The sequence below is a fragment of the Siphateles boraxobius genome, unplaced genomic scaffold, assembly GCF_051911475.1.
Source record: "Siphateles boraxobius isolate OS27281-9 unplaced genomic scaffold, OSU_SipBor_1 11, whole genome shotgun sequence".
In the NCBI taxonomy this organism is placed as follows: Eukaryota; Metazoa; Chordata; class Actinopteri; order Cypriniformes; family Leuciscidae; genus Siphateles; species Siphateles boraxobius.
The window spans coordinates 5,548,053-5,617,919 of NW_027508711.1; the positions used below are offsets into that span (position 1 = coordinate 5,548,053).

General features: G+C 40.3%; 4 protein-coding genes across 11 annotated transcripts in view; 3 read left to right on the forward strand and 1 right to left on the reverse strand.

Annotated features, from left to right (window-relative positions):
- Positions 1 to 10,354: 10,354 nt before the first annotated feature.
- atp5fa1 (ATP synthase F1 subunit alpha) lies at positions 10,355 to 19,836 on the reverse strand. Its single transcript, XM_077194351.1, has 11 exons — positions 19,649 to 19,836; positions 18,885 to 18,960; positions 18,607 to 18,776; positions 13,101 to 13,274; positions 12,821 to 12,987; positions 12,427 to 12,727; positions 11,449 to 11,673; positions 11,264 to 11,371; positions 10,960 to 11,104; positions 10,722 to 10,872; positions 10,355 to 10,577 (listed from the first exon to the last, which is right to left on the reverse strand). The coding sequence occupies exons 1-11, from the start codon at positions 19,706 to 19,708 to the stop codon at positions 10,499 to 10,501; spliced, it is 1,656 nt and encodes a 551-aa protein (XP_077050466.1). The 5' UTR covers positions 19,709 to 19,836; the 3' UTR covers positions 10,355 to 10,498.
- Positions 19,837 to 20,408: 572 nt separating this feature from the next.
- Positions 20,409 to 26,861, forward strand: haus1 (HAUS augmin-like complex, subunit 1). Its single transcript, XM_077248231.1, has 9 exons — positions 20,409 to 20,517; positions 20,981 to 21,155; positions 21,318 to 21,453; positions 22,389 to 22,523; positions 22,930 to 23,053; positions 23,152 to 23,217; positions 25,165 to 25,236; positions 25,485 to 25,532; positions 26,705 to 26,861. The coding sequence occupies exons 1-9, from the start codon at positions 20,497 to 20,499 to the stop codon at positions 26,768 to 26,770; spliced, it is 843 nt and encodes a 280-aa protein (XP_077104346.1). The 5' UTR covers positions 20,409 to 20,496; the 3' UTR covers positions 26,771 to 26,861.
- A 38-nt stretch (positions 26,862 to 26,899) lies between these two features.
- On the forward strand, positions 26,900 to 53,376 carry ark2n (arkadia (rnf111) N-terminal like PKA signaling regulator 2n). Of its 8 annotated transcripts, none has more exons than XM_077194355.1 (6): positions 26,902 to 27,105; positions 29,795 to 30,550; positions 34,546 to 34,608; positions 40,356 to 40,433; positions 41,807 to 41,891; positions 47,561 to 53,376. In XM_077194355.1, the coding sequence occupies exons 2-6, from the start codon at positions 29,866 to 29,868 to the stop codon at positions 47,724 to 47,726; spliced, it is 1,077 nt and encodes a 358-aa protein (XP_077050470.1). In that variant the 5' UTR covers positions 26,902 to 27,105; positions 29,795 to 29,865; the 3' UTR covers positions 47,727 to 53,376. The 8 variants fall into 8 exon arrangements, with proteins under 8 accessions (XP_077050467.1, XP_077050471.1, XP_077050470.1 ...); XM_077194359.1 differs by lacking the exon at positions 47,561 to 53,376 and adding an exon at positions 43,740 to 43,882; XM_077194353.1 differs by lacking the exons at positions 34,546 to 34,608; positions 40,356 to 40,433; positions 47,561 to 53,376 and adding exons at positions 43,887 to 43,947; positions 44,162 to 44,665.
- A 2,286-nt stretch (positions 53,377 to 55,662) lies between these two features.
- ark2ca (arkadia (RNF111) C-terminal like ring finger ubiquitin ligase 2Ca) overlaps positions 55,663 to 69,867 on the forward strand; it is a 15,713-nt gene continuing 1,508 nt past the window's right edge. Inside the window, exons 1-8 of the mRNA XM_077194361.1 lie at positions 55,663 to 55,823; positions 65,425 to 65,623; positions 65,743 to 65,868; positions 66,014 to 66,140; positions 66,325 to 66,429; positions 66,519 to 66,614; positions 66,699 to 66,802; positions 67,614 to 69,867. The exon at positions 67,614 to 69,867 is cut by the window's right edge and continues 1,508 nt beyond it. Coding sequence (XP_077050476.1) covers positions 55,763 to 55,823; positions 65,425 to 65,623; positions 65,743 to 65,868; positions 66,014 to 66,140; positions 66,325 to 66,429; positions 66,519 to 66,614; positions 66,699 to 66,802; positions 67,614 to 67,731 — 936 coding nt within the window. The 5' untranslated portion in view covers positions 55,663 to 55,762 and the 3' untranslated portion in view covers positions 67,732 to 69,867. The remainder of the gene's footprint in view (positions 55,824 to 65,424; positions 65,624 to 65,742; positions 65,869 to 66,013; positions 66,141 to 66,324; positions 66,430 to 66,518; positions 66,615 to 66,698; positions 66,803 to 67,613) is intronic.

Below are 69,867 nucleotides of genomic sequence, written 5' to 3' on the forward strand. Positions count from 1 at the left end.
CTTAAGCATCAGAGCCCATTCAACCAGAGGCGTGGCCTCTTCATGGGCCTGGTCCAGTGGGGTTTCACTCCAGGATATTTGTAGGGCGGCAGGTTGGGCCCGTCCATCTACATTTATACGAATTTACAACCTGGAAGTTCCTGCGCTGCAGGCCAAATTGTTCTCAGTCTAATACTTGACTGACAGACTATACAGTCAGGTGCAATACAGTTCAGGCCGGCTCAGGTCCCTCCTGTCTGTCATTATGTAAAAAAAAAAAGCACTGATTCCTATAGTTAAAGGATTTTGATATATTTTAGGCCCACTACTCGTTGGTCTGAATATCACTATGTATGTATGGTTCAATGTATGGTTCACAAGTATGGTTCTCCAGGTACACACCCTTTGAGGCCATGTGTGGACACTTCAGCACGCACGCCGATTTACATTGGGTTCCCGTAGCGTAAGCTAGCTTATGCAACACGAGAGTACCTTCGTAAGAGAACGCTCTCGGTTACTAACGTAACCTTGGTTCTCTCTAGATGAGGGAACGAGTGTTGCGTAACCCTGCCGTGCTTGTGCTCGTTCTGGTTTCGCTTCAGTAACAGAAAGCGTTTTCATTAATATTATGGTCTTTACCCCTCTATCTATTTGGTCCTATACTACATTGCCTATATTAGGAAAAAAGAATTGATTAAAACCAGTTACAATTTAAATGTAACTTAAAATGTGTAGACATTTTAAGAAGGATATCAAGTACCTGTTGTTATGTGTAAAGAACCATCTTTAGAGTGTTGATAAATGCATGCACAGACACGCACTTGCCAAGATACAAACAAGATACTTTGTTCTTCCAGACTTTGCAAAATTATTTGTAAGGGGGTTTTAAGGGAATTTTTGCTTTGATTTTGCTCATGTAAATAACTGGATCCAGCTGTTTGATTCTGATGAGAGATGTGAAGAGAACAATATGTAATGGTACTTAGTCAACAGATGCTCGAGGGGCTGTGTGTTCCCTTTCGTTGTCACTCCGAGTTACGTCGGATGACGACGAATGGGGTTTCGCTTAGAACACCTATCGACTTCGAGTATTACAAAACGAGCCAATGGCAAGGAAATGCCATGGGTCTGCGGAAACTCATGGCGTAACTCCGCCCCACCTCGTGGGTATAAAAGGAGGACGCCGGCAACAGGCAGATATGTTTTCGCTTCGGAGCCAAGAGCATTTCTTCACTCCACAGTCATCTCTGACTTCGCTCTACGAGACGAGCTTCTCTCTCCGGTGTTGGTGTGACGGCGATCTGCAGCGAGCTCACAGTGCCTGCTGATCTGTGCAGTAATCTGCCAGTGTGTGTGTGTCTCCCTGTGCGCTTCAACATCGCGGAGTTTTTTCTCTCCTCTCATAAAAGAGCTCGCACGCGGCACGTCTTTTTAAAGACGGCTCGCCCGTGCATTTCTGGTTGCAGCGGACTGGTATCGGACTCTGATGGGCACGAGCGCTGTCTAGTGTGTTTGATCATGCTTGAACAGCGCTCGTGGGTGACTCATGTTCTCGCAAGGGAACGTGATCATCGCGTCATAAATAGGTCGAGACTCGGTGAACTCGCAAGAGTGAGAGTCCCCTCATCCACCCCCCGATCTTCGGCGGGTGGCCAGGGTGACCTGAGGGTTACGGTCTGGAACAAGGCGCCGACTATGTGTCCGTGACCCCAGCCCCCCTCTTCAATGACGGTGCCCGCTAGTGAACTGCTGATTCCCGCGAGTCAACCCTCTGGTGGCCCGCGTGTTTCAGTTGAAGCTACAGAGGAAGATGCCATGTCTGTTGCAGCATCACTAGGTGGGCTTGAGTCTTCTGGAAGTGAGGGCTCGTCACAGCTGCCACCTTCCGGTGTGCATACGGCTGTGCCTGAGTCTGATCCGGAGATGACGGCCATGCTTTCCTGGGACGATTGGTTTTGGGTAAGGCCGCCGACCCTCGTCCGTGGCAAACCCCAATACCTCTCTTCCCGGACGTGCATGATGAGATCTCAAAGTCCTAGAAGACCCCCTTGTCTTCTCAGGACCGCTCGCTGATCTCATCCGCCTTTCCTCCCCTCGATGGGGCCGCTGCCCTTGGGTACACTGGGGTTCCCCCGGCTGAACACTCTGTTGCGATGCTATGTGTCCTCAGAGTGCTTCTTCTCGGCGCAATCCTAAGCACCCGCCCGTGGCCTGTAGTTTTTCGTCTACGCTTGTGGCGAGATCCTATAGCGCCACGGGACTGGCAGCCGCCTCACTGCATGCCATGGTCATTCTGCTGGTCCACCCGACCCAGATGCTCATGGACCTGCACGAGGGCGGGACTGACCCAGGGCTCTTCACTGAGCTGCGCGCCGCCACTGACCTTGCTCTCTGAGCGACGAAAGTGGCCGTACGCTCCCTGGGTCAGGTGATGCTCACCAGTCTGTGGCTGAACCTGTCTGATGTGCTGGATGTCGCGCGGACCCGTCTGTCCGACATTCCCATATCCCAGGTCGGCCTCTTCGGCGGTGCGGTTGAGGGCTTGCCCAACAGCTCTCAGCCGCCCATGAGCAGAGTGAGGTTGATTCTGTCCCGACGGCCCCGCCGTCCGCTCAGATCCCTCGTCTGCCCACCGCCGAAGGCGCCCTCCCGCGGCTCCCACACCGCCCGTTCACGGGCCGGCTCTGGGGGCCGCGGGCGGACGCCACAGCCCTCTCCAGCCCCGCCCCCCGCTACACGCCGGGTTAAGCGGCGCTCGTGAGACGGGCACCTCGGCGATGGAGCAGACTGAGGTTGATTCTGTCCCGACGGCCCCGCCGTCCGCTCAGATCCCTCGGTCTGCCCACTGCCGAGGGCGCCCCCCCGCCACAGTCCTCTCCAGCCCCGCACCCCGCTACACGCCGGGTTAAGCGGCGCTCTTGAGTTGGGCTCCTCAGAGATGGGACTCAGTTCTTTCCAGGAGTTGGTAGCAGGACCACTCCTTTCCCCGGGGAGGGCCGGGGAAGAATCCTTATTCTCCAAAGAGCTGATTCTCCCGTCTCTGAGCACAGAGTTCTCGGACGTCACAGAGCGCCGCCCACAAGCCGTGCTCTCCTCGTCCCCCTCTGTCCCAGAGGTGGTTGACATGGCGTGCCGTCCACGGACCGCTTCGCCCCTGTCCCCCTCTGTCGCCAGACCCCTGGCAGAGCAGGCCCCCGCGGGACGACCAGCCTGGTCCTCCCCTGGCCCCTCTGCCAGGACGCGGTTGCTAACTGTGCCCCCACATCGGGCCGCTATGCCGTCCACGTCTGGGCCAGTTACTCCGCTTCGCTGCCCCTCCGGGGGGACGCCTGTGGTCGCATGATCCCGCTGGTTCAGTTCCTGGGAGCCTGGTTAGAGCTTCCCCGTCTGGCCCGCTGGGTCGCGCGGACCATCAGGCTCGGCTATGCGATTCAGTTCGCACGGTCTCCTCCCCACTTGGGGAGTCCGCTCCACTTTTGTCGGTGGCTATGCCCCCATCAGGAGAGCAGAGATTGCCACCCTGCTGGCGAAGGGCGCAATCGAGACTGTCCCTCCAGCCGAGATGGGGTCCAGCCGGCTTCTCAGCCCCTACTTCATTGTCCCCAATAAAACCGGTGGGTTACGGCCAATCCTGGACTTGCGCGTGCTGAACCGCTCCCTTCACAGGATGCCGTTCAAGATGCTCAAACGCGTTTTCGAATGCATACGGCCCAGGATTGGTTTGCAGCGATCGACCTGAAGGACGCCTACTTCATGTCTCTATTCTCCTTGACACAGACCATTCCTTCGGTTTTCTTTCAGGGGCAGGCATCCAGTACGCGGTTTTCCCTTTCGGGCTAGCCCTGTCTCCTCGCATCTTCACGAAGGTCGTCGAGGCTGCCCTTGTTCCCCTTCGGGAACACGGGGTTCGCATCCTGAGTTATATCGACGACTGGCTGATCATAGCTCACTCTCGAGTTCAGGTTGCGAACACAGGGACCTAGTGCTTCGGCACCTAGCTCGTCTGGGCCTTCGGGTCAACTGGGAGAAGAGCAAACTTTGCCCCGTGCAGAGGATCTCTTTTCTCGGTATGGATATCGACTCGGTCGCCATGTCCGCGCAGCTTACGAGCTAGCGCGCGCGCAGTCACTGCTGACTTGCCTGAGACAGTTCGAGGGCAAGAGTGCGGTTCCACTGAAACTTTTTCAGAGGCTCCTGGACATATGGCTTCTGCAGCCGCGGCAACGCCGCTCGGATTGCTTCATATGAGACCGCTTCAGCTTTGGCTTCGCGACCGAGTCCCGAGGTGGGCATGGCAACACGGCACCCTCCGAGTAACAGTTACTCCGACCTGCCGTCAGACCTTCACCCCGTGGTCGAACCTCAGTTTTCTACGGGCCGGAGTGCCCCTGGAACGAGCTTCGCGGCATGTTGTTGTAACGACAGATGCCTCCTCCACGGGCTGGGGTGCCATGTGCAATGGACGTGCTGCCGCGGGCTCCTGGACAGGACCCCGCCACCTCTGGCACATCAATAGCCTCGAGTTGCTGGCCGTACGTCTTGCTCTGCGCCGCTTCCGGGCCATGCTCAAGAACCAACACGTACTAGTCCGTTCAGACAATACCGCCACTGTAGCGTACATCAACCATCAAGGTGGTCTACGCTCCCGCCGTATGTCGCAACTCGCCCGCCACCTCCTCATATGGAGTCAGAAGCATCTGAGGTCGCTTCATGCCATTTACATCCCCGGAGCCCTGAACTGTGCAGCGCACGGCTTCAGCCCCTCCCGGGAGATTGGCGACTCCATCCCCAGTCGGTTCAGCTGATTTGGGACCAGTTCGGGGACGCACAGATAGATCTGTTTGCCTCTCACGACTCGACCCATTGCGCCCTGTATTATTCCCTGACCGAGGGCACGCTCGGCACGGATGCACTGGCGCACAGCTGGCCGCGGGGCCGCAAATATGCGTTTCCCCCAGTGAGCCTTCTTGCGCAGACCCTGCGCAAGGTCAGGGAGGACGAGGAGCAGGTCATTCTGGTCGCGCCATACTGGCCCGCCCGGACCTGGTTCTCCGAACTAGTACTCCTCGCGACAGCACCTCCCTGGCCGATTCCCCTGAGGAAGGACCTCCTTTCTCAGGGACGGGGCACCCTATGGCACCCTCGTCCCGATCTTTGGAACCTCCACGTGTGGCTCCTGGACGGGACGAAGCAGGTTGAGTACCCTTCCACCTACGGTGGCGGCTACCATCACTTCCGCTAGAGCGTCGTCCACGAGACATGTCTACGCGTTGAAGTGGAACCTCTTCGTCAACTGGTGCTCTTCTCTTCAAGAAGACCCCCGGAGATGTTCGATTAGTGTCGTGCTTTCCTTCCTTCAAGATAGGCTAGAGCGAAGGCTGTCTCCCTCCACCCTGAAAGTCTATGTTGCCGCTATTGCCGCACACCATGACCCAGTCGAAGGTAAGTCTGTTGGAAGGCACGACCTGATCATCAGGTTCCTGAGAGGAGCGAGGAGACTGAATCCTCCTCGCCCTCCTCTCGTTCCCTCTTGGGACCTCTCAGTGGTTCTAACTGCCCTGCGGAGTGCTCCCTTTGAGCCTTTGCAATCAGTGGAGCTTAAGTTCCTGTCTATGAAGACAGCGCTCCTGGTTGCATTGGCCTCCATCAAGAGGGTGGGGGACTTGCATGCATTCTCCGTTGACGAAGCGTGCCTGGAATTTGGGCCGGCTTACTCTCACGTGATCCTGAGACCCCGGCCTGGATATGTGCCCAAGGTTCCTACCACTCCCTTCCGGGACCAGGTGGTGAACCTGCAAGCGCTGCCCCCGGAGGAGGCAGACCCAGCCTTGGCACTGCTCTGTCCAGTACGCGCCCTCCGCGCCTATGTAGACAGGACGCAGTGTTTCAGGACCTCAGACCAGCTCTTTGTCTGTTATGGTGGGAAGCTGAAGGGAAAAGCTCTCTCCAAGCAAAGGTTGTCTCACTGGATAGTGGACGCCATTGCCTTGGCATACCAGCAGCAAGGTCGACCGTGCCCCCTTGGTGTGACTGCCCACTCCACCCGGAGTGTGGCATCCTCTTGGGCTCTAGCGCATGGCGCCTCGCTAACAGACATCTGCAGAGCTGCAGGCTGGGCGACACCTAACACATTCGTCAGATTCTACAATCTCCGAGTGGAGCCAGTGTCCTCTCATGTACTCGCTTCAACCAGCTAGTACTGGACCCGCTCAGGTGTCTTCGCTTGCTCGCCATTCCACTCCACGGACTGGATACGTGCGATATTCTCCTCAGGTGAGCTTCCCCGAAAAGCCCTGAGTTCCTCCAGCACTCCTGACGTTGGCGCCAGTATCTATTGCCTGTGCGTCGGCTAGGTGCCTCCCGTGTGCATGGTCCCTCCCCTGAGCGACCCCCACATGTGTATTTCCACTGTAAGCCTCCCGAGCATGTGTCTTTCCCTTGGCAAGCCACCTTGCCACCCCTGGGGTTGAAATATTCCACCTGCGGCTGGACACCCCAGTGTTCTTTATGTCTCCTTCGGGTCACATGTGTATTCTCTAAGTCCCCCCCTCTGGGTTGGCAGTAATTGCATATTTTCCCTGAACTTGGGATATGCTCCCCAGTGTACCTTGGTATTCCTGTGCTAAATAGGAGTCCTTCGTCCGTGCCAGTCTCACGACAGGGATCTCAGATTTACGCAGGGCACTGGAAGACAGCTGAGAAGGTGGCGTGATTAGACTGGTAACCCCATTCGTCGTCATCCGACGTAACTCGGAGTGACAACGAAAGGGAACGTCTCGGTTACGTATGTAACCCTCGTTCCCTGAGTAGGGAACGGAGACGTTACGTCTGCCTGCCACTTTCCGCTGTACCGCGGGGATCGCCTGAGCTCAGTCTTGGCTCCTCAGCGAAGAAACATATCTGCCTGTTGCCGGCGTCCTCCTTTTATACCCACGAGGTGGGGCGGAGTTACGCCATGCAAATTCCGCAGACCCATGGCATTTCCTTGCCATTGGCTCGTTTTGTAATACTCGAAGTCGATAGGTGTTCTAAGCGAAACCCCATTCGTCGTCATCCGACGTAACGTCTCCGTTCCCTACTCAGGGAACGAGGGTTACATACGTAACCGAGACGTTTTCTGGGGTAGATTATGCAAACGGCTACAGGACGATGCTCAAATGTGAGTTTACAGAGATGCTGTAGATGTGTATGCTCCTAAAAAGAAAGGGTTTCTTGATGGTTCTTTGCAAGAACCATACATCTTATTGGCTGTATAGGGTTCTTGAGCTGCTTTGGAGATTATTGATACATATTGGCTCCTCAGATCATTGTATTGGTGTCTGGGCTATTTAAATTTAACATGAACAACTGTTCGCAATCCATTTCATTAATTGTATTTGATGAGAAAAAATGTAACCATCAGGAACTGAAATGCCCAAATAGGTATTAGGCAATTGGCAATAACATTGTCTGGTAGCATGTGGCCTAAGGATTGTGGATTAAAAAAGTAAATTGGGTCAATTCAGAAATCATGTTGACTTCATTATATATTGTTGACATTATATATATGTTGACATTATTTTTATATTTATTGAAATAAAAAATGAAATTTTGATTGAATGTCTCAAAAAAACACTTTTCCAAAGAACTTTCAAAAGATGTTGATGTTGACAATGTTGACATAGAAATGCATAAATCAGAATCTGAGGACTTGAACAGCTCCTGGTATAACGTCAAGGGTTTTCATCTTGTAATTACAGTTACGACATGGCATGAACGTTTGCCTGAGTGTTTGAGTCTTTGCCTGCCGCTTCTCTCACTGTTTTGTTTGCTTGCTTTATCTAAGTTATGTTGTTTTCTGCGCCTTCGTGGCTGCGATGTGGTTGTGCCATTTTATAGATTTTGGACTGCTGCTTTTTCTTCTGTACTCCACCTGGAGTAACCTGCGGTGTGCATCGGGGAATCAACACAGTGGTCTGGCTGTGCATATGGACTCTGTCATACTGAGCTCACGGTGTGCAACAGGGAATCAACGCTTAGGACAGGCTGTGTACGATGACTTAACAACAATGACTGCACACCAACTTCTGAGCTTAAAATCTCATCCGCTCCTAATATTTTTGTCCCAATGCCGGTTTAAGATTAACAATCTGTTTTACATTCGTGTTGATCACAGTAATTTAATACCAGTTCCCCGTGTGGAGACTAAATCAATGTTGTCTCCACCGCTGAGTCTGGCTTATGCTGCATTATCAAATACCCGTTCTGTTAATAACAAGTCACTGTTTTTATCGGATTTTATTTCAGATTTACTGTTTTTAACTGAATCATGGCATAAAGAGAGTGATTGACTCCTGTTTAACCAGATTACTCATGCTGGTTTTGGATTTTAGATCTCCTGAGGTCATCTGGTTGAGGCAGCAACATTATTGTGGTTTACAACCTGCAGTTCAATTTAAGTGCTGCGTCTGCTCATCAGTTTTCATAATTTGAATGCTTGGATTTGAGAGTGAGTTGCATGAGTTTCTACTTCTACAATCATTGCTGCGGTCTACAAACCCCCTGACTAAATCACATGCAGTTCTGATGTCAGTTTGCGGTCTTTGTCAATGTAGACCCTGAAGTTCCTCAGAAGTCTTATTGTCAAGGACTTCAACATTCATGTGGACCAAAGTGACGCTACGACAGCTAAGGATTTTTATCGCTACTTGACTGTTTTAATTTCTTGGAAATGGTAACTGTCTGGATTACAAATGGCTCATTTGTATCGCAGTTATCATGGGACTGTCTTTATTTTGGAACTATATCATTGTGGAAGTGGAAATGTATTGATCAGACAGTTCTCAAATTCTGTTTCCACTTTAAATGATCTGCACTTTACATCTTTGGAGGAGCAGGTTTTGCTGCTAATCTAGGGTGCTTCTCATTTCTTATTTGTGCATCCTCGCTTCCTTTCCTAGCACCTCAGCTCCTCCCCCTGTAGGTTGTGAGGGAAGGACGCAAGGAAAGAAAATGAGGACGGAGGAATCGAATGAAAGCTTTTTTTATACATTGGTATACTTGATCACTCGAGAGTCACTTCACAGCGTCATCAGCAGCGCTCAAAGGATCTGCCCTTATGTTGTTGAAGCTTGTTTAAGAAATTCATAATGAATAATAATAAAGCAAGATACCCTGTTGAAATATGTGAGATGTGTGGTTTATATAAACTGCAAAGGTAAACTATAAATTAAAAAGATTGTGACCGATGTGAAGGGGGAAGAGAATGTATACGTGCGTCACGTTTAGTCAATAAAACACTTCCGCATAGGATACACCTGTGTATCCTCGCTCATGACTCCTCCGAAAGCCTCCTCACTCCTCGATCCTCGCGGTGCAGTTAGAGAATTGAGATGTCCTTCAAGATGGCTGTGCTTGATTGGTTTCCGGGTCATAGGATGGAGGACGGAGGAGACGAGGAGGGATATTGAGAAGCACCCCTAGACTCTTTTGCTTCTGAGGTCACGTAAGGTTACTACAGGACTTTAGTGTTTTACAGCAAATGCACATTGCCATCACTAGGGTCGTGAAGCAGTCTCCATCTGGTGGTAAAGACCTGAATCACAAACACTGAGAAGAGCTTTACTTTGACTGTCTCTAGTGGCAGAATGTGTATAACTGCTCTAAAATAACAATTGAACTGAACTGACCTCGACAGCTCATACTACAACTAGAACCAGGTTTACCATTTTTTAGAAAGGGTTTTGAAAACTGATTACCATTTCAAATTTGCCAGGCAATGCTACCATGAGACAGAAGGGGTCCAAGTTTTCAGCTCCCAAATAAATTCAGAGACATGGGTGACATTGTTATTTGAGGGATTAAAAGGAATTCCCAGTTACTGCTGCCAGCAGGTGTGAAATCTCACTCAGTTTCATACACAGTCAAAGGGTTCAAAATTATCATTTTACAATAAGGTCCCATTTATTAAGGTTAGTTACGCATTCTTAAATGATAAACACATATCATTTAACAAGACAACTTTTGATTTTAATAATTAAATGTTGAATTCAACAAGTAAAAATGCTCATGTCTTTTTCATTGTTCATGTTAACAAATTAACTAACTGAAGTTAATGTTAAGTGAAGCAGTGTTAAACTACCCTTTGCATTTCCAAATGGTAAGGTTAACAAACCAAAAGAAAACTTCTGAAACTACATCTCACCCTCAAATTACATATTTACAGTCCTAGAGCAGGAACACTAGGCTGTGCTGAGAAAATGTAAAGGTACCAGTTTGCACATCAAGTGACATACTTTGAATACTAAACCAGTACTCAGCATAGTACAGTTATTAAATGCCATAATTTAGGGATCTAAAACACACTAGAACCCCTGAATAAAAACTCAAACCAAGATGGAGTTGGGAACACTTTATTCTCTCTTAGGAGATTTCTGTACATCGAGGATCAAGTGCCACTTGAATTTCTTTAGGGTTTGTATAAATTTAAGCAGGAGCACTATGGAAACATTGACAAAACATATGCGATACAGGAAACAATCTACTCAAAGCTTGAGAGGAAGGTTAGCACGATCTGCTTGAGTTTTGTGTCAGTGGCCTCTGAGATTTTACCTTCGGTCCTAAAACACAAATAAAAGAGTATAAGCACTTTCTACTATAAGCAAGTTACATTTATAGCAGTCATTTGAGTTTAAAAGTGATGTCTCAGGAACAAGGTGTTCCACTGACATTTCAATGAATACTGAAGCACTTCTGAAACCTACCTGATGGCTCCAAGCAGATCCTGGTGCTGGCTGATGACATGTTGAAGGAAGGTTCTCTCAAATTTGGTGATCTTGCTAGGCTCCATTTTATCCAAGTGTCCTCTCACACCAGCATAAATTACAGCCACCTGCTCCTCAATGGCCATTGGACCTTGAGACAAAACAGCATGGGAACATTACAAATAGATAGGTTGAGAGCATGTCATCCTATGCAGTATAGGGGAAGCAGTGTACGTACAGTACTGGCCCTGCTTGAGCAGCTCTGTGAGTCGCACGCCTCGGTTGAGCAGCTGCTGTGTGGCGGCGTCCAGATCAGAACCGAACTGGGCGAAAGCAGCCACCTCACGGTACTGAGCCAACTCCAGCTTCATGGTACCAGCCACCTGGAGAACAAACAGCAGGTGTTATACAGAAACAAGGGCAGACATTCAGATTTATTTAAGCAATATATGGTGATTTAGAAGAAATGCAATTATATTGCAGCCCTACTAGAAACAAGCTTAAAAAAAATCCATTGGGAGCCAAACCAGGACAAAACAAACCTGCTTCATGGCCTTGGTCTGGGCAGCAGAGCCGACACGGGACACGGACAGACCCACGTTGATAGCGGGACGGATGCCCTTGTAGAACAACTCGGTCTCCAAGAAAATCTGCATGAAGAGATTGAGTAGATCAGCGTGTGCATCAAGTCATTGACTGAGCAGGATCTGCTTGTGCAATGACTCACCTGTCCGTCGGTGATGGAGATGACATTGGTGGGAATGTAAGCGGACACGTCTCCGGCCTGGGTCTCGATAACGGGCAGGGCGGTGAGGGATCCACCACCGAAGTTGTCGTTCATCTTGGCCGCTCTCTCCAGCAGACGGGAGTGCAGGTAGAAGACGTCACCGGGGTAGGCCTCACGACCGGGGGGGCGACGCAGCAGCAGGGACATTTGACGGTAGGCAACAGCCTGAAAGACCAACAAAGCTCACATTTTCTACATTCAGACTCAGATACACAAACTCCTGCAATACCATTAAACATACTGCATCATTTTATATGCACATTCTGGGCCTCAATTTAACAACTTTGTGCGCAACAGGACTGTTGTCCGATAGTTTACACTTTTAGCAAGTAAAAGGTCGTGGTTCACATTCACCTGTCTTTGCTGTGAAATCTTTCCTGATTTTTGTGAAGTACACTTCTACTAGTAATATTTCAAGATAAACACTTACTGGACTGAAGAGAATATTTAGTGACATCTGCTATACGGTTATAAAGATCTCATTGATTTACTAGCTATCGGAAGATAGTAGATTGTCCATTTAAATAACAGCAACTGCACCAAGTTGCATGTTTTTTCTCAGTTTGGACCTCTGTATGAGTGCGAGCTCTATATTCACTGTATAATGCATAAAAGCCTAATGTATATGATACTCAATCACATGCAAACTTGTATGAAAGACTGCAGCTCCATTTTTCTGGGTGCATCTTACAAAATAAGTCCTTAATGTCATGAGACAGATTATCATCTCAGGACAAACTTAAGAAAAAAAGAAAGAAAAAAGGGTATACCAAAACATGTTAAAATATTCGCATTTTGGTGCTTTTTCCCCCTTCAATAAATGACCATGGGTTAATCTAGTGTGGCCCATATGACACCTTGCATGCACAACTTGGTCATGTCTGGATTTAAAGGAATAAATGTGTCTTAAGCAGTCACCTGTTTGGAGAGATCGTCATAGATGATCAGAGCATGTTTGCCGTTGTCTCTGAAGTACTCTCCCATGGAGCAGCCGGAGTAAGGAGCCAGGTACTGCAGGGGAGCGGCGTCAGACGCGGTGGCCGACACCACGATGGTGTATTTCATGGCATCAGTGTCTGTCAGCCTCTTCACCAGCTGGGCCACGGTGGATCTCTTCTGACCGATGGCCACGTAGATGCAGTACAACTTCTTTTTCTCCTCAGTGCCTTCATTGAAGCGCTTCTGGTTGATGATGGTGTCGATGGCAATGGCGGTTTTGCTGGTGTAAATAAGTTTAAAAATGGATAATTAAGCTAAAATGGGCTCAAATAAAGCCAGCATGTCCAAAAGTCCATTATTCTTCTGCACTTACCCAGTCTGTCTGTCTCCAATGATCAGCTCTCTCTGGCCACGGCCAATGGGCACAAGACTGTCCACGGCTTTGATGCCGGTCTGCATGGGCTCCCTCACAGAGATGCGAGGGATGATGCCAGGGGCCTTCAGACCCACACGCCTACGCTCCTTAGAGCCCAAGGGACCCTTGGAGGAGAAACAAAGACAGATTGTTCAACTGTAAGGAACAATTCTGACAATAGGCACCCATATTAAAGAAAGGATCTACAACTATGCAAGGAACTAATTGGTGGTCAGACCTTGCCATCAATGGGGTTTCCCAGAGCATCCACAACACGGCCAAGCAGCTCCTCTCCGACAGGAACGTCCACGATAGCTCCTGTTCTCTTGACAACATCCCCCTCCTTGATGAGTTTGTCATTACCGAACACCACAACACCAACGTTATCAGGCTCCAAGTTCAGAGACATTCCCTAAGAGGACAAGCGAAAGTGACCAGGAAAATTAGAGACCGGATTACATAACTTAATGTTAAAACTAAAACAGTTAATTCTAAAGTAAATTTAAGCATTTTGTTCAGTCAAAATAAAAACAAAAATGACAAGTTCAAATGCTATGCATATACACACCAAAAACATGCATCTCCAACTACAATAATGCACTGAAATAAGAGACAATTTGTATGTACACTGCATTAAAGGGATAGTTCACCTAAAAATAAATTCGGTCATATTTTATTCACCATCAAGTTGTTCCAAACGTGTATTCATTTATTTCTGCTGAACACAAAAGATGATATTTTGGAGAACAGGGGTAATAAGAGTTGGATCCCATTAAAAAAAAAAAAAAAAAAAAAGAGAGAGATATATACATATATAGAAACCAATGGTGCCTATCAACTAGGGCTGCACGATTTGGGGAAAATGTCATTACAATTATTGAGGTCAACATTGCGATATAATTGACAAATGGTTTTATGAGTCAACTTCCTTGGTTCGAAAGCAAAATGCACACAGATTAGTGATAATTCTGAAATGTGCATTTCTCAACTCAAACTAGCAACAACTAAATGATTGATAACACCTATGATCAATAAGCCATTGATGTTTGGATAAAAAAAATAAGCCTTCGCTGCATAAATTATAAATAGACTAATCCTCATTACATTTTTTTTAAATTATTCATTTAGCTGACGCTTTTATTCAAAGCGACTTACAATTGCTATATATACACAGGTCCTTCTCAAAATTTGCATATTTTGATAAACGTTCATTATTTTCCATAATGTAATGATAAAAATTGAACTTTCAAATATTTTGGATTCATTGCACACCAACTGAAATATTTCAGGTGTTTTTATTGTTTTAATACTGATGATTTTGGCATACAGCTCATGAAAACCCAAAATTCCTATCTCAAAGAATTAGCATATCATGAAAAGGGTCTCTAACGAGCTATTAACCTAATCATCTGAATCAACGAATCAACTAATTAACTCTAAACACCTGCAAAAGATTCCTGAGGCTTTTAAAAACTCCCAGCCTGTTTCATTACTCAAAACCGCAATCATGGGTAAGACTGCCGACCTGACTGCTGTCCAGAAGGCCATCATTGACACCCTCAAGCAAGAGGGTAAGACACAGAAAGAAATTTCTGTACAAATAGGCTGTTCCCAGAGTGGGAAGCACAGAGCACCTCAGTGGGAAGTCTGTGGGAAGGAAAAAGTGTGGCAAAAAACGCTGCACAACGAGAAGAGGAAGATTGTGGAGAAGGACCGATTCCAGACCTTGGGGGACCCAGGAAATGGGCTACAGGTGCCGCATTGCCCAGGTCAAGCCAATTTTGAACCAGAAACAGCGGCAGAAGCGCCTGACCTGGGCTACAGAGAAGCAGCACTGGACTGTTGCTCAGTGGTCCAAAGTACTTTTTTCGGATGAAAGCAAATTTTGCATGTCATTCGGAAATCAAGGTGCCAGAGTCTGGAGGAAGACTGGGGAGAAGGAAATGCCAAAATGCCTGAAGTCCAGTGTCAAGTACCCACAGTCAGTGATGGTCTGGTGTGCCATGTCAGCTGCTGGTGTTGGTCCATTGTGTTTTATCAAGGGCAGGGTCAATGCAGCTAGCTATCAGGAGATTTGGGAGCACTTCTTGCTTCCATCTGCTGAAAAGCTTTATGGAGATGAAGATTTCATTTTTCAGCACGACCTGGCACCTGCTCACAGTGCCAAAACCACTGGTAAATGGTTTACTGACCATGGTATTACTGTGCTCAATTGGCCTGCCAACTCTCCTGACCTGAACCCCATAGAGAATCTGTGGGATATTGTGAAGAGAAAGTTGAGACGCAAGACCCAACACTCCGGATGAGCTTAAAGGTGCAATGTGTAAAAAATTTGAGTATCTATTAACAGAAATGCAATATGACATCCATAACTATGTTTTCAGTGGTGTATAAAGAACTTACTTAATAAACCGTAATGTTTTTATTACCTTAGAATGAGACATTTATATCTACATAACCGCGGGAATCCCCTTCTAATGAAGGTCGACATATTGTGACGTCATGTTTCTACCGTAGCCGACAGGAAACAAACAGCGCGTTTCGTCACAACCTTGAAAGAGAAGCAACAGAATGCTAGAAGCTAGTCATAAACACCGTGAGTAGTGACTTTTCCCTTGTCAGTGGTGTAAAATATGTAGTTGGATTGTTTCATGTAACTTAGTTCTTCTCCCTCGCTATGTTATGGCTTTGCTACGTGGGGATAAATGTGCTGCACGTTCATGAGACAGCTGATTAGTACTCGTCATTTACCGTAAAACAGTAACGTTACAGGAATCACCAACCCGTCGATCGCGGTTCACAAGTCGATCTTGGAAGCATTTTAAGTCGACCGCGAAGAGTTTTCAAAATCAGAGAAAAAAAAGCCTATTGTGTGTAGTAAATGGTGTCTAGGGGATGCGGAGGCGCGCGCGCTGTTACAATCATGCCATTTTTGCCGCGCGCACCTTTGGGCTCACGCGGACACGTCCAGTTTAAACAAGGCTTTACGCTTTAACCAGCTCAGCCACAGTAACAGCTTAGATTGAGCCAGCTAAACTTTTACTACCCTGTTAGAAAAAATATATAGTTGCATAGTTTCATGTGGTTCTTCTCCCTCGCTGTATTATGGGTTTGCTATGTGGGGGGAAATGTGCTGGTTACGTTGGTGAGACAATCAGCTGATTACTATTATTATATATATATTAAGACCCTTGATCCTCACCTGACTATGGCTTTGTAAACTCTATCCATGATGTGGTTAATGGACTGTGGTACAGAAACAGTGACAATGTTACACACTCTTGGCTTACTCTGGCTATTCTCTGCTGTCTCAGACGACGAAATGTTTGTCCAGTTTCAGGCACCGTAGCTTCTTCGAAAGGGAGGGATGAGCAGTGGGCTGAGCCCTCAGTGCAACTCGCAGCCGAACCGCTAGATGTCGCTAAAAATCACACACTGCACCTTTAAGGCCGCTATCGAAGCATCCTGGGCCTCCATAACACCTCAGCAGTGCCACAGGCTGATTGCCTCCATGCCACGCCGCATTGAAGCAGTCATTTCTGCAAAAGGATTCCCGACCAAGTATTGAGCGCATAACTGAACATAATTATTTGAAGGTTGACTTTTTTTGTATTAAAAACCCTTCTTTTATTGGTCGGATGAAATATGCTAATTTTTTGAGATAGGAATTTTGGGTTTTCATGAGCTGTATGCCAAAATCATCAGTATTAAAACAATAAAATATTTCAGTTGGTGTGCAATGAATTAAAATATATGAAAGTTTAATTTTTATCATTACATTATGGAAAATAATTAACTTTATCACAATATGCTAATTTTTTTTAGAAGACCTGTATGTCAGAGGTCGCACGCCTCTGGAGCAACTAGGGGTTAAGTGTCTTGCTCAGGGACACATTGGTGTCTCACAGTGGATTCTAACCCGGGTCTCTCACACCAAAGGCATGTGTCTCATCCACTGCGCCATCACCACTTATTATACCTACAAAAGTTCTTTAGTCAAGAGCAGCGAGTAATTTTCTCTTTTCCCTTTGTTCTTTGTTTAACTTTACTGACAGAAAGCTTTATTGGCCGCTGCTGACAGAGACGTGGATCTCACAAAACTCTTTACGTCCATCATAAGACTGCTCTTATGTTATGAAGACACTCGACAAAATGACATTTTGGCATAATTGTGTGTGCTAATGTTCGTTCACGTGCAAAAGAGAACTGTACTCTGAAGCACGGTCTCTGCATGCGCATGATACTGGAGCGCATCTTTCTGTGCGTCACAGTCAGGACATTCACAGGCAGCGCGCTCTTTTGACTTGTTGCGCTTGACTTGTTGCGCATGAATGGTTTAGAAGCAGTCGCACGAACAATGGTGCGTTCACGCCGGACGCGAATAGAGCGTCTAGCGCGAGTGATTTCAATGTTAAGTCAATGCAAAGACGCGTTACGTGCGTATAAAATTCCTGCGGCGCGAATGAGGCGTAGAGCGCGATAGACGCGAATTCGCCTCATTCGCGCGTCAAGTTCACGCGAATGGCGCGATAGTGCGAATTGAGCATCTGGCGCGTTACGTGCGAATGATTTATTTAGTGCTTTTGTGCATTCACGCGTTTGACGCAAATTCGCGTCTGCCGCCTGAGTTGAAAAATCTGAACTTCTGCGTCAAATTCGAGCCACGTTAACCAACCAGGAGCCAGCTTGCTGCTGTCACGTGGTGAAGTAAATATTTTACCACATAAAAACTTGATTTTAATATGAGACATTAATTTATGTTATTTATTCCATATCTAGTCTAGATTATATGAAACGTTATTATTATTCTAATGTAAAGAGAACCAACATAGCCTAGTACTTTAGTGCAAGAACATAGTTCGTGTCTGGACAGTGTTGTGTGAGGGAAAAAAACAGGACAGTTTAATCACTTTTGTAGTAGCCTAGGCTGGCTCCATTTATCATCAAAACAAAAATAAATTACAGATTAGGTGGGTGAGGTGGAGGGTGATCCTCGCTCCGATGCGGGACAGCAGGTCATTGAACTGGGCGCGGGACAGGCGGAAGTACCGCTGAAAGCGGTCGTCATCCAGGCGCAGCTTCTGGAGCAAATGGTGAAACTCGCCGAACTGGGTTCGCCTCCAAAGGGTCTGGTGGACCCAAAATACGGCGATGATCCCTACGCCGCTGTTCTGCTCTCCAGAGCAAATACAGAGCGGTGACTCTCTTGATATCTTGTAAAAAGATGGCAGCCAACGGGGTTCGAAACTTTTGCCTCTGATGCAGATGCCGAGTGACGTTTCACTCTTGACGTGCGAATTAACAAAAAGTGGTCAAGCGTCAAACTAGACGCGGTAGACGCGAATTTGACGCGATATTCGTGTCCGGTGTGAACGCACAGTAAGAGCGGGATCATGTAACGCTAGCCAAAGGATGACTAAAAATAACAGATGCTGCGTTAATAGCCCTAATTTGTTTATTTCATATAAAATCGCAGCATTTTGCGTCATATAATCACATAGGCTTGACATGGCGATTGCGATATGATTAATCGTGCAGCACTACTATCAACAGTTTAGTTCCAAGATTCTTCAAAATATCTTGTGTTCAGCAGGAGAAGGAAATTCATACAAGTTTGGAACACCTTGAGAGTGAGTAAATGACCGGTTTCATTTTTGGGTGAACTATCCTTTTAAGAATCTTGAAGCATCTGGACTCCTTGAAGGCTCAGCCACGACCTCATGACCCCGGGCTCGCTCACTCACCTTCAGACCAGAGGAGAACTCCACCATCTCTTCAGCCTGCACGTTCCTCAGCCCGTACACACGAGCGATACCGTCACCGATGGACAGCACGCGGCCGGTCTCCTGCAGATCCGCACTAGTATCGGCTCCAAGAATCTTCTCCTCCAGAATGCTGGACACCTCCGCTGTGCCTTAAAAAACAATGCAGAGTGAAGTGAATGCAGTACAAGATCTTAATAAAAACAACAAAAACCACACCTAAATGTCTCAAGTGCAACATGAAAAGAAACGTTTAATACCTGTCTTCTGCAGCCATGGTCTGGCAGTGTGCAGGTTATTTGCTCCGACACATGCAGCAGCAACATTCTTGGAAACCTGCAATAGCAAATATATTGGTTATATTCCTGTAATGATAGTGTTAGTAATAGACACCTGAATCAGAGCATGTTGCTTGTGAGTCCTTGACCTTCATGCGCCATCAACAACCACGTCATTGAACCTAAACCTATAAACTATGTAATAGCAGAATAACTACAAATACTAAACAAAGTCTATAACTTCTCATCTGAAAACATAAGAATGCGTTCAGTGATCGTAATGCACCACAAAGTACTATGACATCATACAAACGGCTACGACTAAAGAAAGGGTAACGTTAAACGCAAGTGCAACAACAATGGCCATACATGGATACACTAAACCATTAAGCACTAAAATACACAAAATTCACTCATATAGAGAAAGCTACTGACAGCTGACCTGTCTCAAACCCAATCAGCATTTCCTGACCTTCAATTGGGAAAGTCATTCATTGATAACCTGGCTAAACATGCAAACGTAACCATGCATAAGGTAAGTATACGTTTAAAACACGCAGATTCTGTTCCCTAAAAGTACGTTGTTGAAGTTTAAACCACAAACAAATAAAGATAAAATCAAACGCAGCGAACGTAGGCCTCTCATACTGCAAGATGGCGACGCGCAGCCTCACGCCATTTACAAGCGTTGACATTCACCGACTCGGTGCTGCACCCGTGTTAAAACACCACAAAATGCGACTTACGAATCCGGCCCGTCTGGGCAAGGTGCGGGCCAGAGCCGCCGCAACGCGAACGGAGAGCATGGTTATTGATACGTTGTGTGAGCTTGAGCGTGTGTCCTCCTGCAGCGGCCGGCTGATGCGCGAGGAACTGAGTGAAGGAAATGGAGGTCGCGAGCGCAGCTCATATACGAAAGGTCAACAACAGACCCGGATGTAGTTTCCCGAGACGACCCGAGACATTTTTATTCATGTAGATTATAACATTTTACTGTCTATGATTATAACATATAAAGTCAAGGCTATGTCTATTAAACGGTGTTTGTGTTGTTTAAAAAAACTAAGACGATTTTAGAAGACGATTTTATCCAAAGCGAAAGAGGAACAATAGCTCATATTTTATGAACGATAACTTTTTTCCAAGTATAAAAATCTGCCAAACATCTTTTCTTTTGGAAAGATATACTTCTAAATAGGCAAATTATTTATGTAATTTAATTTAAAATTAGAAAAGGAACATTTCAACAATCATTTGTTTTAATTGTTGTATGAAAAATTATATCAATGCTGTAGATTTATCTGTATGTTTTGAGAAAACAAATTACATAATTATATTTACAAAATCACGCTGAACTTATTTTTAGGGATATGAAAATGTAACTTTTTTTGACATTTAAATACAAACTTCCCAATTGGGCAGTGCTGCAGCGTCCTAGAATCTCATTGGTTGGTTTATCATCAGTGCAGCCAATGATAAATGCGCATTGAGACCCCGGAACAAGAAGAACAAATCCAGTGGCGGGAGCTTTACGTTTTGGGTTCGGAAGTTTATAAATGAATCTGATTTGATGTGACACTAAATTAGTGGAAATATGTGTGAGAAAAGCAAAATCGTGAGTTAACGTCTTTGTAGAATTCACTAGAATGATATACACCAAACTAATAAAATGCAGATATTTAAATACGATGTAATTCGCTTTTTCAGATGCGTAAATTTAGCAGTTCCGTAGTTCCACGTAGTGTTTATCTGTACTGAATACACTTACTAATCTTTTTATACTACATGTATTTACTATGATTTTAATACATATGTGTTTGATATGGTACGTCCCACACGTCCTTTTTTTGCTCGATGAGAACAACACAACAAAAATGAAAACAAAAATTTTGGACATGTAATAGCCTACCATCGTATCCCTTGAAATTCAATGTTAATGCCATGACAAAATGCATATAATAATCATGTTACATATCAAAGTACCACGGTGTTACCAAGCTATGGCAATTCATTTTGATTCTTGAATCTCAAAGCTTTTGCATGTACCATTGACATTTGCATATACCATGTAATTGCAGGTGACCCAGTGGCTCAGGAAGGTGTTCGGGCAGCACCCGGTACCACAGTTTGAGGTGAACACACGCACAGTGGAGATTCTGTACGAGTTGGCGGAGAGCAGTGAGATGAGATGCAGAGAGGTTGAGCTTCTCATCGAGGACCACAAGCAGAAAACAGAGGAGTACTGCAGTGATGGTGAGACTCTAGGATAGTCACTTTGGAGAACATAGCCTGCCAAGTGCATGTTCTGTAAATGTACATTTTAGTTTGTGGAATTAATGAATCATCTTTTTGGAGACTTGTTTTCATGTTGAGCTGGGGCTGCTGGTCCATGACTTACATTGTGGTCTATGGCAGGAGCCCATCTACAGGAAGTGCTTCTTCAGGGAGTTGGACTTCAGTCTGGAGGACTTTCCAAACCCACAGTGGACCTGCTGTCAGTGCTGGAGGGCACCGCTGAAGTGCTTAAACTCAAAAACACATCACTTGGAAGGTAAAAAAAACATGTTACATCATAAATGCATCATATACATCTGTTATAGCACATGCCAGTCATAATCTAGACATGTTCCTGGGGCAACATGCCTGGTGGTTTTGGAACAGCATTACTATAAAAAACCTCAAACATAAACAACCAGAGAAAATCAATTGGTTGAAAATCATGTTGTTCAAGAACCTACCTGAACCTAATCTTAAAGTGCCCCGTTATGCTTTTTCAAATATTACCTTTCATGCATTGTGTAATATGGCTGTTTGTGAATGTTAAAGGCTTTTAGGTTTTAAACATCAAAGCACTAAAAGACAGAATAGATTCTGAACGGCTGAAACGTGTCATCAGGAATTCAGTCTCACTTTCTGTTAAATACCTACTTAACAATGTAACAAATTTGCATAATGCCAGTCTATGGTCTTCATTGGCTGCCCAAAGTCTACTTTGACCCTCAAACACTGTAGTTGTAGCTGAGACTGGAAGAGTTTGGTTCATGTTGTCGACATGTTGATAGGACACTATTTTCAGTGCTGTGAATCCACTTTGATGCACTTCAAAAGATGAGGACTCACGCTGAAATTTATACTGAAAAACCGACACCATCATTACTGTTCGTATCACTGTGTATCAATCGCTGAGGAAGATCCAGAGCTGAAATTCAGATGCGGTAATAGGTGTTTCGGTTCCGACACATGCTTGAAGCGGTAGACCAAACACAACAGACTGGGCCGTCTGACCAATCAGAGCAGAGTAGACCAATCACAATAGACCAATATAAAATTGGGAACCTTTAAAATGACTTAATAGAGGCACATTCCCCTGAAATCTGATTGTTGCAAACTTGGCAAAATCATATTAAGCCACGTCCCTATGTGCATAATAATTGATTTAAACTATGTCTGTATTTTGTGGTTGATTTCACACTTTTGGGTCTCCAGCTACATGCCAGCTATCAATAAACTGACCAATGACGTGCTGGAGGCAGAGAAAACGGACCGGAAGTTGCAGCGGGAACTTTCTGCTGTTAGGAAGAAAATGACTGCCTCTGTTGTCATCCGGAAAAAACATCAGGAGTAAGAAAACACTAGAGATATAGCGATAATCAATGCATTTTACTTCACTGTTCTTTGTTTGTTAATTGTGCAAAATTTGATTGATTTTGTTTGAAAGTTTGTTTTTTATCTGTCATGATTTTTACTGCTACTGTATTCAGCTGCCTTAAGTCCTCTTACTGATCATAATAAGAACAACTGCACAAATGTATCTAAAACATCTTTTAGATCGGACCCCCAAATATGATCATCCTCATGTGAGGGACCCCCATCCTAAAATTTAAGAGCGATTTTATAAACAATCCTAAAAAAATTCTCTATTCTTTCCATGGACCTCTGTCACATGCAGCTGTAATTATTGTCCCAGGACCCCAGTTTGGAAACCCCTGATCTAAAACTGATGTCTATGTGTAAAACTGTTTTTCAGAGATTTGATGAAGATCACACATGTACAGCAGGTGGAAGCCGCTACAGCGGAGGAGAGGCTTCTTAACATGGACTTCATGAAGAATAAATCCAGAGATCTCACTTGCAGGAATAAGATTGCACAGGTTTGTGTCATCTTTTTTATTTAATACTGGCATCACTTTATATGGTTTTATGTCTGTCATGCAGCCTTATACGAACAGAATCTGTGTGTTTGTGACAGGAAAAGCTGGACTCGCGTCAGATGCAAGATTCTTTTACCCATCAGGCCATCCTGCAGTTATCAGAGGTAAACTACCCTACTGATGTACCAGATCAAAGACCAACAAAGATGTTTTAATAACATGTAATTCTGACATGATGTGAATGTTGAATTAGTAAAAAGGCCTTTTACAAAGTCTTGATTTTGTTTTTGGTGCACTACTACAATTGGTTTTCAAACTTAAATGTTAAAAAAGCAAAACATTATTTTTCACATATTTGATGTTGATTCAGCTTCTCTCTTCCCAGTCTGTCAGTAATGCTCTGGGGCCGTATTCACAAAGAATTTTAAGGCTAAAAGTAGCTCCTAACTGGCGAATTTAGTAGCAACTCCTAAAAATAATGGGCGTGTCACTCCTAACTTTAGGACTCCTAATTTTTTTCACTAAAAGTAATTCACGAAGCATTTTAGCCCTAAAAGTAGCACCTAAGTCTGGGACAGCTTAAAAGAAGTCGAGAGGACTCCTAACTCACTAAGACCTATTCACAAAGGATTGCAGCGCATATCACCGCCTCGCAGTCGTCCGGGGTCCGCCACACAAGCGGGAATGCTGCATTGATCTGCAAACAAATCTTCTCCTATGTCTCACGCTTAGTTTTACTTGATATCCCAGTGTCGAATTTCCCTTTTATTTTTTTATTTTTTCAGCACCAACTGGGCCAGCAGCAGTAACTGATCCTGCGTCCAGTTGGGCTTTCTTTTTCGTTTTGGCGAGTTCATAATCCACCGTCATTCAACTATTACATTAGGCTACTTCAATAGGAGCAACATTTACTGCTTTAAGTAGTCTATTTAGGCTATGGAAGCTTGTTTCCGCCACAGAATGAAAAATAAAAAAGCTAATTGCGACTTTTTATCTCACAACTGCGACTTTATTTCTCACAATTCTGACTTCATATCTCGCAATTGTGAGATAAAAAGTCGCAATTATTTTAATTTATTTTTATTCAGTGGCGGAAACAAGCTTCTATACTAATAGGATGTCAATTAACCAAGCAAGTGTTAATGCAAGTGTCGTTTTTCATTATTAGGCAAGTGGCGGTTTCATTAGGGTATTAGGCTACCTTAATTTAATTTAATTGAATTCACCACTTTTCTCTCTCTTTCTGCCTTTTTAGAATTACACTTCACTGGGGCCTGCACAAACATGTCATTATATATGCATTTCGATGACATTACTATTATTATTTTGTGTAGGACACAGACATATTTAGATGTCGTAATTCCATGATTTGTTGCGTCTGTGTTACGTTCCGCATGATGGCCCTGTCATCTAACAACCAATCACCGTGATCATTGCGAGGAAACTCGTGCATGAGAATTGACGTCATCCATAGCAACGAAGACTCACTCTTAGTTTAGGAGTTGTCATTTTTCCTTACTAAGAGTAGGTCTGAAAGGCGTTGTGAATAACTTTTAAGAGAAAACTCCTAGCTAAAATATTTTAATGGGATTTAGGAGTACTCCTAGTGGTAAAATAAAATTCTTTGTGAATACGGCCCCTGGGCGGTTTTCCCGTACGACGGTGTAACTCGCTGCTTAACTACCATAGTAAAATGCATCGATGATGAAATCAACTATTACAACTAGAAGTTATTATATTGCTTTATTTCCAGATTCAATCATAGCCTCGTTCTTGCATACTAGAGCTCGTACGCACATGTGCTCTTTTTGAAAACAACACTTTAAATCTCTTGACAAACTAAAAGATGTAAATGAAATTTGTACGTATTCTAAATAAAAGATACAGATTTTACTACATATCGGCTTGCCTATTTGACTCAAGATAAGGATTTATTGAGTCCACATGTCAGCTTTTTCAGGCTCAAACAGCAACGTTACACACTAAAGAACATGAACGTGTAAAAAAGCAGAATATGATCTCTTTAAATTTAATGAACATGCACGGAAACAAAACTGCATCTTACAAGATGGTATGAAAGTTGTTTACTCTGATATTTTTTATATATTTAGAAAATCGCTTCGCTGAAAGAAGAAACACTACCTTTGAAGAAGAAACTAGAGCCGTATAGTGATTTGAGCCCTGTAAGTATATTTATATCACGATTTTCCTTATTGAACATGGGAACCATCATGGCAGTGAGTGGTTTTGTTGTTTAATGTGTGGGGTTGTTAATAAATATTATTTTTTGTCATGCACGGTAAATAGGACACATTTCAATGAAGTAATCACGTCCACATACATATAAATCATTTCTCATTGTTTTAAAATTCTAATCATTTGATACTTCATCCATTTTCTCAGTTTTCATTACTGTTGTACTTTTTTTCAGAGTCCAGCTCTTGCACGGGTGAAAATCGAGGAAGCTAAACGAGAGCTGGTAATTTTTAATTTACAATTTTATTTATTTATATTATCATTATATATATATATATATATATATATATATATATATATATATATATATATATATATATATATATATATATATATATATATATATATACTGGTCAAAGGTTTGGAAACATTACTGCTTTTAATTTTTTTGAAAGAAGTCTCTTATGCTCATCAAACCTTCATTTATGTGATCAAAAATACAGACAAAAAACAGAAATATTGTGAAATATTATTACAATTTAAAATAATGGGTTTCTATTTTAATATACTTTAAAATATAATTTATTCCTTTGATCAAAGCTGAATTTTCAGCATCATGACTCCAGTCTTCAGTGTCACATGATCATTCAGAAATCATTCTAATAAGCTGGTTTATTATCAATGTTGAACCAGCTTATTAGAATGATTTCTGAATGATCATGTGACACTATTATCAATGTTGGAAACAATTGTGCTGCTTAATAAAAATTTTTTATAACCTGCGATACTTTTTTCAGGATTCTTTGATGAATAAAAAGTTAAAGAAAGAACAGCTTTTATTTAAAATAAAAATCTTTTGTAACAATATACACTACCGATCAAAAGTTTGGGGTCAGTCCATTTTTTTCTTTCTTTTTTTGAAAGAAATTAATACTTTTATTCAGCAAGAATGTGTTAAATCGAAAAGTCATAGTAAATATTTACATTGTTAGAAAAGATTTCTATTTTGAATAAATGCTGTTCTTTTTTTTCATTCATCAATGAATCCTGAAAAAAAGTGTCACAGGTTAAAAAAAAAGCTGTTTCTAACATTGATAAATCATCATATTAGAATGATTTCTTTAGGATCATGTGACACTGAAGACTTGAGTTATGATGCTGAAAATTCAGCTTTGATCACAGTTTGGCACCAGTAATAGTAATTCCTAACTTTTGACCGAAGAAAAAATAGTATGTGTATATATATTTTTTATTGTGTGTATATATAAACATACTATGTATATATTTTTATATATATATATATATATAAACATACTATATATATGTGTCAGTGTGTGTATATATATGTGTGTGTGTGTGTGTGTGTGTGTATATATATATATATATATATAATTCTTATGTTAATTTCTTGGGGGGTGGGGATAGTAATTTGAATAACATTATTTTTTTCCAAAGGCTGCCTTGGATGCCCAGCTGGAGCAGAAAGTGGACTTCATGAACACTTTATCTATAAAGCCATAAAGTATCTAATAAAACATTAAACGTGTTAATAAATGTAATAAATGTGACTTCCAACTTGTGGTATTTGTAATAAACGCAATGCCTCTCCGAATCTCATGGTGGTGCCGTCTGTTTTTCACGACGTCATCGCAGCGGAAATGACGCCTACACATTTGTTCCAGCGACGGCTAGTGGGGACATTTTAAATTAGCAAACTGTGCTAAAGCGGTCGAAAAGTCGAGAACACTGCAGTTATTCTATTGCATATCAATTGACTCCATATTTTCCCCATGAATATGGTAGTAGGAGCTTGAGATGTTACAGAGAACACACACATGAGGACAGATTTGAAGCAGGTAAGCTGCTGTCGTCGGTTATTGCCGCGCTCTCAGCTCTGCGCCCTTCCATTTTGAGCATGTAACGTTACTGCAGTTTTGACCCAAACCTGCTCTCACTTGAATTACTCCATGCGTTTATTGATGCATATCTGCATGCGTGCTCTTTTCGCTCAACGTGCAAATGTACCGGTTAACGTGCAGCGTTTGAGCAACTTCCAGACCGAATGTGTTGCATGAACATGTCGCAGGATAAGTGTTTGTGCTGCAGTGTCTAACTTTAGCCTATATATGCATTTGTATGGGTTTTACTTCTTAGTCCTCGTTCTATGATTATTCAAGTGCGGTATTGCGTCCGTTTATTTCACAGTTGCATTGATGCATTCAGTTGAATTGACTTGCATGTACACTCTGTTTTATTAACTGATTCTGTGAAATTTTTAAAAGAAGCATTTATTTTGGTTTACTTGCAAATAAGCCCTTGTAAATCTACGGGCTGTTACATGCGTCATTGCGTGCATGCACTCACTCCGATAGGATCAGAGCGCGCGATATTCGTACATGATGTATTGATGTCTGTCTGATAGAAGCGCGTGAATCGTGTTGCACGCGCGGTTAGTGTTTTAAGTTGGCTCCGCGAACAACAAGTAATGTTATGGAAACTCATAAAAATTACCATGGTAACCACAGCGTTCGCCAAAACACCACATTTGTTGCTGCTGTAATAAATGCTGTCGTAATAAATCTGGGATCTCCTTCAGACGGTGTAAGAAACGTTCTGTTATTTTAATTTTTCCTTTTAATAATTGACATTGGTAATATATCTAATATCATTTTGCTTGTTGTAATTCACGTCCGATGCAGAGATACGACCTGTGGCAGTCAGTGCATGTAAAACACCTGCTTGGAATAACATCATGTTTGGTTGCCAGTAAGAAAATGTCCAACATTGCAAATGCTACTACATTCAATAATGTTACCTAAGGAAAATATTGTTGTTGTTTTTTTATGGCACAACCAAATGTGCACACTATATGGGGAAATTATTATTAGGCAAGTAAAACTTGAATAATTTATGGAGATGGGGGATTTCCTGTTAAAACTTTAACAAAGTTACTTATATATTTCTTTGTTTTATTTTCCTGCTTGATTTAAAAGTCATGAATATTCACCACAAGAAAATGTTTAGTTTTGGATGGATCTGAAAAATGTATTGCAAGTAAAGTGCTCTTTGTGAGGTCCGTCCCCGAAAATGATTTTTAAAATGACAAACCCTGTGTGCAAGCCTGCATACTGTCTGACAGGCCTCTCTAAACATTAGATCGCAGCAAAACAAATTCTCATGGACTTGAAGTTTTGAAACCGGTTTAAAGGGATAGTTCACCCAAAAATGAAAATTCTGTCAGTATTTACTCACCCTCATGTTGTTCCAACCCCGTAAGACCTTCTTCGGAACACGAATTAAGATATTTTTGATGAAATCTGAGAGCTGGATCACTCCTCCATACTAGTCCATAGGCTTCTTGAGGGATTGAAACTTGCCGGCCTCGAAAAGTTATTAAAGACATCGTTGAAATAGTCCAAGTGACTACAGTGGCTCAATATTAAGTTTATCAAGCGACGAGAATACTTTTTGTGCGCAAAAACAAACATAAATAACTTTATTTCAACTATTCATTTGCTTCTCTGTGGGCCTCTAGTCAGTTAACTTAATGTAATAGCGTAGAGCTACGTCACACGTGGGCTCAGTATTGGCCGACGCTGGTCATGTGGGTGATGCGTGTGACGTACAACAACAGAAGCGTACGCTGTTAAACTAGTGAACTGACTCGAGGCCCAGAAAGAAGGAAATGAATAGTTGAAATAGTCGTTATTTTTGTTTGTTTTTCGCACAAAGAGTGTTCTCGTCGTTTGATAAACTTAAGACTGAGCCACTCTAGTCACTTGGACTATTTTAACGATGTCTTTAATAACTTTTCGAGACCGGCAAGTTCAATCCCTCAACAAGCCTATGGACTAGTATGGAGGAATGATCCAGCTCTCAGATTTTATCAAAAATATCTTAATTCGTGTTCCGAAGATGAACAAAGGTCTTACGGGCTTGGAACAACATGAGGGTGAGTAAATACTGACAGAATTTTCATTTTTGGGTGAACTATCCCTTTAAGGCTACGCTGTTGTGAAATGCACCATTGTGCATTGGAGTCAGAGGACATGTAGAAAGGTTGATAAAGCTTCACTGGTGCGTGATAGTTCAGCGTTCTGCCTGCTTAAACACCTGTACCTCAGTGAAACACCTATACCTCAGTGGTTCTTAAATAGTCGAGTCACGTTTATTTAGGAATATAAGTGTTAATATTGCTGCATAATACATCAATTTTGAAAGAAATTCAATTTCAGCTATAAGCACTTCAGAAAACAATAGGCTAGTCATTATTCAGCTCAAGTCAGTTCAGTGTTGATCGTGAGAAACTAAACTAACCGTGTAATCAGATATTTGTTGTTTGTTTTTTGACCAATACTTTGTGTTTTTCTAGAAATCAAGCTGTCAAGAGTTTGGTTCCAGTGCATAATAGTTTTAATCTTTGTTTTATTAAGGCAGTGGATCGTGCCAAACGAACAATATCTATAAAATAGGACAACCATTGCTGTTTTGCCAAAGAATTAGGAGGAAGTCGGCTGTTATTTTGACATACTTGCTGTTTTTCAGGTCAGCCGCCCCTGTTTATCGACTAGCAACTGCCACTTCAGAGACTCCACCCCTGGCCCCGCCCTCCAGAGATGACTGATGCCCAGAAGGCCAACGAGCTCCCTCAATGCTCCACAGAGGGCGGGGCCACAGAGGAGCAGATGCCCCTGAGACCAGAGACCACACCCACCAGCTCTCCAGCTTGTGAAGAGCCAATCAGCTCACAGGGTCCTGACAAACAGCCAACCCCTGGCCTGCTCTCCATGCCCTGCTTATTAAAGGAGCTTCATAGAGACTCCGCCCCCGGGCAGCCACAGGAAACTGATCCGCCCCCGACAGCGGACCAGTCCTGCCCGCGGGAAGACAGCGATTCCTCCGTCTGTCTGCGGTCGCCCTCCTCTTCCGGTCACCTCGGAGACTCTGACACGCTTTCGTCGGCGGAGGAAAAGGCCACGCCCGCCCAGACAGCCGGAAGAAAGTCACGGCGCTCGGATTCTGAGAGCGACACGTCCACCCTCGCAATGGCGGCTAAGAAGAACCGTTGCCAGGAGAAGCAGGCGAACGGACGTGTGCGCGTCAGAGGCCCGCGCAGCCAGCGGCAGAAGCTACGCATGCGACAGCTCCGGCAGAAGCGGGAGGCGGCGGCGAGACGCAAACCCGACGTGCTCCAGGACAGCAGCACCAGCGACAGCGACATCACAGCCCACTCTTCATCATCCTCGCCCCTCACGGCCTCGTCCGACAACGAGGGAGAGACAATCAACTCTCACACACCAGGTAACTGCACAAACACACACAGCATTTTGTCTAGATCAGTGGTTCTCAAAGTATGGGGCGCAAGGATACTGCGGGGGGGCGTTGGAGATCAGCAGAAAAAAACAGCCGTTGCAGCGACGTTCAAGTGCGTGAATAGTGGTCAGCGCTCTGCCTTAATAAAGCGGCATCGAAATTCAATTACACTAAATCGTTCTTTTTTCAGACCGTTGACTAGTCACCGTTGGAACAAGCACATAGAAGTTGCTCGCCGTAGAAAAGCACCTCTTCTGCGGACCGAAACTCAAGCTCTATTGTGAGCGTGCCTCTCCCCTGCTGTGCATGTTCTGGTGAAAAAACCAACAAGAAGCTGAGCTCATGACTGAGGCGCTGTCAAAAGCAGTCATATACGTATTTGCGCTTTTATATATTGTTCATCCAAAGCATGACTGAAATATTCAAATGTTTTTGTTTATTTAAATTAAAAGTTAAGTTCTGTATTATTCTCTCTTACTGTTATATGAAATAATGACATTACAAAATGAAACTATTGCAGGTGTTTTTCATTGCACGTTTTTTTTTTATCTAAAAAATATTTTCCGGTTTCAGATTTTTTTAAAGGTTTAAGGGGGGGTGCAACAAAAAAGTTTGAGAACCACTGGTCTAGAAGATCAGAGCAGACTAGCTGTTGTGTGCTACATGGTAACAGCCTGTCCTGAACAAATCGATTCACTGATGCATCACGATTCGTTAATCCACAAATATTTAATACATTTATTTATTATTTAACAACCAATAAGATTTATGATTAAGTGTTTGACAACCAGTGAAACAATTTTATTTTAATTTTACTATTTGATACAATAAAATTAAATAATCTTTAATTTGCAGTAATAGATTTATTAATAATAATTAGAGATGCACCGATACTAAATTTCTCTGCCGGTATGATAGTTGATTATACAGTATGATGTCTACCGATAGTTTGATTTTCTTAAAGTCCCCCTGTAGTCAATAATTTGATCCCTTAAAACTAATCTTTTATCACCAAAATGACATATTTAAATGTTTTATCCTTGGAAAAAAAATCTTTATGCCTTAAAATAGCTTGAATGTAACTACGTCTTTGCCTCATTTAGTATACGCGGTTCTATGAATATGTAAATTAGCCTCGTCTCCACTCACTCAGAGATCCAGTCGATGACAATCACACATTGACCTGATTGGTTACTTGTGACGTCAGAAACGCCAGTAATTTTAAAAACGCTTTTTAGAGACCGTCTTTGGTTCACCGCAGTTTTAAGGAAACAATACTCAATACTTAGTATATATACTTTAATACTAGCATATTAAAAACACCACATAGATATAAACAACATTAAAAACTTGATTTTCACCACAGAGGGACTATAAAATGTCACGAAACCCCCATTTTATCACTGGTCGTTCACACCTCAGCTTTGAAAAAGACTTAAAAAATTGGCGTGTAAGGCTGTGGCAAAATGGGAGTGTAGAGGGTGGGAAGAGGGGAGACAACCAATAAAACAAACTTGCAACACTAATTATTCAGGCAAATTAATATTAAAATATGAGCGGAGAAAAAACACACAACAGAGTTGGGGGAAAAAGAATAAAGGCATCGCTAATTTTGTGGCCATTCATTTTGGAATTTTTCGTTGCAGCGCTCCACACAGAAACCGCTTAAATATTGTTAGTCAAATTTTCTGTGTTTTTGTGGACATCATCGCGGAGATAGCCTAATGCAAACAATACTTTTGAGCTACTGTAAAGCCCAAATTATACTTCAGCGTCGAACTCACGCCGTACCTATGTAGGCTGTGTGTAGCATGCATACCCTTCGGCGTACCTTGACGTGCACCTTTTCAAAAATGTAACAAGTCAATTCTACGCAGACGCAAGCGCTGTGATTGGTCTGCTAGAACCCCTCCCTCGGGTTTCACATGCTCCCGCTGCATGTGTTATTGCACGTCAACGTGGACGACGCAGAAGTATAAATGAAAACCAACGCGTAGTGTATAGCAAAGAGGCACCGGCGTAGGTCCGACGCAGAAGTATAAATCAGCGTATCCGAACGCAAATCTGAGCAGAGGTGAAGGAGCAGCGCCGAACCAGTCGTCACATTTGAGTTCTCCGCTGTAAGCAGATCTAATGCGTAATACAGCGCTGTGATTGGATTAAGAGTTTTTTCTCATGAATAATATGGAGAAACTGATGACGTAAAAGCATACTCTCCAGCCATGGCAGCCAATTACACTCACTCCATTAACGCATATACCTCACTTTTCGTGACATTAGGTCAACTTTGCTTTAAACCGGAAGAAGGAAATAGCTCACAAAAATGAACCAAAAACAACTTTTCCTTAATAATAAACATATCAAAAATGTCCCTTTAAGGAAAAGAAATCTCTCCCAACTAATGCTGTATATATACAGAGAACCATCTCATATGGTACATTACTATTAAATTAGAGATTGAATTAATTAAATTTAATAATTAGGTTTTTCAGATATAATAATTACTCAAATAAAAACCGAAATGTTTGTGTACATCTCAGTTGCACATAAGGTAGTTTTCATGGGCACTTGTCTTCATGACAAATTTATTCAAGCAAACATATATAATTAACAGTAAATAAGCTAATTTCTAGTGTTTTTTTATAGCTAACTAATGACCTGTGAACACTAGATAACTTTCCTGTGGTAAATGCAACATTAAGTGACATACTGTTCACAAGCTGTTTTATTGACTTATTTCCACGGTTGAAACACTGATTAAAGCGATTACATGAGACATGATACATGCATTTAATCGCCCCCTAATCATCGGCTGTTCTAAAACAATTGGACGATATTGAAAGTAATTGCTTTTATCGGCCGATACAGATTTTTGTCCGATACATTTTTTTGCCGATACCCGGATTTCGGTGCATCCCTAATAATTAATAATAAATGTAACAAAACATTACTTGTCTGGTCAGCTCACTTAATCATATATATGCACACATATACACACACGCTTTGTTTGTGAATGAGATTATTAATTTATTGTTAGTAAATATCATATTGTTATTAATAATAACTACAAAACCACTAGAATTAATGGCTTAGTATTTATTTGTATTTAAAAAAATTGTATCATTGTGTACTATTATTAATAATGATGATAAAAAAAGAAATTATTACTTATCTGACCATTTCATTTAAAGTTAAAACAAAAACAATATGGTGCTAGATATCGATAGACCTCATTTGTACTGATTAGGGTAAAAAAAAAAAAGTGACTTATTTTTACTTCTGTTTGTGGATGAGAGGATATGTATTTTAGTATGTTTTTATGCAAAATCTTTACACAGAATTTTGCAGTGAGTTCTGTAAACTCATTAAAGATTTGCAACTGTGCTGAAAATTGAGATGCATCGAGAATCAGATTGGTTTTGGAATCAGATTGTGACTTTGAATGGAAAGTGAATCGTGAGGTGTCTGAAGATTCCCAGCTCTAGTCCTGAAACGAAAACCTGCAGTGAAGCCATTTTGACATTTCGTTTCTTTCATGCATTGTTTGGTGCATGTTGACTGAATGACAGAATGGTTAAATGTGACCACACACTCTGCAAAAGACTCAATAACACACACATGAAGGATCTTCTACACCGTTCAGGGTGTGTTTTCTGTGCATGCATGTTGAATGACCTCATATGCAAAGCGCCAGGTGAGGAACATTTTTCCCGTATCATAATTCAACAGCGTTGTGACCTTACGCTGACCCCTGTCATTAGTGACCAACCAGAATGACCCACTAAATCTGGCTACTAGTCTTGAAAATCCAAGGTGAATACACAGCAGCTTATTTGTCACCTTTTTGTTAGTTTGATAGTCTGATACTCCTTTTTACCATTGCTGTGGACAAATGTCCAAGCACCAGATATTCACTAAAATAGAAACTGTTCAATGTCATGTTTGCAATGAGATTATAATTCAAGCATATTTATGATCAACAGTGCTGATGCATGACATTCCACCATTTGAACAAATGCAGATTAATTGGAGGGAAATTATACCAGGTATTGGATGAAAGTTTGCATTTTAGAATCTCAAGATTTTCTTTGTGTCTTTTGTCTTTTCATCGTCTCAATATCTGTTGTTTTTGTGTCCTATATCTGGCTCATGTGTGAAATGTCTTTTTTCCTTTCATTAACCCTTAGTTTTCTGGACAGTGTTAATTAGGATATTTATTTTGTCAAAATCACTACAGTCAGGAGCAGTTGCTCATGGGGCCACCAGGGGGCGTATGCCTTTCTTTCTGGGGGGCACACTGTTGGCAAGGCAGTAGTTGAATCTCAGTATAACTGAATGTTTGTTGACCCTAACTTAACTTTGATTATATTATTACTATAGCTCTCTGATTTTATTATTTTAGTAGTATACTTTTATGCATTTTGAAGGCCTGTTTGTTAGCTTCCAGTGTTGACCAGTTTCTTTTTCTATTTTAGCAAAGAAATAATAAAAGCAGGTGCATTTGCAGCAGTTTTAGTATTATTTATACACTAATATATTATTAGCACTTATTTTTATATTTTCTGCTTTCATTATTTGTTTTAATTTTGCTATGTGCTTTTGTCATTCTATTCTTTGCTTTTTTAGTAATTTTATTACTTAAATTTACTTTGCTTCAATTAGTTTGCTTCAAAAGGCAACATGTCATTTAACTATAATATATTTATATACAATATTTTATTTCAATTGACAAACACAATTTTGTTAAAGTTTTAGTTAAAATCTACAATGGTTTGCAGATGCAATGTTTCAACGCCCCCCCAATTTACATATCTGAGCTGTACGTTCGTAGTACGTATTCACGACCTTAAAGTCCCCTTGTAGTCAATCATTTTATCCCTTAAAACTCATCTTTGATCACGAAAATTACATTTAATTTTTTTTTCCTTCATGCCTTAAAATAGCTTGAATTTAACTCTACACTTGGGATGTGACGATATTTTCCATCCGGTTAATCGATGTGTGACAACACCGGTATCACCGGCAGGGGCTTTTAAATCACTAATTTGAAGTCGAAAGTAAATGCGCTCGTCCACACGGGCATTCATAATGGCGAAGAGCAGCACTGTTTTGTTGTTGTGTTTTTCATTAAGAATATCGCTATCTATATATAATTTCGCTAATTAGAGCCAATTCTGAGGCGGATTGCTTGAATGGTGAGCTCATTAGCCTATTATTCTTAATGAAAAACACAACAAAACAGTGCAATGACTAATTTAGCTTAAATAGGCGATTTTACATTTCGCTTTGACACCAAATATTCCGCCATCATCTTGTCAGTCAGCTCCTCACTCTTTTGATTAATGAAATCTGAATCCTGCTGCTGATCTTTGCTGCGACTCTCGTTCATCTCACGATTTATTAAGCAGACGCATTCAGTTTTTAATTGTAGTGTCTGTTCTCTAACTGAACTAAATGATTTTATATAATGTAAAAAAAAAATCATATTGACGGTGGGGAGCGTTGCCGCGGTGGGCAAGTGATATCACAGGTGTTGCTTCTGAACACCGGTTACACTGTCAACACAGACTATCATAGCAAGCCTACTCTACACCCTTGCCTCATTTAGTATACGCTGTTCGATAAATATGCACATGAGCCCCGCCTCCACTCACTCACGCCAGCTCAGAGATCCACTCGTTGACGATCACACATTGACCTGATTGGTTACAAGGTAATTTGTGACGTCAGAAACACCAGCGATTTCAAACCATGTTTTTGAGACTGCAGACTTTTCACTGCAGTTTTGAGGAGAAAATACTCAGCAATGGCGTTCACTTATGAATTTGTACATGGTTTGTCTTAAAGCATAAAAAACACCACGTAGATAGACATAAACAACATTAAAAGCTTGATTTTCACCACAAGGGGACTTTTTTACAGAGTGTGTTTGCTCATACAAGGAATTTTTCTTAGTACTGAAGCTTCCAGTGTACACATACAAATACAACAAGAAACTTAGGTAAAATTTACACGGTTAGGTTTAGTCATGTTAAACATTTTTATAAATAAATAGGTTTATTATGATATAACCCGTGAGGTATGAGATTAATTTTGTGTAATATATTATTTATCCTATTCGTATGAATATCAAAGATCTCTCAGGACAGCATTTAACATCTGTATATCATTAAGAAACTCATTTACTCTGTGATGTATGACTCTAAATCAGCATAATGACAGCAGAAGTTGATTTTGTACGTCCCTATTGGTTACACTTGTTTTTTTCACGCATCAATTCCTGAGGGTGGGTTAAAATGCTGGTTTCTATCTCACTTTGTACTCTTTAAGCCGTTTTTAGTTATGTGACCATTGGTGAACTGTACTCAGAATGCACTGTGAGAGCTGCATGTCTTATTCCCAGCATGCTCGCCGGTGTGCACGCAATAACGCCGCCACTTTCTGCATTCCTGTGTGTCTGACGTCTCTCTCTCGGCACTGCCGTCTGTCTTTAAGCTGGCCATCGCCGAGCCGACGCTTCTGGAGCTTCAGCGCGTGGGCGGGGCCAACTTGGCATGGGCATGGCCAGTGGAAGCCTGGGCGGAGTCTTGGAGGAAGCTCTTACGCGATTCGCCGCTATGCAGAGACAGACCGAGGAGCGCTTTCGCGTGTGGATGGACAGACTGACCCGCATGCACTCGGACGATGACCTTTCATCTAGTGAAAATCCGGAAGGGCGGAGCCACGTTAGCTCATTTCTGCCATCATCAGAGTCGCAGGAAACGCTGGCGGCCTATCAAATGGCCCGACTCAGCGCCATCACGGTTCCTCCTCCTTCTCAGACTGCCGGTCTCAATGGAAACGTGGAGCCATCTGAACCTAATGTTTAAAGACGCAAAACAACTGTCCCAACTCTATTTGACCGCTGAAGTGGAGGCTTGGGACAATGCACAAACTTTCTCTTCATCTCTCATTAACCCTCTACTCATTTTTCTTCATCTTCATTCTGTCTTCTACATCTCTCCTTCTCTATTAAAGCATCAGTTCACCCAAAAAATCAACATTTACTAATTCTCATGTTATTCCAAACCTATTTGGCTTTCTTGCATGGAACACAAAATGTGAATTTGAGGAATATCATGATTCTTTTCCATTTAATGAAGGTGAACAGTGTTTTTGTCCTTCTTGGAGGTTGACATGCTTAGTCTGCATTGACTTTTGTCAATGTAATAAAGTTTCCACTTTTGTGTTCAATGGAAGTAATTGTCTTATGGGTTTGGAACGACACGAGGGTAAGTAAATAATGAAAGAATTGTATTCCTTTTTTTGGTAAACTGTTTCTTTAACTTCACCTGACCTTCTGCTATTAACTTTTCTGTTTTATATTCGCATCTCAGGGCTGCCCTCCACAGTCAGTGCCTTTGTGATCTCATGTCTTTGGGAGAGCCAGATTCTCCCATTCACCTGGAGATTAATCATTTTAAAGAATCCTTTTTTTCTTGGCCATATTGTGACCGAAAGACGTTTGTTCCCATAGAGACTTCTAAAGTTTTGCCACAACTGCCATATGTATTTTTGTCTTCATCTGAAACACCTGGGCTGGCATGTCTACCAAAGAACTGTTGTTTGCATTGTGGATTGTTTTCGGTTCTTATTTAATCGCTTCCTCCAAAGCGGAAAATGCATGACGTAAGCTGACAACGGAGAGCTGTAATGTAATGACAGCCTATACCTTGGTTTTTGTGGTGAATACTAACCTAGGACAAACACTATGGAGAAAGTCACATGCAATAAACAGGGGTGATTCTACTACTCGACATAATGTCTAAAGCAAGGGATATTGATCACTTATATGTATCTATTTATGGTAGATTTTCACAAAATCATGTCAGAGTCCTATTTTACCCCAAATTTGCATAAAACAGTGTAGCCTATATATAGAAGCATTAAGATTTGATGCATTTCTAAATTATTTTCATGACAATTATGCACATTTCCTCTGATTCTCATTACTGAAAGTAGAACAACCAGATGCATTAGTTTCATTGTTGCTTATTATATTTTCATTACTGTAATATCCTATAATACAATAATTTTTGTTTGCGTCACAACAAATACTGATATATAAATACTTAACTTAAAATTAAATTATTAATATAACAATTTTGTTACACTGACTGATATTTTCTTTCCTCAAAATGTACTTAATTGTCATTAAATTAATGTTACAATGCCAAAATTCTTAATATGCATATAAATAGGTTTAATTTGACTGAAAAATATAATTTCAGTTTTTCTGGGTTCAAATATGAGCTGGACATGTTCTTGACTTTTTTTTTGTGTGATTCGCCCAACATGTGCTTCCTACACACTAATACAAACACACAGTCAATGTTTACTGTAGTTACTGACTCACAGGAGGACTTGAAAGCTGTTTGCTGTACTGCTTTACTTTATAGAGTATCTGAAGGAGATTGTTTACGTTTTTATGTCTTTATGGGTAATAACCAGCTGCCTAAGTTTAGTGTCAATGTTTTAGATGGAGGACAGAATTTCCTCCACATAATTGCTAGAAACTAAGAAATTAGTAACCAGAGATAGATGTCTTTATTTGTTACAAATATTTTTTTCTTTATCATTGCATTATTAATAATGTCATAACTACTGCCTCACCAAACGTAAAAGTGTGCCAGGCGACGTTCGTTTGTGTTTTCATGTCTATGTAACACATTGACGTGTAATAATCTGCTCTGTCATTAGCTGGGAAATAAATATACAAGTATTTTACCAGCATTCCATCTGTTTTACCTTACCTTATTATCCAGTTATTTTAGAATTAATGTCCATGTACTGCCTTTGGGGCGTGCTATCAATTATCACAGAATATAATTTTACAAAAAAAAAAGTTGACTAAAGAATTTGTGTGAAGGCCCGTTCACACCAAAAACGATAACTATAAAGAAAACTATATTATTCGCGTCCACGCCAGCAGACGGCATCGTTCTGTTTATTCTAAGCACGCGCTGCAGTTTTGTAGTCTGTCACTTTAAATGCTCAAGCTCTTTAAAGCTGGATGGATTCTGATTGGCTGTCATTGTTTTTATCGTTCATTAGCTGGAGAAAAATCTTCTGAAATCTATGCAAACGATATCGTTCATCTCTGCCGTTATAGTTGTGTGAACTGCTGTTCTTTTATATTTAGAAAAATCTTTAGAACTGTAACTTGATATAATTTATCATTGTAGTTATTGTCCTTTGTGTGGATGGTCCTTTAGTCTTTTAAAAGTGCAAAAATATATTATCATATTAATTAAATGCAGCCCAAAAAATACTTTAAATATACATACTTTAAACAAAAGTCTTTTTAAAACAGAAAAATTACCCTATTTACTTGAATAAAAAAGGTATTTTTGTAATCTTCACAAGTCCTTCAATCATACATTTTCATTGCCAAATATATACTTTCTCTCTGAAAATATGTTGCATTACGGAATAAAAAGCATTGTGAGCAGTTTTATGTTTACTTTAAAAAGTGAGATTAATCTTTCTGCTTTTTACACCTGTTTGCTCACTAAAATTAATAGTGAGGAAATATAATTATCTGTGTTCATCAACAGCATGCTACAAATGCAGTTTAAACATAAAGCCAAAACACATTTTGCAAAACATTCAGTGTCTCACCAATTTATTATGACCTGCGTTTGGAAGAAGATTTTCAACAGGAACCATTTAGACTAATAAAATTCAAAGCTGAATTATGAACATAAAAATATAGCTGTGAATCTTCTGAACAGTGTGTGTGATTGTGTTGCAGTGGGTCCTGCAGTGGTTGGCCACTATGATATTTCAGACACTCACTCCGAGCAGGAACAACAGTTGCAATCGCTCTCAGGTTCGTTTCCACCGCTACTCGGCAGTCTGACTGTACGTTCGTACATATTGGCTGTGTCTCAATTCGCATGCCAATATTAGATTCATAGTGTTTAAAGTATTTTAGTGTGCATCGATACTGTTTTTAGACCCAACCACGATCCCTTGCACTGCAGAAATGGGAAGTAACTACAGTAGTTTTATTTTTAGGAATGTGGTTTCCCCCCCCCCCCCCCCCCCCCGTGAATTAGAAGTATTCAACAGACAAATAATCTATTTTTTTTTGACAAAATAACTTATTACACTACCCTCTAAGTCTCTTCTGCTCACGGAGGCTGCAGTTATTTGATCATAAATACAGTAAAAACTGCAATTAAATATTGTTTTCAATTTAAAATAATGGTTTTCTATTTGAATATACTCTAAAATATAATTTATTTCAGAATAAATTAAGCTGAAAAATTTTAAGCAGCACAACAGTTTCTAACATTGATAGTTACTGAGTATCAAATCAGTATATTAGAATGATTTCTGAAAGATCATGTGACACTGAAGACTGGAGTAATGATGCTGAAAATTCTGCTTTGATCGCAGGATTAAATAATATCTTAAAGTATATTAAAATACAAAAACATTATTTTAAATTGTAATAATTCACAATGTTGCTTATTTTTCTGTATTTTTGATCTAATAAATGCAAGCTTGATAGCAAAAACATTAAAAATAGTAATGTCTCCAAACTTTTGACCAGTACTGTATACATTTCAAAAGCATTCTGTGACATCAGCGGAATTTTCAGTGTCCCATGAACCTTCAGAAATCATTCTAATATGCTGATTTGCTGCTCAAGAAACATTTATAAATATTGAAAACTGTTGTGCTGCTTCACATTTTTATGGAAACAACATTTATTTGAAACCGAACCTTTTTAAAACACTTTAAATGTCTGTACTCTAACTTTTGATCCATTTAATGCATTCTTGCTAAATTAAAGTATTAATATCTTTTCTTTTTCTTTTTTTTAAATCATACCCAAACTTTTGAACGGTATTGGAAGTTCCCAGTCAGGCTCTAAAACCAATCATGTTTTGTCATTTAAACGTTGCCTTTAAGTACTTTTATTATGAGAATTGTGATGCAGCCATTTCCTCGATGACGTGCCTCATTTTTTGGTGAGATTAAGTGTTGACCTTAACTACAGGATATTTTGTGTTAGATTATCAAATGAAGTGTATCCCTTTGAAATCTAGATAGTATGTCAGGCGTCTGATTTCTGTTGAAGGGCATTTGTGTGTTGCATCAGATTCACTTATATTTAATTAAGGATGGCAGTGAATGTTGAAACAAAAGGTTTTTTTGGTAGAATTTGCTGAATGAGGTCTGTTGTGTTTCTAGGTGCCGTAGAAGCCCAGCCATCTCAGGTGAGTTTGGCGTCCACAGACAGTGAAGTGGAGATCGTTGGAGTTCAAGAGAATGCCAAGTGAGTCGATCCTCATCCAATTCATTCAGTAGTCATTTAATAGTAATGTTCTTATGCTTACTATGTAGGCAAGATTATGGATATCATATTTTACCCCTAAATAAAAATTTGCATTACTGTAAATTGGTTCCTCCGGCTACTTCACGTGTGTCTGGTGTGGGTGTTAGTTGTAATTAGTAAATGTTTAAGCAGAGGTTAGTTGTCACAACGAGTGAGAAAGACATTAAGACGCTAAATCTCCAACCTATGGGGAATCGCTTGTTACAAAAAAAAAAAGACACAATTTGAGATTGTGAAAGAGATGGTGGTTTTATTACTCAACAGGTCAGTAAGGTATTTTATTGAATTGATAAATTGCCAAATGTAGCTCTCTTAACAGATTTCATTGTAAAGCATCATCTATTTTGAAGGGTCATATTCATCCACAGTCACACAGTGCCGAAGCACAACCAAAAACAATATTCTTCTGCAAAATGCATGCAGTTTTTTTTTAAACACTAGAGGGCCAAAAGTTACACAGTGTACTTTTAACTACTTTTAAACAGCATTTTCAACAACATTTCTTGTAGGATTGTCCCCTGTCAAAAAGTTTGAGGTTTCTTGGTTTTGACATCAGGTGATTCCCCAGATCAACGATTGCCTTTCTATATTAAAAGCAGCCATCTAGATGACAAGCAACTACTGCATCAGCATACGCCATACAGTTTAGCATCCGGGTCTTCTTTCGGTTTACGGATGTGACGTAACCATATAAAGATTAATAATCTCAAACTGACATTTCAAAAATTATAAATTATAAATCATTTTTCTAAGCTTACTATTGTGAATCTGGGTTTTAATTTGATTTTATTAGACAAAAATTAGGGAAATACATTGTTTCCATTGTGGTCCTTGATGTAAAGAACAAACTGTATTGTATATTTTAAATACAAAATTGCAATAAATGTCCACATTGTACACATGTACAATCACAATTAAACACGCACATAAACTAATACAAATTCTTACTAAAACAACCAATCTAAGAACAAACTTTTAACTTTAATACTAAAGCTATGGTAGGGAGGGAGATCGTCTTGAACACTGATTATTTACTTTCTCAGTAACTTAATAATCTAGATTCATGTTCATTTCTTCATATAACATAACATACAATACAAAATTCTTTTAACATTTCAAGTTGTATAAATTTGCTGTGTATTTGGAAGGAACATGACTTAAAAATGATCCATAGTTTTATAAATAAACATTAACCCAGTTTCATAAATGGTGCAAAAATTGATGGTAAGTTCGTGATACCTAATGCACTAATTAATGTTTACAAATTAAGCCTCATTGTAAAGTGTAACTGGATTGTTTTGGATTAGGACCAGGGCTTGACATAAACTTTTTTGCTCACCAGCCACTGTGGCTTGTGGTTTTCCAAAGTTATTAGCCACACAGCATTTTCACTGGCCACAATTTTGACATTGTTGTTACCATAAGGAAAACTGCCATTTAGTATATCATCTCATAATTTGGCTGCAGTAATATACTTTCTGTCACTTTAAGACCTGACGCACGGATCCATTGTACTGTTACACATGCTTTTTCTTTCTCAACTGTTTGTTCACTTACAACATAACTGACTTGGTTTACATGAATATTTGCCAAGAACGGGATTTTGCCGTTCATTCCATCACATTATCATTTGTGCGAAAGAGGTGAATTGAGCGTTTGCAGCGATACGCGCGAGTAATTTTATTTGGTGCTTTTTGTGCATTCACGCGTTTGAAGCAAATTCGCGTCTGACACCAGAGTTGAAAAATCTGAACTTTGGGGTCTGTTCGCGCCGCGTTAACCAATCAGGAGCCTGCTTGCGGCTGTCACGTGGTGAATTGATGCGATAAATGGGGGCAGACCCTTCTGGAATCGCTTATTCAACATGGAAGAACAACTGATATTGGCAGTGAGCAGTCATGCGGAGCTATATGACACAAGTTCATATTTCTACAGAGACCGGAAAATAAAAAGGATCTCGCTTGGAAGAATGTCAGTGAGGAGACTGGGCAACCTGGTAAGTTGTAAATACACATAACACTTTTGAGTCACGTTATCGACCCTGCTGTCTATGTCACTCACACAGGCACAGATATTATTCTCCCAATATCTAGACAATTTTTTATTTCAATTAAATTTTTAAACCTTTACTGTGAACATGAAAATAAAGTATCATCTTTCTGCCTTCTCAGTGCACTGTGTGTTGTATTTTGTATTTCACTGGCCAACAGAGGAGGAGAGCCCCCCGGCGGCCCCGTGAGTGGTTCCAGGATGGTCCGTCGGAGGTGGAGAAAGCGCTGATGGAGCTCCTCGGGCGACCTCCGGCACGACCTCCAGCCCCACCACCAAAGTCCTCTGATGAGCACTTCCTCCTCAGCCTTCTGCCTTTTCTGCAGAGCATGCCGCCTCATACAAAAGAAAGCATAAAATTTCAAATTTACAAATTGGCAATGGATAACAGCACCATGGTGCTAAATTTGGAGCAGTTGGACCCCACCCCACAGTAGGCTTTACAAAAAACAAAAAAACAGAGGCAGCAGGCTCTCCAGGAAACGCAGAATGCCCTCGTTCCTCTCCTCCTACATGTTGTTCCCTGCGGCTCTTCCACCTTCCAAGCGAGGTCCTTTTTATTCCTGTCTCTGTATGTAAATAGTTTGTACATATAGTACATTTTTCAGTTCATAATGTTATTTTACATGTTTGGCCTCAATAAATTATTTTGTAATATGACTAAATGCCTGGTGTGGTTCTAATGCACAACCAAGTAAATATTTTATCACATAACTTGATTTCAATATATGAGACATATTTATTTTGTACTGAATGCTATTTATTCCATATCTAAATCTAGATTATAACATTATTATTCTAATGTAAAGACAGCCAACATACTTTAGTGTATAAGAACAAAGTTTGTGTCTGTACAGTGTTGTGTGAGAAAAATACACACAGAACAGTTTACTTACTTTTGGAGGCTGGCTCCATTTATCATCAAAACAAAAATAAATTACAGATTATTTTACAGTAATAACCTGAACAAAGAAATGGCACAGACCTATAGAATTATTCAGAACATCAAAGAAGGATAGTCATGCTCTTTATAGGTTTGTGGGTGGCTCTTAAAAGAGCCGTTGTGGGGAAGTCATGAGGAGGACTTCAAACGTTACTCACTCGGCTGCCATGTTACTGCTCCCTCCGCCAAGAAGTGTGCCATGAAGACATCCCTCACCCGGAGTGCCTCTCTGAGTTGTTTGCTGCAACATGACCCAGACCTGGCAGTGGCTCCTCTCCAGCATGTCCCACACCCCTCACAGCAGGTCCTCTCTCCCCTCCGAACACCTCAGAAAGTTGTGGAGAACACACGTCGCCTTCCCACAGTTCTCCGCAACTTCAGGGTGGACCTCGAGGAGGCGGCGGTACATCCTCCACTGTGAGGAGAGGATGCCAAAGGCGTTCCACCACCAGCCGGGCTCTGGAGAGACAGTAATTGAAAACACGCCTCTCTGGAGAAAGGGTGCGTCCAGAGAAGGGCTGCATGAGGTTCCTCCGCAGCGGGAACGCCTCATCAGCCACAAAGACATGGGGCTGGGGTCCTCTTTCGTCAGCACCAGGTAGAGGCTGGTCAGGAGGCAGATGAAGTGTGCCAGCCCGAAGAGCCTGTCCAAAGGCGGCGTAAGCCAGAATCCCATCATCGCTGGTCCTGCCGTACCCCGGGAAGCGATACTTCGCATCCACAACTGCAATAAGAACGATGTAGAAGGTTCCCTTAGAATTGTGGAACTGGGATCCTGAGTTGGGGGGTGCCTTGATCGCCACGTGCTTCCCATCCACCTGCTCCACAGCAGAGGGGGAAGTTCCACCGCTTTTGAATCCCTCTGCAATGGACCCCCAGTCATCGGTGGTGGGCACAGCCGTGTAGTCCTCCACAAGGCAGTCCCAGATAGCAGTCACTACCTGGGGGACGATCTGGCACACCATGGAGACACCAACCCTGTAGCTTGAGGCTATGGTCCTGAATGAGTCCCCAGTGGCAAGAAACCTAGATAACATTGTTATAAATATTAAGTACACTTGTAGTTACATATTCAACTATATACAATAATCAGTCTGTTTTACTTAAATGTACCATATTTGTTTTTTTGCTAGCAATTTTACAAACTTTTGAATATCCAAAACAAAAGGGTATGGTGTATTAAAATTACTAGTGGACCAATAATCAAGCAATACATATTGCTTACAGATAGAGACATGCCAGTATCACGTCTGCCAAGAGAATATTATATTTTTTAGGTTATAGCAGTTAACTGCAATAGTACCACTATATTGAAGGACAATTGATTATGACAACAGGGTCTAAACCAGGACTAAAGTTGGTCTAAACCAGGACTCAGGGTTCAACCACGATTATACCAGAACAAAATCAGGTCTAAGTGAAACTAAATCAGGACTTAAAATACAAAGACCCCCCGAGTATCACTAGAAAGAGCACCAACAGTGGTTTACGTACTACAGTTTGAGAAACATTGATAGCATATCGTATATTAGCATATATTTAATATACTCTATTTCAAATTTCATATACATTTACTATACATTTCATATACATTTACGACAGGCGCTCCGCAGCTGGGATAGACCGCCTGTAGTTGGTGTCCTGGAGGGTGATCCTCACTCCGATACGGGACAACAGGTCATCAAACTGTGCACGGGACAGGTTGGAAGTACCGCTGAAAGCGGCTGTCATCCAGGCGCAACTCCTGGAGCAAGTGGTGAAACTCGCCAAACTGGGTACGCCTCCGGAGGGTCTGGTGGACCCAAGTACGGCGACAATGATCCCTACGCCGCTGTTCAGCTCTCCAGAGCAAATACAGACAACCGCCAAGCACTTGCCCCTCCCACAAGAATTGAATTTCGCCTCGAACGTGCATATATTTTGCTCCAAACGCTCGCTTTTTGAGTGGATTCAATGTTCGACGCGAACTAGACGCGATAGAAGCGAATTTGACGCTCAATTCGCGTTCGGTGTGAACTCGGCATAAGACCTGACGCACGGATCCATTGTATTGTTACACATGCTTTTTCTTTCTCAACTGTTTATGTTCACTTAAAACATAACTGACTGTGTTTATGGGAATACTTGCCAAGAACGGCATTTTGACGTTTTATATTTTTTATGACGGCATAGTGCAATAAGTGCAATAAGCAGCAAAACAAAAAAAACTAAATTTAGTATTGAGAGACAACCTTAAGTGTCGCACTATGGGTGTGAGCACAAAATATGCGGAAACTAGTAAAATTAAGCGCAAAAAGCACAATCCCCGCTGAAATTCAAGCCCTGTAACATCAGCAATTTTCATCCGGAGCAAATGAGTGAGAAAATCAATATTGGACTTACTTTATTATTTCAGATACATCATATATAAAATTTAACGCACCAAAGTGGCTAGTAGTAGTGACTGCGTTACACGCCACTGATGAAATCCACCCGCATTTGGAGGGTTGGCGGGTGTTCATGTCAAGCCCTGATTAGAATATTTTATTTCAACATATTTCTAAAGTCACTTAATTTTTGTTGCTTTGAAATATGATATTTTTGTGACCATTTTAATGTTTTTGTAATGTTATTTCAGCGTTGTCTCAAGGTTTCCTCACGGTGGAGTGATCCAGTCACTTTCTTCCTGGAAGCAAAGAGCTCCGCCGGCGTGGACGTCAGTCTCTGCGCAGTCAGGCTGGGTTCCTCCCCCTGAGGTGGTGGACCTCACGCTGGACGAAGACCGGCATAGATACCTGCTGTGATCACACACACGCATACACATACATGCTTAGATACACACACTCATATACATGTGACTGGTGGGCTGAGTGACTCAAACCAAAATGAACTTTGACTGTTGAATCTACCAACACAGAATAATGTTTTCATTAAATGAAAAACTCTTCAATCTTACTGTTCAATGCTTTCTTCTGATACACTTTGATATGCCTGATTAATTATTTTATACTGGGATTGTAATGTCAGTAAATGACACCGGGCTGGTAATGGTTAGCGAGTGCATACTGTACCAAGGCCTCCCCTCGATAGAGTCAGGTATGAAAGCTATTGGCCTGAAATACTTATTACAATCTTAAAAATAAAATATGGGACTTCCTTAAAGAAAATAATATACTGAATGTAAAAGGGTGAATCTCACAAAAACTGGTTGTATTTCACTTCAAAATCAAGAATATAGAATGATAGAATATTAGAATTCTTTGTTTTAAGATTATTTAGCTTAAAACAGACTTTTTTAGAAGTATTAAGATTTTTGAATTGTGCTATTGTAATTTTGAAAAATACTGTAATTTAAACAAATATTTGAATTGTTGCACTGTCTTTGTTGATTTGTTTAACAAAGCTTTCAATTACGTTTACTGTAATACAAGAATCTTTATTGAAAATACTGGGAGTTACAATAAACTCTAAAGTAAAACATGGATTTTAGGGTAATTTTGGGGTAAAAGTGTTGCAAAATTATAAAAATGTCAATGGTTCTAAAAATAGGCTTCTTTTTCTTTAGGGAAAATATCATTTCTTGTTTGTTTTTTCTTTAGATTTTGAGGTGAAATAACACCTGAAAGTGTTTCTGTGGGATTCAGCCAACAAATTGAATTCCTCATCAAACCTCAGTCATTTCATCATGGCAAATCAGGGATGCCTTGCTTTCTCAGATCCTCAAATTTCAACGTCGTCTTTTGAGTCACTTTGCCCTACTGAAAAAACACCTACACTTACATGATCCTGCTGATGGCCTCAGGAGTCGCTTGCTTGAACCACCCCAGCTACTGTTATTGTGATGTAACTTCCTGTTAGCTGCTGAAGAGCTGTTAGTCGAGACATAACCACAAACCTGCTGGTCTTACTCTCACCGGAGCAAATGCCCCACTGCTCTGCGTGCGTGAGATTGTGTGTGTTCACTGTCAAACATTTGATGCTGCTGTGTGGGGAAAAGCCTTGTAGTGCGTTTTCCTCACTCGACACTGCGTTCAAAATACGTTTGCGTCCGTGCGAGTGTGTGTGTGTGTGTATCCTGAGCATAACAGTTTTTCAGTTGTCATAGAAGCAGGCCCTTGCTTTTATTATGCCAATGGAACTTATTCAAACACTCTACTGGATAAAAGTTTGGAATCATTATGATTTTTCTACTCTTTTCAGTCTCTTCTACTCACCAAGGCTGAAGTTATTTGATCAAAAATATAGTATACAGTAATATTGTGGAATATTACAATTTAAAACAACTGTTTTCTATGTGAATATGTAGTCAAATGTAATTTATTTAATCCTGTGATCAAAGCTGAATTTTCAGCATCATTACTCCAGACTTCAGTGTCACATGATCCTTCAGAAATCATTCTAATATGATGATTTGCTGCAAGAAACATTTTGCATTATCAATGTTGTTTCATTATCAAAACAGTTTTTGCTATGTAATATTTTGGTGGAAATACTAAATTAGCATATCTGCATGATTTGAAGATTGGAGTAATGATGTAAAAATGCAGCTTTGATCACATATATAAATTAAATTTTTGCAATATATTCAAATAGAAACCAATTGTTTTAAATTGTAATAATATTTCACAAAAATTACAGTTTTCACTGTATTTTTGATCAAATAAACGCAGCCTTGCTGAGCAGAAGAGACTTCTTTCAAAAACATTTAAAAAATCTTAATGATTCCAAACTTTTGACTGGTATTCTTTACACTTGTGAATACAATCAGTTTGTGATGAGAAAAAAAAAACTAGGTTTTGTTTTCTAAATGGGGTCTAATTTGCATATAGACTTTTTAAGCAATTTAACCACAACTTAGTTTTATATACATGTTTCTATGGTTGCATCACAATATCCCAGACACCACTGAAACTATTTATTGATATTTTCTGTGTTTTACTTGATGTTACGTATATTAATCATTTGTTCGAAGAGCAATATGAATATGCATCTCCAAAACTGCATATTAAAGGGATAGTTCGCCCTATAAATGAAACCAGTCATGTATCCACCCTCATGTCTTTTTTAAAACCATATGACTTTTATTTCTGCCTTGTAACACAAAAGGTGATTTGAAGAATGTTAATGCTGATCGTTTCCATAAAATGAAGCAAATCTGACAACAGAGCTGCTTAAAAGTGGTCCATATGCAGCACACAAGTCATATGCACCACTTTTATGGTGCTTTATTGGAGAATGAAAGTCTTTATGCTTTGTAAAAGAGCAGTGTGAACATCCTTCAAAACATCTACTTTTGTGTTCCTCCAAAGAAAGTTATGTAGGTTTAGAATAACATTAGGGTGAGTTAATGACGACAAACATACATTTATGGGTGTGCTGTTGATTTAAGTTTGAGTCTTGGCAATATATTCAGTCTGTATAACATCAAATGTTTCCTTTTGTTTCTCTTCCTCACGATTGTTACTTGTCAGACCACTGTGTGTGAGGAGCACTCGCTACCTGAATGTGAATTATTCTGCTTCTTACAGCTTGTGTATTGATATTTCAGAGGCAGGTTTTGAAGCCATGCTGGTGGCCATTTTGGCTCTCTTAAGCCCAATTTATACTTCTGCGTCGAACTTACGCCGTAGCTACGCCGTAGGCTGTGCGTAGCGCGTGTACCCTTCGGCGTACCCTGACGTGCACCTCTCCAAAAATGTAACAACGCGTCAATTCTACGCGGATGCAAGCGCTGTGATTGGTCTGCTCAAACCGCTTCCTCGGGTTTCACATGCTCCCTCTGCGTGCGTCAACGCAGAAAACGACGCAGGAGTATAAATTAAAACCAAAGCGTAGGCTACGGCGTAGAGGCTCCGGCGTAGGTCCGACGCAGAAGTATAAATCAGCCTTTAGCCCCGCCTTAAACTGTGACCCGCCCCTCTAAGAGTTTGATTGGACCTTTACCTCTGTCAATCATGACAGCTGCTTGTGAATAAGTGCTTCTCGAGAAAGGGAAAATGTAGTTCCAGAATTTAAAAAGTATATTTCACCTAAAAATGATCATCACTTGCACTCATGTCGTTTAAAATTAGTTTTGTTCTGTAAAAACGTGAAAAAGATGCTTGGTACAATGTTTATGCAGCTCTTTTTTCATACAGTGAAAGTGAATGGAGATGGGCGCTGTCGAAAACCAACATAAACCTAGTTCTCTGAAGCCATGAAGCACTATTAAAATATATGCATATGACTTGTGTGCTACACTGTGAAAAATAATTTTTCAAAGGTGTAAATTAAACGGTAATTTGAGTAGGTTTTACATGAAAATATGGTTACATTTTATTTGGTAACGCTTTATTTTACAGTGTCTGTTACACACGTTATATGTAGTTACTATAGTAACAACAGTAAATCATGCATAATTACAAGTAATTAACCTAAATTAAACCATAACTGTAGCTATTTACAGTACATGTAGTTAATGATTATTACTCAGTACTTAAATGTACAATTACACTGTAACACGGACACCTTAAATTAGTGTAACCCTTTATTTTAAAGTGACGTAGTTACATTTTACTTAAGCACTGAGTAATATTAATAAACTACTTGTATTTACTATAGTTACAGTTAGGGTTAGTTGTAATTATGCATATTTACTGTTATTACTATAGTAAGTACATGTAGTAACATGTAACTATACGTCACCTTGAATAGTATTACCAAAAATTACGACAAAATGTCACGTTCGTTTTCAATTCAATGTGTTGCTTGCAATTGTTTGAAATTTACAAGCAAAATCTACACCATTTACTTTGGAAGAGCTGCGTGAACATTCTGCAAATGACATTTAATTTGTGATTGAACTGTTCCTTTAAGATGCATCCCTCCAAGCAAATTCCTTTTCAAACTCTCTGACATTGTTTTCTCTGACTTCAAAAGTGAAGGCAGTTGCTGGATCCCAGCTGTTGTCTCATGTTCAGGCTGTTTTTGTGAAGGAGAGGAAGCTTTCAGAGTTAAAAGTGGGCACATCTGTCACCAGTGACTGTGGACACTGCGATACCCAGATTGTGTTATATCTTCTCTTCCTGTGATAGCAAAAAGCACAGAGATGTTCCTACACCCTCCAGGATGAAAGAGATAGATGTGGAGCTGATGCTTTAAAGGGATAGTTTACTCTGAATTAAAAAGGATCAGTTACTAACTCTCATGGCGTTCTACACCCGTTTGACTGACTTCTCTGGGACACAAAATATGATTAGCAGAATGTTCCTCTGCTCTTTACCAAGTCAGTGGGGACGGATGCTGTCCATGTCCAAAAGGGACTCAAAAAAGCGCCTTTAAACTAGTTTATGCATCCTGTGCACTATATATTTCAAATCTTTTGAAGACGTACTATAGCTTTATATGAAGAACAGGCCTATTTACAATACCATTCAAAAGTTTTGGGTCAGTACAATTTTTTCTCAGCAAGGACATGTTAAATTGATAAGAAGTGACATTACGGGCATTTATATGTTATTTGTAAAATATGAAGCAGCACAACTTTTCTCAAAATTGATAATGATAAGAAATGTTTCTTGATCAGCATATTAGAAGGATTTCTGAAGGATCGTATGACACTGAAGACTTGAGTAATAAATAAATTACATTTTAACATGTTCAAATAGAAAACGGTTATTTTAAATTGTAGTAATATTTGATAATATTACTGTTTTCCTGTATTTTTAATCAAACTAATGCAGGCTCAGCCTTATGGAGCAAAAAACATCGTACGTAGTGTATTTCGTTTCATTTCGGTTATGAGACGAAGAACTAATGGCTTCAGAAAACTTGGTGTTTTAGAGCTCAACAGCATCTGTCCCCCAATAACTTTCATTGTAAGGAAAACAACATTGAGATTCTACAAATGTCTTCCATGGATGATTCATACGGGTTTGGAACCACATGTAGATGAGTAAAATATGACATTTGGCATATTCCTTTGCCATTGTGAAATGTTCTCTCCCACACACACACACACACACACCAGCATATCCGGCTCTTTAGTTAAGCACTTTTAAATGTTACGTTTCAGATTTCAGTTCTAAAGGAGTTCTAAAGCCTCCATTATGACGTCATCATCCTCTCCTGCGTTTTGTCTTGTGTTTCCTGCCGGAATATTTTGTAGTGTAATAGAGATTTAAGCGTCCTAAAACAGCAATAATCCTGAGAACAGAGGGACGGTCCGATGTGGCTGAACTTGATGTAAGCCACGTATGGGTTGTTCAGTAGATTTCCACTGCGTTTGAAAAACACTTTCCCTTTATTTAATTGTGCTACTCTGTTTTGGTTCATTTCATTTCGTCAGTATTTTCAATTAATAGCAAAAGAGTGTTAATATTTTTTTGCTTCCGCAAGTCTTTCTTCCTTTAAACGTTTATGTAGAATAAAATGAAACTATTTTAAGATAAATAAATAGAGATATTTAAAGAGTAACATTGTGCGTGTGTGTTTTCATTTATTAAAAATAGTTAACAAAGTTATATAAAACAGACTCCAGTGTGGGAAAGCAGCCTGTGACCTCTGACCTCCGGGGGTCACAGCTAGGCAGCTGCCACAAGAGGGTCTGTTCATCCCTAATGACAAAGAAATAGGAGTTCCTCTCATACAGACTCCCGCAGCTGTATGCTAATGTCAGCTCAGTCTGCTGGCTTTACATCAGAAAAAGTTTTGTGCTATGAATTCAGTTCTGCCATTTATAGCCGAGACATTAAAAGAGACTTAATCCAGTCAATATAACTGTTTTAGGCCAAAAAACATTTAAATATAGATATCGGCATTATTTGATCAAAAATGCAGTCAAAACAGTAATATCGTGATATTATCAAGCGATGAGGATATGTTTGCAGAGCTCTGGAATTCTCTGTCTTCGTGTCAACAGGTAAAGTCATCCAAAGTACATTGTTATGATAGTTTGAATAAAAAATATGTTTGAAACTACAGACTATATAGGTCTGGCTATGTGAGACTAGTTTGAATTAATCCCTATTTTTTTGCATGACGCACTGACATTACAGTACAGAATGGCAGAATTATCCTATAATAAATCTTATATAATAAATATTGTATAAAAGAGGATCTGGGGAGCGTGTGTAAACAACCGAACCAAGTCCTTCACAAAAAAAAAAAATTCAGTCTACTCGACAGGCTTTAGACAGCCTTGGAGGTCGAGGAAGATCTTGTTTTTTAAGTTTCGTCACATGCTGTTCACACATTGGCAATACAAAAAGTGATTAATACATGAAAATTTTTACATTTAGCCTCTTGTAGTGTATTAGGTCAAGTAAGGTAAGAAGTCAAGTAAAATATGAGTACAGTGACTGTAAGCGATTCTTTATAACAAGCAGTGTAATTGATGCTGAATAAGATGTGTTACTTTATAATTGGAGGAACAGAGAGAGGGTGGGGGTCTTTACAGGGGTTGTGGTGAGGAGTATGAACAGAAGGAGCCGAGATAATCACAGCTATAACCCCTGTGTGTGTGTGTGTTTGGGGGAAGGGGTTCAGGACGAGTAAGGACTGACATATGGAGTGTATAGTCTTTCAAAGAAACCAAACCCCTTTCTGGCCAACAGGCCCTGTCTTTCTGTGATTCTTTTGCGCTCTTTCAAATGAAATTTTTAAAAATACAAAAAACAGGTTGATCATGTTTGTGTTGGTAGATATGTGCTACAAACCTCAAATCTGATAGTGTAACAAAAGCTATACAACCATTGCCCAAAAGACCATTCAGAATAACCAAATGTCTTTGTTTACTACCCGATAGTTAAAACAACACACACACACACTATATATATATATATATATATATATATATATATATATATATATATATATATATATATATATATATAACTTGTTAGATGCAATTAATCAATTAATAATTAATAAGTCGTTTTTCTAAACTTTTCCTCTTAACCCGTTACTCCCTTGAATTTTTCAACCATTTTATTGTATGCCAGATAACAATCATGTCCATTCTGTATAGTAACCCTATTATTTAGTTTGATCAAGTCCCTAGTTAAACCCAGTGTTTGTTTCTTTCTTTCTTTCTTTCTTTCTTTCTTTCTTTCTTTCTTTCTTTAATGTTAATGACCAGCATGCCATAGGTAATTATATTTAAAGGAATAGTTCACTTCAAAAGTAAATTTGTGTTATCAAGAGGCGACTCATCCTCAAGTTGTTTCATACCTGTATGAGTTTCTTTCTTCAGCTGAACACAAAAGAAGATAAGAATGTCGGTAACCAGACAGTTGACAGTATTTTGTTTACTATGGAAGTCAATGGGGTTCATCAACTGTCTGTTACCGACATTCTTCAAAATATCTTCTTTTGTGTTCAGCAGAATAAAGAAATTCATAGGCTACAGGTTTGAAACAATTGAGGGTGAGTAAATGATGACAGGATTTTCATTTTTAAGTTAACTATTCATTTAACCTGGATTATGGCTTTAACAGAAAAATAGTCTGATTACATAACCATGGCTGTCTATGAACAGCAGTTTTTAATTAATCAACATCCCAGTATAATATTTACACTCTGACGTCATAGTTTACAAATCTTGACGCGTTTTAGTAGCTGAGCGTTTCCGCCGCGTCCACTCTGATGATGTCAAAAAACCCTACAGCTAATTCACAAAAGACTGGCCGCCGTGCCGAGCGCTCTGATTGGGTGAGCCGCAACCACAGGAAGCAGCGCCGTGCTCGCTGATTGGCTGCCGTTCTCTTTGTGTGCGGGCAGCTGGCGTCTGGGCTGCATTTTGAATGGTCTTGTATTGGAAGGCGAAGGTGTCCATGGGCAGCACAGCAACAAAGGAGCCAGGATGGTGTTAGTGCACGTCGGATATCTGGTTCTTCCCGTCTTCGGTTCCGTCAGAAGTAGAGGTAAATGCGTCTTATTTACTGTCGCACGCACCCTCGTCTGATTTTAATGAGCGCGCGAGGGTCGCGCGGACGTGATCAAAGGCTGCTGGCCTGCCGGAGCGTCGCGTATTTTGCAACACAAATACGGAGCGATTTGCTCAGTGGGGTAACATTAAAGAAAATACATCATATTTATATTCTAGATATTCACTGTGTTCTGATTTGCTGGATAAATATTTATCAGGTCATAATTTGGACAACGCGTACAACCTTCCTAAGCGTCATCCTTTGTGTCAGAAAGCATTATGCGTTTAATATAGGAATAAACTACGCGCGTGTAAGTTATGCGTATTCATGTGTTTGTTTTGCGTATGGCACCCTATTGGGGCGCGTCAAACACTTAGTACAATCAACGAAGCTGTCGATTCAACCAAAATACATATTATAATCAACAAATTAGCGCGTTTGTAGCGGCGACAGCGTTTAGCAGCGTTTTAATTCGTTGCAGTGGACATATAACGCGTTGCGTTAAATTCCCTCACATCCGTTCCGCCGTGTGCGGTTTTGTTTATGAATAATTAAACATGGCTTCAGCAGTCAGTCTACTGATGGGCAGCTGCAGTGGCACAGATACCCTCAACTGAACCTGCTCCTAATTTAAGCTTTTACAGGATGGACGCATGACAAATTGGCTTCGGATCGTTTTAATATCTAATCATCATTTGCAGCTTGCATTGCGTGTTTAATTCTGCTCTAATGGAGAGAAGAAGAGAAAAAAAAACGTCTGAATCTTAAATCCCACCTTAGCCAGCCATGTCTGGACTGGGAAAAGGTGCATCATATACAGTATCTGTGCACTTAAATGATAAAAATAGTTGGAAAAATACATTTTAGCCATATTTTTGGGAGCTTTGGAATTCCATAATGCTGCACCAACTGAAGAAGATGCATTTTTATTTAACCTGCAAACACTAGCCTACTATGTTATGCATTTTATAACCTTAATGCACCAGCAGAAAAAGATGCATTTGTACATATGTGCAATTAAATATAGTATAATATGCATTTGGTTGGCACCAACAGAATATGTGCAATTGTAAAATATGAGGTGCATCAGATCTGTGTATAAAATGTGTGTAATTAACTAATACAGTAGTGTATGCATTTTACACCAGAAGAAAAACAAATGCATCAATGTATGTGTGCAATAATAATAATAATAAGGTGCATTTTGTAGCCCAGCACTAGCACCGATGGTTTCATTGATTGTGCTTGTATTTGTTTCTATTTTTTTCCTTGTTCCATAGTCTGGGGGCTGATTCTACATACCGCATTTTTTCAGAGCTCTGTTCCCTTCCATTGTGTATCTAACGATCACCCGCCGCTGCTGTGCTATAGCCTCTGCCTGCCCTGCATCTAGCTGTGTTGTGACTCCCTCTTCTCATTCCCTCTCTTTCCATCTGAAGACGACATTACAAACAAACTCTCACTCATCCAGTTTATATCCTCCTGTGTAACCGACTGCAGAATAACACTCTCTCTTCTTTAGAAGAATCCTCTTGCCTTCTTATTTTTAAATGGTCATTGTTGCTTTGACGAAAATAACAACTCATTGTAGCATTTAGCTTTTTTACGACTGTCATTGTGATTTGTCCCATTCTCAGTGTGGATAGACCAACATTTTTGCTGTAAATTTCTGTCAAGTGGATGCATTGGCCTCTCACTCGATCATAGCCGGGCTTGATCGACCCCTAAACACTTGTCTCTGTCTCGTCTTTTTGGGAGGGTGTGCTGTGCCGGTGGGATTTGCCTGAGATTTGGACTTACTAGAGAAGCTCAACGTGTTTATTTCTTTTTATTTTCTAATCATTCATGTACAGTTGGGGTCGATAACGTCGCACTCGTTGATCCTTTGCCTCCTGGGGTGGACAATTAATTATTTAATCAAAATAAATCCATACCATTTTCCTTGAAGGAATAGTTTCTGTCATTATTTACTCTCATGTCGCTCCAAACCCCTATGCTGTTATTTGATTAGTGCAAAACAAAAGGAGATGTTTAAGGATCTTTACGGGTTTCCAGAAAGGACCAAAAACACCATAATGGTAGTTTAAACCAGTTTTATTTTAGCGTTATTCATATTCAATTAACCAAATTATTATTAAAAATGAAACGAGTTAAAACAAAAGCAGAAATATTTATATTTTTTCAATTTCATTTTATATTTTTTTTAGGTTGAATTTATTTTTATTTCAGTTTAGTTTTATTTCTAGTTAGATATTTTAGTGCTTCAACTCATATCAGCTGTAAATGCAACATTTCTAATTTAAGTTTCATTTTTCATCTAATATTTATTGTTTACACTTTATTTTAAGGTGACGTAGTCACATTGTACTTAAGTACTGAGTGATATTAATGGTGATATTAATAAATACTGTTATTACTATAGTAAGTACATGTAGTGACAAAATAAAGTTTTACTTTGATATTTTATTGCAGCTTTTGCAAATAACAAAAATGTTTTTAATAGTTTTAGTTCATAACAAACTTGATTTAAATGACTTGAGCACTATATTTCAAGTCTTCTGACGTCTTATGAGTAAAAGTTATCGTTCACTGATTATTTTCTCCACACATACTCTGAAATCTCATGTGCGTTCAATGGTTTTGATGGCCAAAAACACCATTGGTTCTTGTATGGAGCTGAATCTGTATGTTCCTCACACAAAACTATCGTATGACTTCATCATATTTAATGGAAAAGAGCTGCTGCACAGTTTCAGAGTCTCGTTTTGGGTTGCTTGGAATAAAAGAACTATATGGTTATGGAACGACATGAGAATGAGTGACATCCGCTTCAAACATTACAATGCTCATGATAACTTTTGTTAACTCTACAATAAATAAACCAAGTTCGCCAGCTAATTACTCTTTGACAGCGATGCCATGGAAATATACAGAGCTACCGCAAAACCGGAAATTTAAAGAAAGATTTTTAATGATGGCTTGTTTATCTGGCGCATAAGGTCTGTATGATGTAAATTGTTGCGGTATTATTTTCACAGGAATTAGGCACTTGAGCTTTATTGATCTCTAAAGAGTAACTTGGGGGAAACGGAAATGCCGCTATTTCTAGACCAGCATAATGTCCCTTTTTAAAAAGAGATGCATGTGCAGAATTCATATAATGTTATAGACAACCTAAATGGCATATTTTGTTAAAGAAAAAAGGCGTCTTCCGTTTAGAAGTAATAAAATTAGTGCTCGGAAGAAGCAAGAAGTAGCTAAGTGGTAGTTTTCGGCGTTTGACTGGCACATGACACCCGACCAGCACTCAAACCGCCCCTCATTCATTTGATTTACCCATGCTGCAACGCCAGCATTAGCCTAGCGCTACCGAGCGGCGCTCCTAGCGCTGTGCGAGCGCCAATGTCATCCACTTTACAGGGATCACTAGAACTGCACTGTAGAAGTCCTCCTAGTATCGAAATGTCTCTATTTCTTTGGTTGTGGTTCTCTGCCTTCTGTTCCTGTACTAGGCTGTAATGCATGACCATGTTTGTTATTTTCCTCTTGATTTTGATTGTTTCTTTGTTTTGGAACATTGAACAGCAAACTCCAATGTATCTTTGTGTAGACATGTCCTGCTGTACTGACGTGTTGTAGCATACACATCTACCCATTGGATGCTGCTTCTGTTATGTTAACTTTATGGAGCATGGTTGGGCCTTGCCTTCGCTCTTTATTTGCATGGAATTATTATTATTACTATTATTATTATTATTATGATCACACAATTCCACTCATACTAATAATTTCCAATAAAGACTGTAGATTTTCCCCTAACCCTCAGTGTGCTCTCTGCTGATTTCCATGTGTCGTACCCTCAAACCCCTCCCACTCCACTCTACGGCCTCTTTGGCCCCTCCCTCGAGTCATCTCTCAGCTCCTCCCACTTGCCAGAGTGAATCATGGAAATGTGCACTCACAAATATGGAGGCAAAATAGTCACTTCAAGTCACACACATCCCATCTGCATTTCACTATCTGACCTCCTGCGTTAGTGTATCTCCTCGTTCTCATTTTGTCTTCCACAGAAACGGGTTTTGAGTGAAAATCAATACAGAGTCAATACAATACATGAACTCCAATCATTTTGGTCAATTCCTGATGGATAAAAACTAATCCTGAGGACTTATTTTTCTTTTTTGCATTGATTTTCTAGTTTTATTTGGAAATACTCTACAGTTCAAAGATGTTGGGTTTTTCTTTATTCAGCAAGGATGCATTAAATTGATCAGAAGTGACAGTAAAGACATTTATAATGTCACAAAAAATTTCTATTAAAAATTCTGCTCTTTTAAACTTACTATTCAAAGAATCCTGGAATATTAGAATGATTTCTGAAGGATCATTTGACACTGAAGATTGGAGTAATGATGCTGGAAATTCAGATTTGATCACAGGAATAAATTACATTTTAAAATAGAAAATGGTTCTTTTAAAGTTAAGTTTGTACTGTATTTTTGATCAAATGAATGCAGCCTTGGTGAGCAGAAAAGACCTTTTTTTAACATTTAAATAATCTAGCTGACCCCAAACATTTGATCAGTAGTGTACATCGGATTATGAAAATAAAATGTTTTGAAACTTTGTGACACATACAAGAATCAGGGATACAAGATAAAACGATTGATTCTTGCATTCCTGATGCCCATTGTCATTACGAATCACCACTACACCCTACATCAAACGGATCATGCCGAAATCAGATTAGTAGTAGTCTGAACCCGGCATTTTATAGAGTCTCACAGATAATCACTCCATATTATAGAGCCTGCAGAGAAAACTAGACCTCTGAATAAAGGTAGATAAGCAATTAGTTAAAAGGATCCTCAGATAAAGTGTTAGAGGTCAAGGGTCAGGCCATATTGGAAGGATAAAATATATCTGAATGAGGTTTAATCTTAACAAAACTCCTTCATTGAGCTCTGATACCTGACCTTCAGGACATGACCTTTGTTTCTAATGATGGAGGTCAGAGAGTTTTCACTCAATAACATCAGAATCTCGGATAGAAGAGAGGTTCATGGTTTATTAGGGACTCGCAATGTACAATATCCTGGACTGCGTGTACACCGCACAATTATTCACTGATCAATATTTTTGGCTGGGTTTCTGAGGGAAGCAGAGGGAAAAGATCATTAGAATTCCGAGCGCATGAACTGCACACTCCATACGTTTCTGCTGATCTAAGAGTTTTGCTTGAATCTCTGGAGCCCTGGGAAATATTTCCCGCTGAGAAAGTCACTGGTTTCTCCTCGGTTCTGTTCTCCAAAGGCGGCGTGAAATGAGACAATAACAATTCTATATCAAGAGTTTCTGCACTCGGAAAATTCCATCTCCTCCTCCAAGTGCAACTGTGTTTCTGTTTCCCCAGGGCCACAGACTTTTGAGCTTTTAAAAATCTTTCCTGTGACCTTTTACAACACAATTTTGTCCTCGTATTCTCCTCAGGAAAAAAGAAACGAGTGATTTGGGATATTGTTCACCCAAAAAATGTTGTTTGTACTTCAATGTTCTTCAAAATATCTCAAGTTTTACAGGTTTGGAACAGCATGAGTGTGAGTAAATAGCTATGTTTCCATCCACCTATTTTAATGTGCATTTTGGTGCATCACTTTAAAAAAACTCTGGATGGAAACTCCAAAATCAGCATAAATTCTGAACAGGTGCTTAACTTTATGTGCTCAATTCAGGTGGGTACACTTTTAATCTGATAAGAAGACATGCGCATAAACTGCGATGGAAACACATATACCGAAATAAATCCCTTACTGCGCACACGCGTGACTTTGCCTCAGCAGGAGCTGTAATTGGATAACTGGACTAACCAGTGGACCAATTGCATTGCACAACATCTCAAATGTTGATTTAGTTATTCTGAAATGCCTGAACCAAAGTCTGTCATCAGAATGATTTGGTTTAATTCTCTCCCAGAAGTCTCACACGATTGTGTTTCCAAACACTAGACATCTGAACGCAAGATAACATGGCAGCGTTTATTGCGTTGCGTCTGCACGCTCTGAGACAAGAGTTATTTATGAGGATGTAAGAAAAAAGAGCCATAGTTTCTTCCCCAATTGCAGCAACTTCCATTTTTTTATTACAGATATTTTGTACGAATTTCACAGAAAAATTTGATTTTGTTCTTTTGAACACATGGGATGGAAACGCTGCTTTATTCACAAATTATTTATGTGATATTCCAATTTTGCATACAAGCTAAATTGACAGCTTTCAATGGAAACATATAGCTAATGATGAAAGATTGTTCATTTTTGGGTGAACTGTCCCTTTAAGGCAGAGGTTAGATTTGTTTTTTTCTTGCAATAACATCTTGGGAATCTTTACCAATAGTGTTGAGACCGTTCGCACAGAATGCCTTTTTCCATTACACTTCGCTACTTTTCCATTGTTTTTTCAATGTAAACGCGCTAGACTGATGTCAAGCTGTGTTCGAAATCGCCCCCTATGCACTATTCCCTACATTTCTCCAGTAATATAGTTCACTTGAAGAAGTGAATGAATGCGCCGGAAGGGCTGCTGCTTTTGTATAGTTTGTGCTGGCTGTTTATTAATCATTTGAAACCGGCAGCTCCACTAGTAATGAAAAGATTTATTTTAAACTCAGTCATGGAAATTAGCATGTATAAACCTTATTTAAACATTTTAATCAATTAAAAATGAATGAATACCTGTATGATATTACACTGTAGCCACATTGGACCAGCGGTTTGGAAAATTGATGGATGGATGATTCACATGTGGGCGCTATCAGATGCAGGAATCATTTGGCGCTACTATCACAGTGCATTATGGGTATTCTCTAGCAGTTGAGTGTACATCAGCTGTACACTCGTTATTGCGTTGCATTGTGGTATTGAATGAGTGCACTCAATAACGTCCACTTTTGTTTTTAGACACCACTACAAATGGCTGTTTCATCAAATAGTGTCCTATTCAAGGGTATAGGGGGCGACAGCCATGGCATTCTAACAACGCGAGCGCAAAGGTTAAAGGCGTCCGTCTAGCGTGTTTACATTGAAAAACAACGGAAAAGTAGCACAGTGGAATGGAAAAACGCATTCTGTGTGAACTGGCCCCTTACTCTGTTCATTCTACAGTATGCAAACGCAGATCTGAATACCCGACCAACACCTGCAGTCCTGTTGTACATACTTCACCTGCATCACTGTGACTGTAATACACTTCAGTACACAAAGGAGGGGTGATCGAGTTAAGCATCTTCTGCATATTGAGATGGGATATGGGAAATTATTTGAACATGAAATAAGACACTTCAGTTTTACCATATTCAACAGACCATATGCAAGGAGTAATATTTAGCCAGCTAGTCATTATCACAAAAATCACCCTAAAAGAGTTTATTTTGCTATATAAAACATATAGATGAATGCATTTGAAACATTAATTTGGGATGTTTTATGAATGCATGTTTGTATTTCTACACTACCGTTCAAAAGTGTAAGGTCAGTAAAATTAACACTTTCATTCAGCAAGGACGCATTACATTGATCGAAGGTGAACAGAGAAATCTTTTTCAACATTAATGTCTATTTTAAATAAACCCTGTTCTTTTGAACTTTCTATTCATCAAAAAATTGAATGAAGCAGCACAACTGTTGTCAACGTTCACAATGTTTCTTGAGCAGCAAATCAGCACCAGCAAAATTACACGACTGACCAACCAAAATCAAGTGTCACAAAGATCTGTTTAATAATATCAATCTATAAAGGTTTTCACTGCATGACTACAGCAGGTTTCCCGTTGGAAGCAGTGAAGTTATTTAGTAAGTGTGTGTGAGAGTCGGACAGCTGAGAGGCTGAAATAGATCTTTGAGGAGCAGCTGTCAAACACTCCTCCCCGTCCATTTCTCTCTCCTTCCCTTCCCCCTCCTCCAATCCCATCATTCCCTCCCCCTCCGTCTGTGTGTCCCTGAAACCCCCCACCCCTCCATCTGTCTGCGTTATGTCCGTCACTGAATCCGTTTGACTGCTGAATCAGCTCGTAAACGCCTGTCATTATTAGGCCCAATAGATTTTCTGTTGAAGCAGATCTCCAGTCCTGACGCAGTTAGCTCCATTATATTTCCCCTTAAAAAAAAAGCACTGCTAATCCCGAGGGAATGGGATCAGTTAGATCCATGGTAATCCAGATAAAGAACGAGTTCTACCTGCAGTAACGCGGGCGTTAGATCCAGCAGGTCACGGCGTAAGAATCGTCAACTGGCTTCAGTTAAATAAAGAACAGGTAATATATTCTCTAATGCAGGACATCCATCAGAACGGCCTCTGGCTTCTGCTTCATGTCCTGCTGATAAGATAAGATAAGATATTACACAACATCACTTACCCTAATACAAACATTTACCATGGTAACCACAGTCTCTACCAAATTGTCATAGTTACTCCAGATATTATTATTACTACTGTATATTCATAATTAATATGGTATCTCAACAATGTGTAAGAAGCTATTAGATTTTTTGTTATTTAATGTTGCCTATTTATGTAATTTATTAAATTAATTGAACATGAAATAAAACACTTAAGTTTTAACATAATTTTGTTATCAATAAATACATTATTAATTTATAATTAAATTAAATTATTTACCTAATTTATATTTAGGTCATGTTTTTTTATTATTTTACTGTTATTTTATTTTCATTTTTATTGATGTTAATTCTAATGTGTAACATTGGTATTAAATAAAATAAACAAAGATAAATGATCAAATACTAAGTTTTTTCTGTAGTAACTATTTATTTTATTTTATTGATGTTAATGCCAAATTATAAGTTTTTCTATAGTAACAGTAACTTTTTTATTTATTATTTTAGTTATTATTTTCATTTATATTGATGCAAATACCAATTTTCTTTAGTAAAAACTAAGTTTTAATTCATTTATATTTATTTATCATTTTGTTTAATTATTTTGATGCTAATACCAAATTATAACAGCTTTTCAGTAACAATAACTATATTTTTATTTAGTTAGTATTTTATTTATTATTTTACTTTTTTTCATTTTTATGGATGCCATTACCAATTTATAACAGTTTTTTCTGTAGTAACAATAACTTTATTTCATTTTTATTTAACTTTGTTTTATTATTTTCATTATAATGTTGAATAAAAAAATGAAGTACATGTGTGTCTTTCTCATTGGCTATGTTCAGAATGGAATAGTAGTGTACTATTTACTTAATACTGCACTGTACACTGCAAACTGTTTTTAAAAATGTATAAATTAATGTATAAATTCTTTTGCTTCTGTTTCACGAATAAGGCTAAAAATTTGAAACCATTTTCACAGCAATGATAAACATTTTTAAAAAGCTATATACTACAATAATGAGTGTCACATAACCTCATCATGTTCAGTAAATGGGGTCCAGTTATTAGGGTATCTTAGAGTAATTATGCATGTTGCACACAGTATGCTATTCTGAACATGGCCTTTGTTTTTTGTTTTTCACATATCTCTGATGGTTGTGTGGACTCCCTATTTTGTGATTGGTTTTCCTGTACAGGAGCACATTTTAGTCGGCACCAGCATAGTCATGCTACCTCCTGCCGGCATTTTCACCTGGCTGCTACAGCAACGCCTCTGCCTGCTGAGTTCCCGCCCCCTCACCTGGCCCCGCACCCATTCCAGGAAGTCCCGCCCCCTTTCCTACCTCAGGCCTTACAGCAGCAATACCTCATCCAGCAACAGCTACTGCAGCGCAGGTAGAAAGCACACCTAAACGTATTTGGACACTTAAAAATGTTTTATTAGGATAAAAGACACGATAAGGAGAAACACACAAAGCAATTGATAAATAAAATGTCATATTGTCGCTCTTCAGACGCACACAGGAGCGAGTCCCGCTGAACACGCATCGGTTACGTCCAGGATATGAATATGCTCCGCCCCTCCATGTCCCACAGCCAATCCCACAGCAGCCCAGATACCTGGCAGAAGGCACTGACTGGTGAGCTTTGCATACAAAGCAGAAGTAAACTTACTTGGAGCGTTAGGAATTATCTTTGTGATTAAAAAAGGAGAAAAAATACGCTGCTGATTGAATGTTTTTAAACGACTCTTAATAAAATTAACATGTGCGTGTGTGTTTATAGGGATCTGAGTGTGGACGCAGGTGTGCCACATCAGTATCCTCTGCAGCAGATTCCTCAACCCTACCAGCATTACCTGGCCTCTCCCAGAATGCACCACCTCCCCAGGAACACGTCCTCCACCCAGGTGGTGAGTATCTCAGCAACATGTATATGTGTGTATGTATAATATATATATATATATATATGTGTGTGTATGCATGTGTATATATATTTTTTGAAGTGTTGAAAGTGGCCCTAAAACAATGAGCACAGAGATCTAGATGTGTTTTAGTCATGTATGTTTTTTTGTTGTTGTTCTGTTTTTTTGGTAGGTTGTTCATGAGATAAGGAATTATCCATATCCACAGCTCCACCTGCTGGCGCTGCAGAGCTTGAGTCCCAGCAGACACTCTTCTGCTGTTCGGGAGAGTTATGAGGTAACACACAAACTGATGAATACTAACACACATACACACACACATTCATGCTTTGCTCCACTTAACACTGAGTGTGTGATTGTGTGTAGGAGCTGTTGCAATTAGAGGATCGATTGGGAAGCGTCAGCCGAGGGGCCGTGCAGACCACCATAGAGAGATTCACCTTCCCACACAAATACAAGAAGGTTTATACACAAAGTTTTATATTTTTATATTCATGCCCAGCACAGAGTTTTCAGCTGCTAACATGTTTGTGTGTGTGTGTGTAGCGGAAGCCGCTGGATCTGAAGTTATATGAGATTGAGGAAGAGTCTGATGTGGATGAGAAATGCACCATCTGCCTCTCCATGCTGGAGGATGGAGAAGATGTCAGGTACTATATTATACAGAAGACTGGGGTCGCCAAGATTGTTTTAGTGTTTTTGAAAGTCTCATATGCTCACCAAGCCTGCATTTATTTGATCCAAAATACAGCAAAAACAGTCCTTTTAAATTGTAATATTTCACAATATTACTGTTTTAAAGTGTTTTATTAAAATGTAATTTATTCCTGTGATCAAAGCTGAATTTTCAGCATCATTACTCCAGTCTTCCGTGTCACATGATCCTTCAGAAATCATTCTAATATGATGATTTACTGATTAAGAAACATTTCTGATTATTATTATGTTAAAAACAGTTTTACTGTTTCATATATTTGTGAAAAACTGTGGTACATATGTTAGGATTATTTGATAAATAGGAAGTTCAAAATAACAGCATTTATTTGTAATAAATCTTTTGTAACATTATAAATGTCTTTACTGTAACTTTTGATCAATTTAATGCACTATTCCTAAATGTTCAGGAGTACATTATTTAATGTAAATGTTTTGTTAAATTATTAAAATATTAACTTGGGTCAGAGCTGACAAAAAAGTTTGTAAATCTCTGTACTACATTATAAACACTATAAAAATACCAGTGTTATTTTAGTATTTATATACTAATATAGTATTTATTAATAATTTGAATTGGCTTTTATTTTTCATTTTAAATGTAAGTTTTAGTTATTTTGTTGTGTGCGTTTGTCACTAAAACCACGTAAAAAAACTAAGTATACTTTACACATCCTAATAAACCATTTATATACAAAAACATTAAGAATAAATTGGCTAATCTCTCTCTCTCTACTTCTCTTTCAGGAGGTTACCCTGTATGCATCTGTTCCATCAGGCGTGTGTGGATCAGTGGTTGGCCACCAGTAGGAAGTGTCCCATCTGCAGAGTGGACATCCAAACACAGCTCACCCCCGAGAGCTGAAATAACATGCATTAACCAATAACTCACACACACATGCTCTCTTTCGCTCTTATACATCCACAGATATGTCTATATACAGACATTTCCATCCACACACACACTGTATATTACCTACACACATGTGTATGAGCCATCCAACACACACTAAACACACACTCACATGCTTTACTGAGCCAATGACAATAACTGACACTACACACATTCACACACACGCTGGTAGAACTTACTAAAGGGTCTGTCGCAAGGAGTGATTCTGTCCGTAGGGAAATGGTGTGTGTCCGTAGCATGTGTGTGTATTTGTGCAATTCCTTAAGCCATGAACTTTACTAAAGACCCTCAGCTTGCATACAATACACACACACACACACACATTTACACACTAATTATAATATATACACAATGAAGCGGATAAGACACTGTCAAATCTAGCTGCTGGAGTGTGTGTGTGTGTGTGTGTGTGTGTCTGTCCACTGTATTTCTGATCTGCAATACTGCTTTAGTCTTACACACTGGAGCTACCGGCTTGCGTGTGTGCGTATGTACGCTTGTTCACCATTTTGGTGCGCGTGTATCGTATGTGTGTTCCTATTTTCATGGGTCATTGGGTTAGCCGTGCACGATGGTGCATGTAAAGAAGCCAAAAAAAGAACACATGCTCAACGAAAAACACAAAAGCAACTCATTTCTGAGACAGCAGGAGGAGGGCTGTTGTCTTACACACACAAAAAAAACAAAGTAGGCAGAGAATGTTTGATTGGTGGATTTGTGTAGATAGGCGCAGTAGTAGTTGCATGCATCTGTGCTGGGGTTGTTGTTTCAAGGTGTGTGTGTGAGTGAGTGAATGGGTATTAGCTCCTTTAAGCTGTGACGATCTGTAACATTATCAGACTCATGTAGCGAGTGTGTGAGTGTGCGCAAGAGAGACCCTGCCATGACCTTTGACCCTAAATGCCTACTGAAAAAAGCACATGTGAGCATCGCTGAAGTGCCCGGCCTCACTCTGGTGCTGCGCTGCCATGGTTACTGTATTTATTATTGGTATTTAAAACATGCAGTGTTTGGAGGGAGGCGGGGCTTGTGCGTGTCCAACCATGTTCTTGTGTGACAGGTTTCCCTTCGTGGTTGCTATGCTGGATGCTATGCTGTATTGCTAGAACTACAATGTAGAATGTTGTGTGATAGAGGACCATCCGCCAACAGCACACAAGCGGGTCGAGAAGGACGAACCAGGAATTTTCTGTATTTGCCCCACCTAGGCCTGAAACATACACAAGCTGTAACAGTTTTCTGCTATTATTAGTTTTCAGTTTCAGGTCAAAATGTCAGAGAATCTTGCTGAGGAAGTTAAAATTAGCGGAACTGTTAACATGTTTACAGCTAGCAACGTGAACAATAGCACATCTGGTATAATGGTGCAGACGTTTGAAAATCGTCGCCCACTTGAGCACTGAAGTTTGCAAAAAATGCACATTAAAAAGGGAAGCATGCTGGCAATGTGTACGTTTCTGGCCTTGCACTTCTTTTTTTTCCTTTTTAAAGAATTTTAACAAATTACAATTATTTTTATATGCATTGTTTTTCGAAACTTCTGGTTTAATTTGGAGTAATATGCAAATTTGACCTAAAAGGCGATTTGCAAAATTTTTGGGGCTAACTTCAATTAGTTTCAGCCAATGAGCTGCATTTTTTCCCTGTGCGTCCGGCTCCTCCCCCCCCCAGTGTTCTGTGTGCTGATTGGTGGATGATGGCTCGTGTTGATCGTTTACACAGGGTTATGTCCGTTGAAATGCCTTAAGTATTTAACAATCATAATTTATTACTAACTGTAGATATTGTGGGTGCGTATTTAATTTTGTATAGTTTCATTTTTTGCAATGGAATCATATTTTATTTATTTAGAAATAACACAAAATGATTAAAACTCTTACCTCATGTTTGAGTTGGTTTGCGGGAATGCTTCGCATGCGGTTGGTCGTGTTCGTGTGTGTTTCTCCCTTTGGTGCTGTGACCTTACTGACATTCCGCTTGCTGATTGGTCAGACACGGCAGCGGAGTGGGAGTATTATGGGTTTTGATTCGCTGTCCTGTTTGCACTCTTAGTTTTCCAAGGCCACCCTCTCACTGGCATCATTTTAA

Bases quoted from the DNA above. Each gene is read 5' to 3' on its own strand.
- atp5fa1 (XM_077194351.1), bottom strand. From the start codon at position 19,708: ATGCTCTCCGTTCGCGTTGCGGCGGCTCTGGCCCGCACCTTGCCCAGA. The intron at 12,988-13,100 runs GTCTGACCACCA...TTCTCCTCCAAG, and splicing joins GAAACCCCATTGATGGCAAG to GGTCCCTTGGGCTCTAAGGA. The intron at 10,873-10,959 runs GTACGTACACTG...TTTTGTCTCAAG, and splicing joins GCTCAAGCAGGGCCAGTACT to GTCCAATGGCCATTGAGGAG.
- haus1 (XM_077248231.1), top strand. From the start codon at position 20,497: ATGTGTGAGAAAAGCAAAATC. The intron at 21,454-22,388 runs GTAAAAAAAACA...TTGGGTCTCCAG, and splicing joins AAAAACACATCACTTGGAAG to CTACATGCCAGCTATCAATA. The intron at 22,524-22,929 runs GTAAGAAAACAC...ACTGTTTTTCAG, and splicing joins ATCCGGAAAAAACATCAGGA to AGATTTGATGAAGATCACAC.
- ark2n (XM_077194352.1), top strand. From the start codon at position 29,866: ATGACTGATGCCCAGAAGGCCAACGAGCTCCCTCAATGCTCCACAGAG. The intron at 30,551-34,545 runs GTAACTGCACAA...TATGATCAACAG, and splicing joins AATCAACTCTCACACACCAG to TGCTGATGCATGACATTCCA. The intron at 34,609-37,057 runs GTATTGGATGAA...TCTGTCTTTAAG, and splicing joins TTGGAGGGAAATTATACCAG to CTGGCCATCGCCGAGCCGAC.